The sequence below is a fragment of the Aplidium turbinatum genome, chromosome 12, assembly GCF_918807975.1.
Source record: "Aplidium turbinatum chromosome 12, kaAplTurb1.1, whole genome shotgun sequence".
Taxonomy (NCBI): Eukaryota; Metazoa; Chordata; class Ascidiacea; order Aplousobranchia; family Polyclinidae; genus Aplidium; species Aplidium turbinatum.
This window is the reverse complement of record NC_137483.1, coordinates 23,793,476-23,865,564: the sequence shown is the minus strand read 5'-3', so window position 1 is coordinate 23,865,564 and position 72,089 is coordinate 23,793,476. Positions and strand designations below refer to the sequence as shown.

General features: G+C 38.5%; 4 protein-coding genes across 6 annotated transcripts in view; 1 reads left to right on the top strand and 3 right to left on the bottom strand.

Annotated features, from left to right (window-relative positions):
- The window catches only part of LOC145781202 (sorting nexin-19-like), a 15,164-nt gene extending 11,134 nt beyond the window's left edge, over nucleotides 1-4,030 (bottom strand). For both annotated transcript variants that reach the window (XM_082592981.1, XM_082592982.1), the window contains exons 1-4: nucleotides 3,907-4,030; nucleotides 2,653-2,849; nucleotides 2,008-2,134; nucleotides 956-1,159 (exon numbers count right to left, since the gene is read on the bottom strand). In XM_082592981.1, the coding sequence (XP_082449107.1) occupies nucleotides 956-1,159; nucleotides 2,008-2,134; nucleotides 2,653-2,839 (518 nt within the window). In that variant the 5' untranslated portion in view covers nucleotides 2,840-2,849; nucleotides 3,907-4,030. The remainder of the gene's footprint in view (nucleotides 1-955; nucleotides 1,160-2,007; nucleotides 2,135-2,652; nucleotides 2,850-3,906) is intronic.
- LOC145781203 (uncharacterized) lies at nucleotides 3,907-8,480 on the bottom strand. Of its 2 annotated transcripts, none has more exons than XR_014290712.1 (5): nucleotides 8,363-8,480; nucleotides 6,903-6,924; nucleotides 5,206-5,308; nucleotides 4,320-4,416; nucleotides 3,907-4,040 (listed from the first exon to the last, which is right to left on the bottom strand). XR_014290712.1 is itself a non-coding variant. In XM_082592983.1 (5 exons), the coding sequence occupies exons 1-4, from the start codon at nucleotides 8,436-8,438 to the stop codon at nucleotides 4,343-4,345; spliced, it is 261 nt and encodes an 86-aa protein (XP_082449109.1). In that variant the 5' UTR covers nucleotides 8,439-8,480; the 3' UTR covers nucleotides 3,907-4,040; nucleotides 4,320-4,342. The 2 variants fall into 2 exon arrangements, 1 of the variants encoding a protein (XP_082449109.1); XM_082592983.1 differs by having other exon boundaries at nucleotides 4,320-4,424; nucleotides 5,206-5,286.
- A 7,738-nt stretch (nucleotides 8,481-16,218) lies between these two features.
- On the top strand, nucleotides 16,219-34,209 carry LOC145780797 (WD repeat-containing protein 7-like). The gene is made up of 6 exons (XM_082592436.1): nucleotides 16,219-18,224; nucleotides 18,794-19,303; nucleotides 27,698-27,904; nucleotides 28,830-28,948; nucleotides 29,880-30,138; nucleotides 33,081-34,209. The coding sequence occupies exons 1-6, from the start codon at nucleotides 16,281-16,283 to the stop codon at nucleotides 34,140-34,142; spliced, it is 4,101 nt and encodes a 1,366-aa protein (XP_082448562.1). The 5' UTR covers nucleotides 16,219-16,280; the 3' UTR covers nucleotides 34,143-34,209.
- Nucleotides 34,210-38,447: 4,238 nt separating this feature from the next.
- Nucleotides 38,448-60,258, bottom strand: LOC145780727 (DNA polymerase epsilon subunit 2-like). Its single transcript, XM_082592349.1, has 14 exons — nucleotides 59,532-60,258; nucleotides 55,627-55,727; nucleotides 52,731-52,803; nucleotides 49,286-49,363; nucleotides 48,589-48,722; nucleotides 45,189-45,304; nucleotides 44,881-44,937; nucleotides 44,592-44,713; nucleotides 44,116-44,251; nucleotides 43,561-43,742; nucleotides 41,746-41,883; nucleotides 41,053-41,155; nucleotides 40,611-40,790; nucleotides 38,448-40,219 (listed from the first exon to the last, which is right to left on the bottom strand). Exons 1-14 carry the CDS (start codon nucleotides 59,600-59,602, stop codon nucleotides 40,136-40,138), a joined length of 1,575 nt encoding a protein of 524 aa, XP_082448475.1. The 5' UTR covers nucleotides 59,603-60,258; the 3' UTR covers nucleotides 38,448-40,135.
- Between the last annotated feature and the right edge of the window lie 11,831 nt (nucleotides 60,259-72,089).

Below are 72,089 nucleotides of genomic sequence, written 5' to 3'. Positions count from 1 at the left end.
CCACAGCACAACGGTCTTCCGACGTTTACAAACCGCACTGGTAGAGAGCTGGCTAGCCGTTTTCGCTAGAGCGAATAGCTATCGCTGAGCCGAATGTAATTGATCGGCGAAAAATCGATAAAAAATGTTGGTAGCTGGAAAAGCAGATATTTCTATTTCGGTTTGGAAAATTCGATTCGAAATGTCATTTCAATTCGAATAATTAGATATTCGGATTGCAACTATTCGAAATTCTATATTGCCCATCCCTACCTTCAACACAGCAACTAGGCGTAACATCGAAGCAGCTGAAATGTGGTTTTACAGGAGAATGCTCAGAAATTCATATACTGATCACATCACAAATGCAGAAGTTTTAAACCAGGTACATCAAGACAAGGAACTATTGAACAACATAACTCAAAGGCAACTCAAATTTTTCGGTCACATTATCAGAAAAGAAGATTTAGAAAATCTCTGTCTAAGCGGCCGCCTTCTCGGGAAACGTGCTCGTGGCAGACAACGAACAACATTTATATCCAATTTCAATACATCAATCAGCCAACCAAGAACACTTTGGGACACTGCGCGACAAAGGGAACACTGGAAAAATTTACGAACTGAGCATTTAGTTCATCAAAGGCCGCATCGGCTATGATACTGTTGATTGTTCTTTCATACTCCAAAATGAGGCTTAAAGAAAATAAAAAATATCAAAAATAACAAGTAGCCTCAACATTCCCATCAAACCACTTAACTCGTTCATTGGGGCAGAGTATACAACTTCCTATTAGAGCGTATTGACAGAAGAAATAGTCTTCATTATTCTATGCAGTTAACTAGTTTACAAATCAATACGAGACTGTGCCCTAAATCGACGATTTGCCTGGGTTACATTCTCATGGTTGTACAAAGTTTATTCCAGTACGTTGGAAATACAATAATTTTACTACAAATACATTAAAAATACATTTACCTTTGTGGTTCTTTAGTAATTGAACTGGCGTAGCGAAGTGACTGTTGGTAGCAAGAAAGATGTCTCGATAGAAACGCAAGCAAGGACCCGAGTAATATTTGTCTGTCTACCTTCGACACACGCTGCCGTGAAGCAGCGAAGACGTGCTCAAACAACTCAAAGGCTTCTTGCACGAAATGGACATCGTCGCTGACCGTATTGTACCTTCAAGTAGATCAGTGATTACTTAGTAAGCGAAAGGAACGAACAAATCTATTGATTGAAAAAAAATTAGAAACCACTGCGTTATTGGAGAACTACCAAGTTTTAAAAGCTGCTTCAACATTGGTCCAAATGAAATTTTGACAAAACAAATTTTTATGAATTGCAGAAAAGCATAACGTTGCAGGCTACAATAAAATACGCCCATAGAGATACGATACCTGAAGGTACCTACGATACCTGCACTCGAAAAAGTGCAGCATGGCCCGTTTCGGAGAATTCAATTCGGAAAAAGAAAACTGATTCGGTGATTTCTTAAACCCAGCGACGGCTTTTGTTTATTTAGAGAATTTGAAAGGATCATTTTGGTAAGTGTTGCCTTTACCTTCCCATGAGAACGAGAAAGTTTTTGTTTCACATATCTTGCGGGTACAGGTACGGGTTACACTGGTACAGGCTATAGCGATATCTAGCAACTTTAGTTGAGACATTTTCGCTGAGACTTCATTTGATTAACCACTGTTGTTTATCACGAAACGCCGTTTGACAACTGTTTTATTTTGCTAAGACTTTATTTGATTAACTTCTAATTCCTTCGAATAAACAGGTGCGCTGTGAGATTTTAGCAATCTCCGAAGGAGGCATTATCCGAAAAAGGCTGTCTCCGAATTGGAATTTCTCCGAAACGGATTCTCTGAATAGTAGCAGATCGGAAAAAGTGTCACCATATAGCAAAATGTCACTACAGCAACATTCTATTATAGTTTAAAAACGGGGCTTTGAAACAGATGCCACTATTACGAAATATCATAATAGTTGAATTCTACTGCATTTGCTGGTTCCTATCTCACCACTCCAGAATGAAGTCTCGCACGATATGGCCAGTTAGCTCCCGCATTTTATGAGTTATCTCATCATCGAAGTTGTGTTTTGTCGTCAGCGACAACGCGCGATCGTCAGTAGCGCCTTTTCGCTGTCCTGTATGGGATTTAAAATCAGCGAATGACTACAGATCAGGGGTGATGCAGATTATCACGGATCCAAATGCGAAGACTTGCGCCTTTTCGCTACAACAAGTCTTTCTACAGAACATTGCTTGTAAAGTTTCAACATTTTATCGTTGCACAGTCAGTGTAGCCACCCCCATCCACAGTTGTGCTGTTAGATTCGCTGCACACCGTGCAAGTAAGGTGCAAAATGCATTCAAATCCGACATACAAATACATTGTCAGCTGTGTCGCTGTTCAACGATATTCTCACCAACCTACTTCTAAACCAATCCGCTTATTCTTAAAAGCTGTTCAAAAGAGTGCTATGATCAAACTTTAAAAACTATTTGAAAAGAGTGCAATTGTGCAAGAGTGCAAATGCAACATGAGCGATTGAGCGGTGCCGTTAATTGAAGATGTCATTTGAATGAGGGATATGAAAGTGTATGAGGTGTCTCCAATATCACCAAAATGTTGCAACAGTTAAGTTTTGATGCATGCACTCACCTTTTGAAAAGTAGAACAACAAAACATGCTCGAGAGGAAATAGAAGACGAGCTACCACAGCAAAGTACAAGAAGATGATAGTGCCAATGAAAGAGGCTAAGAAGTTGTATGAGAATGACATCAATGAAAGTTGTAGCCACACCATCATGACCAACACAAGGACAAGGACGGTGAGGTAGGGATCCATGATGGATATCCTGAAAATGACATTAAAATTAGCAAGTGTGAAACATCAGGCTAGCAGCAATCGCCCCTAAAATGAAGGCCTGTTTTTTAAATCAGATATCGGTAAAATTTCAGTATGATAGTCCACGTCAGTCTTAACGAGCTTTCAGCAATGATATGAAACAACAGCATTGTTTGAAACAAAGTTCGTTGCATTGAAATTGCATTTTTTCTCTTTTTGTTGACCTTCATAACGTTAGCAAAGCAGGAAATCAATTATGTTGTTACATGGTTATCATCTGATGTGCATGATCATCATTATCCCACACGTGAAGTGTGGGAGCAAGTCTTTTAGGCGGAGACAGTTAGGCGCGCACACTGTGGCGTCTGGATATTTAGGTGAGGAGCACTGTGGCGCTCGTTCATTTAGGTGCTATTCCTAGTAAAGTCTGCAGATTGTATCAGCTTGGCAGGTAGGGCAATGCTTTTCACACAAAATGTTATATTGAACAGAAAAATACATTGTTTTTTTAATGCGCGTGTTCAGCATTTATTTGTTATTAGTCCAGGTTTGCGTCGGCGAAAGCTTTATCAATAAATTATTCAAGTTTCCAAACATGACTGAGTTCACTTTAAGTTAAGTCAAATAATAACTACACTAAGTATCAGTAAAAAATATACTGTAGCCTATTATTCAAGCAGGTGGCTTGAGTGAAGAAGAACTTAGTTTTCCGCCATAACCCCTACTAAGTTTTGCCAAAGCTGAGGTGATACAATCTGCAGACTTTACTAGGAATAGCACCTAAATGAACGGGCGCCACAGTGCTCCGCACCTAAATTTCCTGATGCCACAGTGTGCGCGCCTATTTGACCGGCGCCTAACTGTCTGCGCTTAAAATATGTGGACCCTGAATGTCATGGCAAGTGTTTCGGTTAAACCACAACCGTTTCAATATAACAAAAATAATGGGGCAGGCAATTTAACGAATTAGAGAACAATTTGAACGCCCAGTCAAGACAGTGCTAGAGAGAAGCCCTATTACAAATCTGAAGGATGCAATGCCTGGAAATTCAAATATAATGGGTTACCTCAAAATATGTATCTTCCAATGTGTTTAATATTCTTGTTGATAAATTATTGTAGCGAAGTCCTTGTCAGATTTTTCAACTTCAACACACTTGAAACAGGCTTTGCTTAATCGAATAGCCAAAATGTGCTTGCACTGCAACGTACAGAACACATTAGCTGTATTAAAACATGGGCAAAAATCATCATACAACACACATTCTGTGTGAAAATCAAATTTAAAAAAAGCACAGTTATAACAAGGAAAATTTGTATGTGTAGGCTGCCGCAGATGTGTTTCTTATAGTCAGCACAGTATGTTTGGTTGCAGGAAAGGTTTAGTTAGTGCACGGTTTTAATATTATATATATAAACAAAAAAAAAGCCAAGTGCGCAACTGCACATAATGACTGCCATTAACCAACCAAATACAAACCGTAAGAAGCTCATTTCTTTTCATCACTCCAAACGCAAATGAAAGGCACGGACAGAACTCAAGCGAAGGTGGGCACGTGTATTTCCTGCCAGAGTTGCTGCGCACCTGCACCATGGAATTGTCACCAACAAATCATATTTTCACCAGACATTCATAAACAAAAAATGCTAAACTAATTGCTGGATCTTACTGGTAATCACTTAGCATCAAACAGTGTTTTGAAAATTAATTGAGAGCAATGATATCGACGTATAAAGGACTAAAGGTGCAAGAAGAAAAGTGGAAGTTGGGTCAGAATGGTCAGATGAAACAAGGATAAAATACAAATGAAGATGTACCATCTAAAAGAAAACCAGCATTAAAATTCTTCAGATTTAAAAAATAAAAACTGAAGTTTTAGTCATATGATGCAAAATAATTCTATTCGAAGACAACTAAAGGGCTGAAAAATAAATGAAGAACAGAATAGGCACAAACTGACAACATTTTGGACAAAATGATATAAAGACTGGACAAGATTCGACTAGGAAAGTGAAATTGAAAAAATTCCTAACAAAAATAAATTCGCATTTTATTGCCTCCAACCCTCAACGAGAGGAAGGAATTTAAAACAAATTATGCAAAACGGCACATTCCATCCAAGTATCGTTTGCTCTTTTAGTTTGGTTGTTTGGTTTGGTTTTGAATCTTTATTCTCGGACTGACAAGTGACAAAGTCTCTGATTAGTTATTCATGGTAGTTTCGCATACTTGTACACTAGAGGCTTTTGACGCAAGACTGGGCACTTAAGCACCGAGTTAACCTTTATCTGACTTCATTTTGTTGGATAATTATAAATACTGATAATGTCCATCACATGCAGTATAAGCAAGACAAGTCATCCACCTGATAAACCTCTTTTCCAGTTGAAGTGTGTATGTGTTCGACAGCGTTTCGATCAGTAAGGTCCAATGCATGGATGAGAGGCTGTCCAAACAAACAGTTTAACCTGAAAATGTATCTACTAGCTTCAGTAGCACATTTTTTAAAACTTAAAAGTATTTTCTACAGTTGATATGTAAATTTAAAAACAACAACTAATTTTGCATGTAAACATGTTTGTAACCAATATATATAGCACTTTAGCAGTATTGATAATATTAAACAATTGATAGCCTATTAATGACTCACATACAAATTAAATTATCAATGGTGTTGTTTCACGGTAAACTACTTTTTAAGCAACATTAAAAAACAACATAAAATCATGAAGTGATTTTTGCTCTCAACAAAATTCACTGTTTCAGTGGGTTTACGTTTGCCCAATTTACAACTTTAGGAAAAAAGTAAACTTTGTTATAGCATAGAGCAGTGCTTCTCAATCTTTATTTGTGGCGACCCAAAAACTAAGGTTAAATTAATAGCGAAGATTTGGCGACCCTATTTCTAAAGTTGCTTTATTACTTACACCTTTTTTTGATGTTTTGAATCCGTTCAAGCACAGTGATATTTTATGACGAAAATTTTTTGAGTGAAGAAGATATCCAAGAAAAGTTTTTAGACATGATTCATGAGTCATCTGTCAAGGCTTCTTGTGAAGATGAAAGCTTGGGAAAATTCTGGGAAAAGCATATCCAAACGTCGCGCAAAAACCACTAACATTGTTGACTATGTTACCTTCTACTTATATCTGTGAATCAGCATTTTCAAGTGTTGTTGCTTTGAAATCAAAATCCCGAAACAAGCTGTTAGATATGGAATCAGATTTACGTTGTGCACTGTGCAGTACACAAAATCTCACCCAATATTGATTGACACTATTGATGTCGTTCTTTACATTAAATATTGTTTTTGTTGAATAACGCTGTTTTATATTTTTAATATGTCAAAATAGCAAAATAGATAAAATTAGATTTTGAGTAATGGGACTTTAATCTGGACAGAAATAGGTAATAAGGAAAAAAAGGTTAAGAACCACTGGTCTAGTGTGTAGTCTACTGTTGTGAACACTTCACTGCAAAATGCGTGTGGAAAAATCGTCGGGTGAAACCTGCAGCGTAATTTGAATACGGTAGTTGAAATTACGAAAACTACAGTAGTGATGGGTAGTTTTAATTTTGCTCAAGAGACGTTATCTTTTATCACCACATCTTACGGCAACCCAGCCAAATGAAACGGCGACCCAGTTTTGAGTGGCGACCCAGTTTTGAGTCGCGACCCAGGGGTTGAGAAGCACTGGTATAGAGTAACGAAGTTGTGTTGCATAATTATTCCAACAATAATTAAATCAACATTTAGAAATATATCTTAACATTTTTGATGTAGCATTGCACCTTCAGGAATAAACAATGCCACAGTTAAGGGGCACAAAGTTCGACTGCTGTGCCAAAAACGCTAAAATTGTGTCTGTAGGAGTTATTGTTGTGCCCAGGAATGCTGCCGTGTTTAAAACCATCTATAAAATTGCATACAAAAATAAATTATCAATCTCATTTCCATTGAATATATCAACCTTCATGCTTGACCTCTCTTTGTCAGGTATGCAACTGCTATTGTATTGCTAGTATATATATATATTAGTTATGCACACAAAAACTACTTACGCAGAGAGAAGGTTGTCAGTTACTAAAAAATAAACAAAAACCTATTAGAAAAATGGCAGTAGCTGTAGCAAAAAGTAACAATAACTTCTGAAACTAAAGTTCCCTAGTCAACTGAGCATGACATTTGTGGGTGTCACAGAACATTCTGACATGAGATAATTGACCACAGCCGTTGCAGGGATACTTCAGCACAAGGATACTTCAAATTCTACTTTATAATTTAGGATAACATGAACAATGGTTCTGGCATCTCTCTTAGGGTACCATATATGATTTTTGAACAGTCCCTAACATTTATGGCAGTGGCTATTTGACCGGCTCCGGTCTTTGAATCTGAAACACTATTTGACCGGTCATGACGTCATTACATAAGTACTTTTTTCTTTTTCTCTTTCAAAGCAAAAGACGTGAAGCGCCGATATAAAGTTCTAAATTCAACACGCTCTCTTCAACTAAGTCCGTGGCGCATACGTTGCGTCTCCGGTTGCCATTCTAGAGGGGATGAGTTCGATACTATCCGGAAGCATTGACTTTTTTTTCATTTTTTTTTATTTAAACTTTGAACCGAAGCGCATTTTTGTGATCAATTTTTAATTTGAGTAGCCTACAGCCCATTTTTTTATGTCTTTTCAAATGTGAGAAATAAAGTTAGAGTTTTTTTAATTTGCTGGAATTTGAGAATTTCTCTTGGTAATTTTCCAATCGTGATAAGTGGTCCAATTTTCCAATCGTCCATTTTTTTTAAAAGAAAATTACATTTTTGCTCTCAAGTTAGTTATAGCCTATACAATACTTCTTTAAAAAATATAACTAACTTGAGAGCAAAAATGTAGGGTCGTTCAGCAAACACGGTCACTTATGACGATCGGAAAATTACCCAGAGAAATTCTCAAATTCCAGCAAATTAAAAAAACTCTAACTTTATTACTCACATTTGAAAAGACATAAAAAAATGGGCTGTAGGCTACTCAAATTAAAAATTGACCACAAAAATGCGCTTCGGTTCAAAGTTTAGATAAAAAAAAATGAAAAAAAGTCAATGCTTCCGGATAGCATCGAACTCATCCCCTCTAGAATGGCAACCGGAGACGCAACGTATGCGCCACGGACTTAGTTGAAGAGAGCGTGTTGAATTTAGAACTTTATATCGGCGCTTCACGTCTTTTGCTTTGAAAGAGAAAAAGAAAAAAAGTACTTATGTAATGACGTCATGACCGGTCAAATAGTGTTTCAGATTCAAAGACCGGAGCCGGTCAAATAGCCACTGCCAACATTTATTCAATTGTTTGTAGAACCATAGGCCAGTGTCTTGCAAAATTTGAAATGGTGCAATTCAACTCATCATCTAACAGTATAATTTATTACAAGCAAAGTTGAGGAGTTAAAACAATCAACCATCTTTTTTCAAGCCTTGACAATTGCTGCCAACTTGAACAATATAAAATCACTACAACACTTACTTTGACCAAATTTTGTATATTCTTCTTTCACTTCTTCCAACAGTTTTTGAGTTACAAAGTCTACAATTGCACACATCCTTCCATCCTTTTATTTTATCAGTATATTCTTAATAGTACTGTACATTTAAAACAAATTAAAAAGTGAGTCTCTTAAACAACTTATCAAAAATCAATCAATGGAACAACCAAGTTGTGATGGGTAGTAAGACTAGGTCTGCGCCAGACCGTCTGCCATAATGGATAAGCTATTTATGGCCGACGGACGATCTGGCAACCCTACAGGTCATAGGGTGACTAGGGTCTGCAATCTGCATAGCAGAGGTGCAATGGTGCATGGATCCAAGACTTTTACCAAATTACAAACAAAAATTGTACGGTATATCTACTGTACTTTGGATAACTGCCCGCTACTTTCTAACTCAAATTGCAAAGTGGAAAAAACTAATGGTTTTTAGAGATTTTTGATGGAAACTCTGGAGAACCAGAGCTTCCGCATCCACTTACAAAGAATTTTTTTCATTTGAGGAAATCTATCTAACTTCCAATTAAACAAATGAGGAATTTTAAGAGGAAATGAACAAAAATTAGGAAAACAGAAAATTATCAAAAATGGAGAAATTAAGAGAAAACTTGAAACAATATTGAACATTGTCATGTACAGCAGCTAAAAATAGGCTGCAGGAATTCTATAACATAATATGTTATTGAATTCTTGAAGTGCCTGCCATGGATGGTCCTACTGGCTGGTAGGTAGACACTTCTGGCCAGGGTTGCCAGACTAAAATTTGAAAAAAAGGCCAAACTCACCAAAAAAAACAAACAAATTGAGGCCAAATAGGTAGGAAAGATGCCAAAAGTAAGCCAAACTCAAACAAGATAAAATAAGCATTGTAAGTCGTGACTCAATGTGCCAGAATTCGAGCTTGGATTTGTTCTTGTTGAATATCAGCATTTAGAAGCAGAGATGCCAGACTATGAAAAGGTCTTAAAGCCAAAACAATACAAAAGGTTTGGTTTTGAATCTTTATCCTCGGACTGACAAAGCTTTGATAGGTTATTCCTGGTAGTTTTGCATACTTGTATTGTAGAGGCTTTTGACGCCGGGCTGGTTACCGAGATTGACAGAGTTAAATTTCCAATTGTTGAAGTGTTGTTGCTGGGGAATTATTCCAATTCCATCCATTGGGTACCGCTGAATGGAGAGCAGTCCTTAGAATGCGTTGCTCAAGCGCACACCCCGAGAGTCGAATCAGCGCCGCTTGATCTATAATATTCATACTTCTTGATATTTTATGACTTGTAGCGGATTTTAATAAATTGTAGCAAAAATATTTCTGAAAGTAGCTCGAAAAATAACAAGTAGGCTATATAAGATCTGTAGCGGATGAGTTTAAATCCGCTACAGTGGTGAGATCTGGCACCACTGGCTGGCTTAGAGGTGAGCGCAGTCTGACTCGGCGCCAGCGTCACATCACGAGCATTAAACAACCAGCGTTGCCGTTGCCTAATGGTTAGGGCAGAGGAGTAGTAATTTCGATTTTGTGGGTTCGATTCCCACCCTCTGCTAATACTATTATTTCTTCTGCAACTGAACTGAGTGCAAGAAGGATCTTAATGACTGCAATCAATGGAGTTTATAAGGAAAATTGTGACTAAAACACAAAGCAATTTCACATTGAAAAGCAGGCACTCTTCGACGAGTGGGTGATGTTAAAGTGCCTACGGTACCTAAACAAGTAGCCTATAGCCCTATAGTATAGAACATGTTTTGAACAATGGTGAATATAGTTTTCATCTGGTAAGGTTAAGATATATGAGAAATATTGATTATTATGCATTTTGAAGAATAAATTTAAAAAAGGCCAAATTTAAGGCCAAATGTATAATTTCTAAGGCCAACTGACTTTAAAAAAGGCCAAATTCGAGAAATTTGGCCTTAAAAAGGCCAATCTGGCCACCCTGCTTCTGGCAACAGTCTACAAGCTGAAGCAAGCAAGAAAGTGAAGCACAGAAGGGTTGCCAATTTGGCAAATGCCAATTTGGCAAATTAATAAAAAGCCTACATAATTTTGTTTTTTTGGCTTAATTTTTTCTTTCTCGATTTTTTTTTAGAAAAAAAATTCAGTCAGCGTCAATCGGAGCAGTAATTTCCAATTCTACCTTATATTTGGTTGCAGTGTTTGACCGAATGTCGTTTTGAAGCCGAAACTAGAAAATTTTTTAGTTGCTTGTCTTTTCATTAACTATGTAGTATGTTCAGTGATGGGCATCATCGGCGATAATTTATCGGCGATAATTATCGGTGATAAATTTTTATCGCTTATCGTTATCGCTCAATTATTTTTTCAGTTATCGTTTATCGTTATCGCCAAAAACAATATTTGATTATCGCCGATAATAAATCGCCGATAAATTTTATTTCCGATCAACACACAAGTGAAAAGACAATGAAAAGTAATATTTTTACTAGCCACCTAGTTAATGAAACTAAAACCAGTTCTTCTTCAGTGCCTGAAGTGTGTGTGCACAGGTCGTTGTCAGGGGAGGGGGCACGCCCCCTGCAGCGACAGACCTGACAACACAATAACTTTTAGAGTTGCAAATTGCAATGCAATGAAATGCATGCAACAAGGCTCTTGTTGTTTTGCTGCAATCGGCAATCGCGAGTGAATTTTACAATTAAAAATTAAGCGCACAGGCGGTACAGGTTCCTTTGAAGCGAAGCGAAAGAAATTGGCAAGTGGTTTGTAAAAGTGTAGCAATACGAGGCCGCTTTTACATCGGAAACATGGTCTTTCGCGCCACCTCACGATCAACTATTTTATTCTTGTGTTTTCTTTTTTCGTTGGAAGTGTTAGCTTTTAGTAATTGTCGTAAAAAATAAAATCTCTCTCGTCAAAACATGAAACTTACTGTTTTAAGCGCATTAAATCTTTAGATGAGTAGATTAACTAAAATTACAAGAACCTGCCTTGAGACGTGCGGTTACGTCACAAACTCAGTTTAACAGACAAAATTCACACACAATAACAACACAAGATTGGTTATAGACTGTAAGATCGATTTTTTTCTAGCTTGGCGATATAACTTTAATCCAAAAATAATAACCAAATGCGTAAGTGCCATTTAACTTAAAAATTTAACCCATTTGTGCCGAAAGTGAAAGTACTTAAATAATTTTCGGAAAATTTAAATATTGCATAATTATAACCTAAAAAACATATCACAATTATTTTTTTCCTAATTGTGTTTGCACTTTTTGAGAAAAAAACCGTCCCATCTATATAATAAGACGCTAGGCAAATCCGTTATCAAATTTCACAAGTTTCTTGTGCGTAATGCTTAAGCGTTATTACATTTTACTTATCGCTCAAAGTGATAAATGGGAAATGTCTTGTTCATGTCTTGTCATGTCATTATTGTCATCGAGCGTTTTATTGAAATGAAAGTTCAAAAAATATGAAGATGAAAATTAGCAAAGTAACACAACATCACTGAAACAAGTCATTGCGGAATATGATAGGCTATTGCTTGAAGCATTTGACATGCAGACCGACATCACATTTTTTGCATCTTGTAAGTTAGTACGGTAGTTTTTGCATGACAATAAGCGCATCGAGTTGGGTGGTAAAATTATGCTAAATACAGTATAACCTTTCTCATTTACCTATGCGACATAGCCTACCTCAATCAAATATTTTTATTCCCACAAATACAGTGCCTATATTGTAATTCTTATCTCAATAACTTAGCTTTCTGCCATTGCTTTAATGATGGTGTTCACAAAGAAAACAAAAAAAAATATCTGAAATTACCAGTAGGCTAAATTACGATAATTATGTTATTGTTCTTAAACAAACACGACTAATTTGATTAGCTTGATGGATTTCACAGTATGCACATTTTTACTACCAATAACGCTTGAGATTAGTGATGAATTTTCAAGCATTTTGCATTTTTTGGAATTTTTTCAATTATTGCTGACTTTGCTGCAAACAAACCTTTAAGCAGAAAGCAAAATACAAAGTTTGGCATTTTTTATGGTATTTTCATTTGATTTAATTATTTTGCCTACTGCACGTAAGCGGCAGTGTAACTCAATTGATAAAAGCATACAACTGGTATCTGAAGGTATAATTATAAGCACGGCAATTACCTCAGTGGTTTGATTCTGGATCAAGAGGTTGAAGATTCGATACCTACTGCCGCTGTTGCGATTCTATTTATGCATAACTTACAAAAAGTTTTGTCCCTTTACACTACAGTATATTATGTTCGATTTTTCGTCATGTTGATGAAAACAGTTCGTGCTGCATGGGATGGGGCAGCGCTAATCAAGAAAAAAAAAAAAACTATCGTTATCGGACACTATCGGCGATAATTTATCATTTATCGTTATCGCTTAACTTTTTTTTGATTTATTGTTTATCGTTATCGCTTTAGGCATTTTTCGTTTATCGATTATCGTTATCGCTTAACTGAAAAATGAGTTATCGCGCCCAACACTGAGTATGTTTCTCTGTTGTCGCTGAAGTCAAAGTCCGGTGGGACGCTATTTGGTTGTGCACTTTTTATATGTGTAAGTTTAATGAACAAACAAACAAACAAACTAATTGTTTGTTTTTTTGGCTTTTTCAGGTATTTTTTTCTGGCTTTTTTTAGGCTTTTTTTGTGAGTAGGTTTGGCTCTTTTTGGTGAAGACAGGTTGGCAACCTTGAAGCACAGCTAAAAACTGAATAAAATGGCTTGTGTAGGATATTATGCAGGCACCATGAAAGCCAACCATTTTATTTTATTTTTTTAGTTAGACTTCAATTAATCACTCAATTATTTTTTTCTCAAGCTACAGCATCGTAACAATGTCATGGCAGCCGTGGCCGAGTGGTTAGCGCGTTGGGCTCGCAGTCGAGAGCCTGCATGTTCGACTCCAGCCACCCGCACTTGCTGTTGTTTCTCTGGGCAAGAAACTTTACGATAATTGCCTCTACCCAGTGATCGATTTCGAGTAATGGGTAGTACCAAATTTAAGTCATAAGTAGAGTGACAGTAGACAACCGAAAACAGACATTGTCGTCGGCTGCAGCGTGGGTCAGGTGTATGTCGGAAGGCGTAGACCGATGCATAGCACTCAAGTCCGCTTTCCCACAATGCAGGATAAAGATAAACAAACAAACAAAAACAAACAAACAAACTACCATACAACGGTACCGTAATGTTCAGTTCAGTTTGTTTTTATTTCTGACCATCATAACGAAAAAACAATATATGCCAAACATAGCAGAGGTCTAGAAAAAGGGAGAGTGTAAGAAAACCTAATGGAATTTAATAGGGAAACAATTGCTTGATGGTGATTGGTGAGTCACATCTTAAGTGTAAGGTAGGGTGCATCGTTTGGCCCGGGTGGCAACGATGTCATTCCCTGCCGATGTCGTCCCCTCATACATCGGTACGTGCAATCATTTACGCCACCAGAAAAAGCTTCGTATGCGGCAGGCTGTTGGATTTCAGTTCAAGCGTCAGTGTCCGTGTCGTCCCCGATGAGTGATTATGAATGAAGCTGTCGAATAGACTTCATATGCGGCGGGCTGTTGCATTTCAGCTCGAGCGTCAATGCCCATGTCCCCATGTCGTTCCCAGTGAGTGATTACGAATAACATTGCCGAAAAGAGTTGATATTTGCTTGGAATACGCTTTTTTGCTGAAGCGTAAACCACAAAAGCAGAATGGCGAAAGTAGGCTAGGTACATTTTAAATAAGGAAGTGGCTACATTTACGGCGCCGTAAATACAGCCGTTCCATGCCTTTTTATTAATCTTTACGTCGCTTTTGCTGCGCATGCGCGCTGGTATGTATTTTTTCTTCTTTTTCGAAAAAACAAATGAAAAAAAGTGCATATATAACTTCTAAATTCAACCGCTTTTGCCAAGTGAATCTGTGGCGTGTGCGATTTTTGTCTGGCTCGTACTTCCAAGGATCTGAGTTCGATACCATCAAGAGGTGTTTCTTTTTTTAAACTAAATTTGAACCCGAAGTGACTCAATCGTTAGGCTACGCATTTTTGTGGCCGTTCAGTTTAGTTTGTTTTTAGTTTGGCAGTGGCTATTTGACCGGCTCCGGTCTTTGAATCTGAAACACTATTTGACTGGTCATGACGTCACTACATAAGCGCTTTTTTCTTTTTCTCTTTCAAAGCAACAGACGAGAAGCGCCGATATAAGTTCTAACTTCAACACGAAATTTTCAACTCAGTCCGTGGCGCGTGCGATACGTCTCTGGCTGCCAATCTAGAGGGAATCCATCCGGAAGCATTCTTTTTTTTTCATTTTTTTTTTTACCCGAAGCGCATTTTTGTGGTCACTTATTAATTTGAGTAGCCTACAGCCCATTTTTTATGTCTTTTCAAGTGTGAGTAATATTGTTAGAGTTTTTTTAATTTGCTGGAATTTGAGAATTTCTCTTGGTAATTTTCCGATCGTCATAAGTGAACGTGTGTTGCCGAACGACCCTACATTTTTCTCTCAAGTTAGTTATATACAATACTTCTTTAAAAAATGGTTTTACCATTATCATTTTTTTTAAAAGAAGTATTGTATATAACTAACTTGAGAACTATTAACTAACTTGGACTGTAGGCTACTCAAATTAAAAACTGACCACATAAATGCGCTTCGGGTCAAAATTTAGATAAAAAAAAAAATGAAAAAAAAGAATGCTTCCGGGTGATATTGAACTCATCACCTCTAGATTGGCAGCCGGAGACGTATCGCATGCGCCACGGACTGAGTTGAAAATTTCGTGTTGAAGTTAGAACTTATATCGGCGCTTCTCGTCTGTTGCTTTGAAAGAGAAAAAGAAAAAAGCGCTTAGGCCTATGTAGTGACGTCATGACCGGTCAAATAGTGTTTCAGATTCAAAGACCGGAGCCGGTCAAATAGCCACTGCCTTTTAGTTTTGATGACCATCACAATGAAAAAACAATATATGGCAAACATAGCAGAGGACTAGAAAAAGGTAGAAGCGACAAAACGCGGACGTTATAGCCAGGGCCGGATTTAGCCTAAGTGCTACCCTGGGCAAATGAGAAAAGTGCTGCCCCCCCCAAAAAAAAAATTTTTATGGTGATTTTCATCATATAAGGCGTAGGAGGCCGTCGAGTCGGCACTCTCTCAAATTGCATTTATCAAATATGATGAATAATGGTTACTGCCCTCTAGTGTCCAAAAAAACAATTGTAACACTGAAAATGAATTTGTCACCATTAAAAATTTGGGCATGGGCACTGGTTTTACGTCATTTGGACAAACATGTTATTGTCAATTATGTGTTGGCCACTAAAGGAAAAAATGCACTGGGGAAGAGCACAAAATTGCTTTTATCTCAGCTCCCCTTGGTCCAATTTAAACAATTTTTGTACCAATTAGCATCATGAAGAGGAGCATGTTTTCAAGGTAAGTACACTGTTATATCTAACATGTAGCTCCATCTAGTGGAAAATTTGTATAAAAAAATATTCAAAGTCTCTTTAGAAAAGGGTTAGGTGGGGAGATTAATCTTTACCGGATTTACAAAAAAATTTCCAAAGTTATTTTCTAACCTAACCTCAGTCATACACAAAAAAAAGTAAGGTCTGTTTCTAAAAGTCGGGGGCAAATGATGCTCCCTAGTGTATGTCGTAAGTTGTATTCCAACTTTTTCTATTAACAGTCTAGTTTTGTTGCTAAAAAGTATGACTTGTGCTTCTAATAATTAATTAAAATAATTATGTCCAATTGTCCACATTTCAGATGCTAGAGTGTAACCTACATGCCAGACAATATTTTTAGTTTATTTTAATATATTATATATATAGGTGTAGGAGATGGTAATACTATTGTACATGCAGTTATTGCAATGTAGACTTAGGACGTGAGTTTTCTGCATGATGACTAGCAGTTTGGTTGTTTCATTGGTATTTTGGGGTCGTAATCCACCAACACATAGAATATGCTCAGTGTTTGTAACACCTGACTTCCAAACAATCGTGACCGGTTGTCGAGATGGTCAACTGTGTGTGTGGGATTTTGCCGATTCCACCATTACACCAAAATCGATGTTATTTGGTCATACAAGTGCAATAACATCTATAACTTCAGTTTCCACTTTAACTTCTGAATCGAAAGGTCATGTAATCAGTGCGTCTGATAATGGGGAGATCTGTGCATGGGATCTGGTTGATGGACGCTGCTTGGAGCAAGCACAACTTCCAGGCTCTCCAATTCATGTTCAAGGTTGTAAGATCATGCTTGAAAATGAAATGCAACAGTGTATTTTGTGCTATGGTCAATTTTCAGAAATTACGATTCTAAGCGCATCCTCACTTAATGTGCTTCTTACACTTGCATCAAGAGTTTTTCCAGATTGGATTGCATGTGCCAAATTTTTTCCATTGAGTGCAACAGAATCATTGAGTGTGCTGGCTCTCACAGTCAGTGGAATGTTTAAAGTATGGAAGATTTCAAAATCATCATCGCAACCTATTCTGTTTGAAGAAGAATCAAAACAAATCAACTGCCCAACTCCAATTGATTTGCAATTTTCCAAATTGAATTCCTGCATGCTTCTCATTATATCTCCCACTCTGTGGTTAGTATGTGATTCAGGTGACTATTCTCTGTTGTGCTCTGTTGCATCATTTCAACATCAGCAGTGGTTGGGTGGGGGATTTCTATCATCTGATCAAGTAGTTGTTTGGACAAGAAATGGAGAAGTATATATATACAAACTTCCATTCAGTGAAAAAGATCAGGAAAGTTTTCGTTCAAGTCTTCAGAATCGTGCAAATTTTACCCCTCAACTTATCCAACAGTTTAAAATTGTTTGTGATCAACAATTTCTTCCTCCTGCTGCATTACTATACCACAGCTTAAAACAAGACAAAATATATTTGTTTATGGGGACATGCAATGGGACGCTCTCTGTAGCACAGTTGAATAACTGCAAAACACCACAAATTATATCCTCAAGTATAAAACAGTGGTGGGAATGCTTAGATGAAAAGCCTATTGGTATTATTGACCAATTAAGTCATGGTGAGCCCATAAACGTCACTGCATCATTGTTTGTTGTGCAGTACTGCTACCTCTGCTGCGGTCGAGAAGATGGAACAATTGTGATTGTCTCTGCAGCTAAAGCTTGTAAATCACATTTATTATTGGATGATCTTGGCAATAGAAAAGGCTGGCTTCCTCATAAAACGCTTCGTGGACATAAAGATCGAGTAACATGCTTGCTTTATCCTTGCCAGGAGGCACCAGAAAGATATTCTCCACAAATGTTAGTTTCTGGAAGTTCAGACTTTTCAGTTATTGTTTGGGACATCATCCTAGGGACGCTTCTCTATTCATTCAATGTTCATGGGGATGAGCTGACCCAGCTTATGATTCCCCCTGATGGGTGCAATCCTCGAGTTAGCCAATCAATTTGCTCAGTCGCACGTGATCATTCAGTAGCTTTGCTCAGTTTGAGAGATCGAAAATGTGTATTACTTGCATCTCGTCATCCTTCCCCGGTTACTGCAATTAGATGGAAGCCCGATGATGACTACCTAGTGATCTCATGCGCAGATTCTACAGTGTTTGTTTGGCAGATGGAGACTGGTCATCTTGATCGTTTTGAGCAAGGAAAAGTGGCTGCAGACATCATAAGTGCTTGCGATGAAATGGAAAATGTAAGGAAAAATATTGTAGCTCAAAATTCTGTCAATCTGTCACAAGCATTAAAAACACGAAGTTTAAGTGCATTCAAAGCAGTTGCACAACAAGGATTGAAATCACTTATTGAAGGGCTTGATGCCGGGAAAAATCACATTGAAGTGGATGAACAGGTTAGTTCATTGTAAAATTTGATTGAAGTTGGTGTTTATGATGCCCTCAATCTGTCATCAACAACTTGGTTTTTTGACTAATTTATGTACTGTTGTTAGTTAAACTTGTCATTTGTCCGAAATGACTTGAAAACATTCGGTCATTTTTTATTTATTTTGGTCATTTTTTCTGATGAAAATATTTCCTTTCAAGTAGCTGATACAAACCAAAATTTGCACTTCCTGACTAGCTACAACATTAAGTTTCGCTGAGAAACATTGTTTTTTTCAGACATTTTGACCGAATTGACTATGTATTTTTTCGGACATTTTGACCGAATTGACTATATTTTTTTCAAACATTTTGCTAAAAAATCGGTCAATGACTGAAAAAAAAACCCGGACTTACTAATGTGGACATTTTGGAATGAACCTATAGCTATTTTGAGTGAAATGTATTTTATGGATTGGTTGGTTGCATGCTTGCCCCAGCACATTTGGCTTGCTCTCAGTTTCAGCCAGCAGCCTTATTACCATATCCATGGATTTGATTTTCCATGCAACAATATTAATTGTTTTTTGTTGTTTAGATTGCAAGCAATGCATACCGAGCGCTGATTGTATCCCCACTTCGTGCAAATCCTGTACATGATGCTGACTCCCATGTTGTGTTCATAAATACTGAAGCGCTTATTGCAAAGCTGCTAATGGAACATTCCTTGAAGAGCAAAATCCGAAAAAAATATGCAGAAAAGAAATCTAATTTGCCTCCTATGCTGAATGTCAAGAATCAGATGTTGTCAAGTTTAGTTAAACAAGTGAAAAGTCAGTTTTTTGATGAAGAAAGTGACTCATCGACGCCAGACACTCCTTTTGAACAAAAACGCCACAAAAAGGACATTGCTCCTCTTGATGTGGATTCAGCAATTGACATAGCACAGATCATTGTGTCTTGTGTTCATGCGTGGAATCTTGATGGCAAACTTGACAGTTTGTGTCTGGATAAGTTGGGAATGCTTGCACCCCGTGCTCCAGTTTCCTTTGGATTATTGTCACCACGTGGCCACATGTCTCTGCAGTTGCCATCCTCTCAAAGCTGTGTAAGTATAAGACCTTAGACCAGTGGTTCTTAGCTAGGAAAGTTTTCATTCATTGAGGGTTTGAATATTTTTTCAGAAGGTAATCTATACAATGATACAGCTTCGGTACAGAGTTTGTCTTGTTGAACCATAGGCATACGAAGCCGAGCAACGTTATCAAGTTTAACATATTAAAGATTATTATATTTACAAAAAACACAAAACTACGCAACAATTAAATATCGAACGTTTTCGACATCACAAGATGTCCTCTTCAGGAATAATATACAGGAATGTACATACAGGAATGTACATACAACTTAACTATATCTGAATAAAATACAATGGTTAACTAAATCTATAAACAGGAAAATACAAAAACTGCACAATACTTCTGACTAGCTCAAACTCAACGATAGACTCCACGAGAATCAAAGGTAACTGCATCAAAAGGTGTTAAACAGATCACATGATATGGTAGAAAGGCAAGGTGCGAAAAAAACAATTTTAAAATACAGAGAGCAAGAAAGACGAGCCGCAAGCATACAATTGTCTGTTCAAAAGTGGATTGTGACGTTTTATGTACAAGGCTTCCAAGATCTTAGTTTGATACTCAGACCTGCCTCTGGACATGATCTCAAATTGCTTGATAGAAACGTTGTTTTGACATTCTGTACATGAGAAAATGTGATCTTTAATTGCGCTTTTCTGTACAGAATTCAAATTCAGGTGTTCCCCAGCAATAGTCGATAAATGTCTTGTTGACGATGTATGTCAGGCTTGCATCACGCAAACGACTGAAGCCTTGTACACATACGCGCCGACTTCCGGGAGGCGGCGCCCCCCGTAAATTTATGGTTGAGGGGCAACAAAAATGGTTATTACAAGTGGTGTTTCAAAAATCAAAAATAAAACACTTCGCGAAAGAGTTTTAGATCATTTAAACGGACTTAAAGGATGCCGAAAGCGAAATATAGCTTACGTTGCTCATGCCTGCAAAACAGCAGCTGATCGCATGGCTTTCTCATACGGTATGGAAATTTTAAAGTAGAAGGTAGAGTAACTTACGCTGCTGGAATAGTCACGTAACTATTCACTGCAATATTGAGTAAACCAGCTAAATTAGACGCGCTATTTTCAACGAGGTCTTCCCGCTGTGAGATCAATTATGATTCAACAGAACGCATTGTTTTTTTCACGATGTGTGAGAATTAAATCGCAAGCCGATAAAAGCAAAGGTGTTTAACTTGGTCGCAGATATTGCTTGCATTAACAACGTCTCTTACCGCTATTGTCACCTAACTAACCTGACATCATTGTTTTATGCAGCCGCTAAGGTTTAACATCGACTTCCACAATCATGAAATGTTACGTAATTAAAACGAGTATATGCTACACGCAAAAATAAAAAAATTGATCTCTTAAAACAGCTCTTTCCGCTGTTTTGTCTCGTGAGCTTTGTATACTGCTCAACAAGTGCATAAAGTTTAAAATTGATAGAAATCATTACATTTGAAAATTAAGTTTGAATCACTGCAAATAATCGTACAGCATTCAAAACTTTTAGTTCCACCGACGCCATTGCACACTCCGTAATCTACGTTGGCAATGATTTTGCCACAGCAAAAATGTGTTCATTTTGAAAACTGCCGAGCTTGTCCCGTGTATAAGTTGAATCTGTCTTTTTGAGGTGAAATTCACTTGCGAACATTTCGACCTATACTCGAGTATATACGGTACTCGATAAAAGACTATAAAGACTTTAGATAAAAAACATAAGAGAAAACACTTCGCCGTTGTTAACGCTTTGAAGGTAAGTAATTAGCAAAACGAAGCTAATAAAACTCATAGCGAGTTTCCACTCTGCTTGAGATCATGATTTTTTTGCGTTTTATTTCGTAATATATAACTTCACTGTCTTGATCGTTGTTATTCACTCCCACGAAAAGGAAATGAATCGGCTTGTTTTCCAGCTGTTCCAATTATGAGCTAACAATATCGAAATTATTACAACTAGACGTAGGCTACTGCATGGGTAAAACTAATCGTTTCAAGCAGCAGTTCTAATGAATTCGGTTTGCGACCTAGGTGCCAATCTAAACAAGACACTAAGCTTAATCAAAGGCTATTTTAATTGAGTAAAATAGCGTTATGGTTATGACGTCATCACCTTTCTCGCCCCCCCAAGGTTTTTTGAAAAGTCGGCGCCTATGATCCTACAGAAAACGTCACAATCCACTTTTGAACAGACAATTGTATGCTTGCGGCTCGTCTTTCTTGCTCTCTGTATTTTAAAATTGTTTTTTTCGCACCTTGCCTTTCTACCATATCATGTGATCTGTTTAACACCTTTTGATGCAGTTACCTTTGATTCTCGTGGAGCCTATCGTTGAGTTTGAGCTAGTCAGAAGTATTGTGCAGTTTTTGTATTTTCCTGTTTATAGATTTAGTTAACCATTGTATTTTATTCAGATATAGTTAAGTTGTATGTACATTCCTGTATATTATTCCTGAAGAGGACATCTTGTGATGTCGAAAACGTTCGATATTTAATTGTTGCGTAGTTTTGTGTTTTTTGTAAATATAATAATCTTTAATATGTTAAACTTGATAACGTTGCTCGGCTTCGTATGCCTATTCTATACAAGCTCTACATTCTACAAGGTGTTCAATTTTTTCATTACGTCACACTATTTCACTATAGATTTACTGTACCAGTGTTGAATTCTTCCCATCACAATTTTTTCACTAGACGCTGCGGCTTGTGACACAAAAGGTATCCTGTATTATCTGTATATATATATATTTTTTTTTAAACAAGTCAGGTCGGCCGTGTCAGATTATCATGTAGGCCTACATAGCCCTATATTATACTGTATATAGCGTCATACATGCATTGTGATTCCACTTCATCAAAACCTGTTTCAACGTTTCTGAGAGTAATTTTGTAAAACGTTGGAATGGAATTGTGTGCGCTTTTCTATTAAAAGATTCGTCATTTCAAGATGATTGAATTTTGCTGTGATTGATACTAGCACTGTTACGTTAGTGATATACCTGGACAACGCAACTTCAACAACAGACACAACCAGTAACCGAGTCTCGCGTCTTAAGACTCGTTCCGCTTTTCTTGTACCACTTTTACCAACTAAACCGAAAGACCATTAGAGAGCACCTATGGTCTTGCCATTCAAAACACGCAAGTGGTCTGCACCGTAAGAATGTTACAATCAGTCAATCATTGATGACATGGTCTGCAGTTAAAATACTAGTAGATTACTGTATCGATAAATCGTTCAGGCCCTTAGGGGAATCTTTAGGCTAGACGTGTTACACGTTGTTTTTTTGCATATTTTTGCAGTTGATCAACCCAACTTTGATTTTAGTGGGTGCCGCAATTTTTTGGGTCACGTGATCACCCCCAAATCGGGGATATTCCCAGAAATCACGTTTCAGCTCTTTTTACGTCATTTTTGTGCAATTACATATTTGATTTTTGTATATTTTAACTTAAAAAGCGCATACAAATAAGTGAGACAAAATAAACACAAAATAATTTGATTGATGACGTCATTGTGACGTCATCACATATATTTTTTTGCTTTGTTAACCTATTTTGGTCGTTTGCTGTTGGTTTTAGTTGGAGTACCGGTTACTAAAACCATTTCACAATTCCTGAAAGTAGTTTCGTCATGATTGCATCTTTTATGACGTCATCATTACATTATTAAAACTAGACAACTTCAAATTCAGGAACCAAAGGTAAGTTTATTCCGAAAAAAGCGATCAAATACTCTCATTATAAGTTTTGCAAATGCTTAAAATTTTACAATTGCATACAATAACAATAATTCCAGTACAGTATGACGCAATAACGACGTCATCAAGGAAATAACCAGAAAAGCAGTTATCAGGGGTGAATTTCCCTTTTGGTCATGTCACTTTAAAATAATATGTAGGCCTAATTATGATCTACAAATCACATTAATACACGACCCCAGATGATGCAATGTCAGAGTCTTAACACTGTTAATTCAAGATGAAAAAACTAGCGGTTTTCGATGTTAAATTCCTACCATACGTAATTTGATGTTAAAAAAATTCGTGTACGACAAGTTTTTTCAAGTTACAAGATAGAGTTTAGAAAGTCAAAAGCATTTCTTGAATGATCAGTGTGGATTGGAGATGAAACGTCAATGTGGATTGAAGATGAAACGAAATCAGAGAGGATTTGATATTTTGTGGTCGAATTACATGTTTCGTACTCGCATAAACAAAGACTTGTGCATTTTATGGATTTTTTCTTACAGGAACATCGAGAGCCACAAGTAGACTGACAAAACGGAACAAGCTAATTTGCATCATTATGTTTCCAACCCCAAGCTAAAGGAGAAGGTAGTTGCTGAACATTTACGAAGCTTGATTTCCATATTTCAGCTTGATGTATCGCTCTGCGTGTATGTTGCATCAGAGCAGCTGACGTTGGTGGCAGCTTTTCAATAGTGCAACCATTAGTAAACATCATATAACGGCATTCGTCTACATCCGTGATAGCAGGACCATTGCCATAAAGAGCTATGACATACTTTTGTATGTCATTTATAGAACTAGGTGAGCTTGAGAAATTCAGAGAGTTGAATAAGCCACACATTGCGGTAAGATTAAGCATCCAACAATCCCAAGCCTTTTTTTCCAAAGATGAGACAGTATCACAGATTGTGATAGCATAAAACAAAGGTAAAGAAGCGCAAATCATCGGAGATTGAGGTGAAGATGAAACAATATCATGGATTGGAATGAAGCGAATTTTTTCTCCAACTCCAAATTCAACCCATAGTTTACAGATTTCTAACTTGTCAAAACACGAAATTGCAATAATTACCACATCAGTATCTACTGTTTTGACTATGGCATCAGATTTTCCATGTTTCACATGAAGAAACATACGGGTGTCTGCCTCTTCGTGATCACATGGGGAAACCTCAGACATGTTCAATGTTTGATTGTTAAGAGCTGTATCTAACGATGTTACAACAATCGTAAACAAGTTTGGATCGACTGAAGTTATCACAGCTTGTTGAACCAGTTGATATAACGCAGTTTTGTTGCTGTCATTTCCCAAAAACTCAGACCAGTTGAGAGGAAGACGAGTATTACTTGTGACAGCCACGTAACATCCAGAACCTGTTTCTTGCAGAAGATAAGCCTCAAATAGCTACTGCCATCACAGAACATGCTAGCAGTGTGATGTCAGCCGATTATGAAGTAGTGAAAGAATCTGCCTCGAAAACCGATCACTACGTCCTTGATGGAGGGTTCTTGTTGCATCGAGTGCCATGGGAACTGGAGACAGTTAGGCTATGGGTCAATTGCACAGTCGTATGCAGATTTTACCATTTGTCATTATCGCTTAGCAACGGTGGTCTTTGATGGATATGGTGGTCCGTCTATCAAAGACAATACCCATCAAAGACGCGGCATGAACGTCCACCCGGTTGTTCACTTTACTGTAGACACCCAGCTCATTGGAAAGAAGGAGCAGTTCTTGCCTCGAGCTTCCAACAAGGAAGGATTAATTTCTGCTCAACTGAGGAATAGAAGCTGCAATGTGATGAACGCTCCAGGTGATGCAGCTGTTGACATCGTCAAGACGGCAGATGGACAGCCCTCATCGACATAGTACGACTTTAATTGGTGAAGACACGGACCTTTTAATATTGATACTAAGCTATGCTGACACTGACCCAGACATTAAAAACCTCTACTTCCGCTCCGAAAAGGCTTACGCAACCAAGATACACGACATCAACAAACTTAAGCAATCATCGGACCAGACATAATTATGCTTACAGCTCCTCTTCATTCACCGGTTGTGATTCAACGTCAAGGATATTTGGTATCGGGAAGAAGACGCTTTCAAGAAACTAGTGAAAAGTCAACCAATATTAATCAAAGAATGTGCAAAATGCTTTATTCTCTCAAATCAGACAGGCCACATCATTAAGGATCTTGGAAAAAAAGCTATGACCGTTATGTTTGGCAACGATGGCAATAGTAACCTAGAAACACAGCGATACAATACATTGGTCAAGAAAATTAAAACAGCCAAATCCTTTGTTTACCCTGAACGTTTGCCACCTACATCATCCTTTATCAAATTCCACTGCCTCAGAGTTTACTACCAGATTATGGTCAGGATGGGTGGGCTACTGACGATGGTATGGATGCTCTAGACTAGGGATGGAAAGTAGACAATAATCAGATGGTTCCAATCATGACGGACATGAAAGCTGCCCCGGACAACCTACTGAAAATGATCACTGCAATTGCGAATCGTGTTCACCTCACTGTAGTTGCCGGAGATATGTGCTACCATGCCATGCTGGATGTGGACCATGCCAAACTGGTTCATGTGTCCATACAGCAATCACATAATTACAGACGATGACATCGAGAGTGACAGCGATGAGCATTAGTAATACTTGATCCATTTGCTTTCTTTGCGCTGATTATGTCAAGAGTCTACATGACCACATCGTATGAGCTCTTTATGCCTGCTCAGTTAACCCAAATATATATAGAAATTTACCGGGTTTATTAATAAACAATACATTGTTATTGTACATTTTTAATTGTTTTGGCAGCCATCTTGGATTGCCATATTGAATTTATAGGCCATCAGATAATTTAACAATTCTGAGAATGGTCTCATTGACTTCACAAGGTATAAAAACCATGGCCACCTAAAGATACGGCCTGATTTGTCACATTTTGCAGAAATTTCCAGGTTTTTCTAACTTTGGGCGAACGTTTAAATAAACTTTTCTAAAAATTACATTTTTACGCTTTCTTTATTCTTTTCCCCAGATGACACAATAGGTTTTAACATTCTCACATGTTGAAAAACAAAGAAAATTTGATTTTGTAAATTTTAGTCAGACTGTTAATTTTCAATAACAGTCTGATTTTGCGTTTTCCAACTTACTTTTTCTCATTTGCTATTGCTTCCTCAAGGCAACAAAGAATTTTTTTGTCATTATAAAACCGCAAAAAGTAAAAACATCTCAAAAAATGTCAGTCAAGCACTAGCAGTAGCTGTAATCAAAATCTGCAAAATGTGACAAATCAGGCCGCATCTTCAGGTGGCCATGTAAAAGCCTAGATACACCAAAACTACACGTTTTGGTCATATGATAACCTAGTTATGGTCAATTTACTGTTATTTTAATGGTTTGGCGGACATCTTGGTTTGCCATATTGAATTTATAGGCTATCAGATACCGGTAATTCACAATTCTGAGAATGGTCTCATTGACTTCACAAGGTATAAAAACCTAGGTACACCAAAACTACACGTTTTGGTCATATGATAACCTAATTATGGTCAATTTACTGTTATTTTAATGGTTTGGCGGCCATCTTGGATTGCCATATTGAATTTATAGGCTATCAGATAATTCAACAATTCTGAGAATGGTCTCATTGACTTCACAGGGTATAAAAACCTAAATATAGACACCAAAACTACATGTTTTGGTCATATGATGACCTAGTTATGGTCAATTTAATATGTTATTTTAATGGTTTAGCGGCCATCTTGGATTGCCATATTGAATTTATAGGCTATCAGATGAATTAACAATTCTGAGAATGGATTCATTGACTTTACAGGGTATAAAAACCTAGATATAGACACCAAAACTACATGTTTTGGTCATATGATGACCGAGTTATGGTCAATTTACTGTTTTGTTCAATGGTTTGGCGGCCATCTTGTAAGCTATCTTGAAAATAACCACTTTCCGGAAGTTGGACTCCTTAAGATTTTGAATATGTTAGTACTGACACTCAATACTAATCAAATCAGTTGAAAAACCATTGGTAACTTATTGTAACCAAAAAAGTAACACCAACAACAAACAATTAGCGACTACAATAAGAAAAAAACAAGCAAAAAATTAATACATGACGTCACAATGACGTCATTAATAACATAATTTTGTGTGATTTTTATCTCGTATATTTTGTAGTGGAAGTCAGTCCAAATGTAAAAAAATAACGTATCTAATTGCATAAAAATGCCGTGAAAAAAGCTCAAATTTGACTTGGGGGGAATCCCCGATTTGGGGGTGATCACGTGACCCAAAAAGTTGCGGCACCCACTAAAATTGAAGTTAGATTCATCAACTACAAAAAAATGCAAAAAAACAATGTGTAACACGATTAGCCTAAAGATGCTCATTTTTGCCCCTAAGGGCCTGAACTAAAACTAGATTGGGATAAGCTTTAACCATAAATGGTGTAGGCCTACTGACCTTGACAATTACAGTGGTACCGGTAGCCGGTTCAGCGAGCAACAACATTCTTAGGAACATCTTGGTTAGTATTTGACCTGAGCATTCAACTTGCTTGCAGGCCAGCGATAAGTTCAACCGGGGCCACTGGCAAGTGTCAGGGTCGATGACAACACAACATCTTGTCTCCATAATTTCCATTGCCAACACGATGATGGAACTTCCCCACGCTTGCTTCAAATCCAGACAGATGCGCCGATGGCATCATGAAGCCACAGACTCTGATGAAGTACAACATGATCACTTGGCATTGCTTGACCAGTCGCAGGTACCAAATTTTAGACCTCACTTTGTGGAGTTCCACATGTTTTGTCACCAAGCAAGTTTATCAATCCTTTAGGTTTGATGCACATTGCACCCGTTACTGTACGACAACAAATTGTAGTAAAACTGTGTCGATATTAATCAAAAGAAGAATGAATGGAAAAAGACTGTTAGCGTTACAACATCAAAAAACTAATTTTGGTAGTGTAAAATGAAATAAAAGTAGAACATGAAATAATTAATAAAACAAATTGTAAAAGTTCAGAAGCTGCACTTTCAAAATTAAGCGCCATGCACATACAGTGACTACTGACGTACGCCGGTGGTTTAGGTGCATTGTCGCATTCAGCTTTGCCGCTTGCTTCCGCAATGTAATATGGACACAGTTTTATGCACTGGTTCCATGTGAATAACAATCACGTATATATTTTCACTAGGCCTACATTGTACGCTGAGGTTGTGTGAGTTGATATTAAGCTCAAAACTAAAACTAAAATATGTTTGCAAATGCAGATGTTGAGCAAAGATTTTTCGTAATCGCTTTTTTACTTATGTCGTATACACCATCTGCAATCATGTCACTGCAATGTACGGCTGCTGATTAACCTGTCATCAATTAAGTTAGTTTGCACTTAGTTTTGTGGATCATCTCGTACACATAATGTGAGTAAAGCCTTTAAACCCGACTGAAAACTTTCACAACTACAAAAGTCCAAGACACTGAATCAACATTTAAACTTCCCATTCATTTGTTTACTACAATAAATGTCTTTTATATTTCTACTTTGTATTTTTATTTATTTTTTGCCCATTTTTTTTAAACGCTTGCATTTTAATTAAAAAGACAGGTTTTTATAAAGTCAACTAACCGAAAAAACGACTCGCACTTGTGATTGCGCTTTACGTGGTGAATTGGTGATCCATTCCAGGTGAAGCAGGGCTGGTCGCTATTGGCAACGCTCCATGTGGTTCTCCTTCCTGAAGGGATTGAAAGAAGTGGATTCAAACCACCTAAATTGGAAATGCTTGCCAGGCGCTGGCAGGACAGGTTCATATTGATTTTATTTCAAATTAGTCATTTCATTAGGTCCCTCATGAGTCTTGCAATGACCTGCCTTGTATTCACGTAGAGTAGGGCTAGAACAACACACTGGTCCCAATCACCTGATAGGCACACCCTCATTAGACAATTACATCTTGTCGTGTGTAGTTTGTTTATTGTTTATGTCTATTCGAATAAGCTGAACTGACCGGCAAGCTTGTATTTATGTACAAATTTCTCAATGCAAAATAAACTGTTAAGTTTGTTTATCGGAACTTTTATTGTGTTGGTGCCGTATTACATTCACTGTTATCACAGTTTTATTACAAGATCTGATTGTATGTGTCTAAGGAGCAAAAAACAAAGTGATGTTTGCTAAAAGATAAGTCAAAGTCTGGGTTTAGCTGTAAGTCTGATGAGTTCTGTCCTCAATCCCAATGATTAAATGTGACATGACACAATTAATGAATATAGTCCAAGTAATTAATGGTTCAAAAATAAATTATCACTAAAATGACCCCACCCCTGCAACCATAAATAGACAATAAATATGTTTATCTAAAAAAAATATTTAAAACTGGTTTAAATTTTAAAAAATCCGATTTTTGAAAAAAAATTATGATTCTTTAAACCTTGGGATCCAACTGAACAGATGAACCTGACAAGACGCATAAAAATATTTTCGTTGACAATCCGGATGGTGAAAATGTTGTTTCGTGTAGTGGCATTCCGGGGAAGTTCGGAAGCATCGTCAAGCTGGGGCGGCAAAAGAAGCGACCTTCGGTCACAGAAACTAGTTTCCAGAAACTAACTAACTATTATAACTCTTTGTAGCAGTAGCTGCCTGAAACGGGTCGTAGAAAGCACTTCAAGTAAATTTATTTTGGACATCAAGCATTAGAACTACAGTATGACGGCAACGTTACAATATTTTCAGATGCTTAGAACTTCGCGATGCCGCGCAGGCCTTAATGCTGGCCGAGCTTCGTCAGATGGGACCCGAAGGTCGACGGCAGGTGATTGAGACCTGGTTGCGACATGTTCCCGACTACGTGTACCAACCCACTGCGGACTCTGAGCTGCTCGATTCTTCTGTGCCGCACATGGATGAGGTGTCGGATCTTTCAAGTGTAGCTAGCGATGAGCTGATTACCCCCAGTACCGCCCCATTCTCATCTAATCGACTTTCTTATGAGGTAACACTATGTTGCTTGTTAATAGCGTCCCTAGTAGCTATCCAAAACAATCTTGGCCTCAGGGATGAACAATGTGTGTTGTTGTTGTTCATTCATTGATTCATTCGAGTTTCATTCATTCAGTCTAGTGTTCATTGATTGGAAAGCTCTGGACAGTAGCCACGTTGCGACTTCTTTGACTCCACCATCTTGATTCATTCAATACTTTGTTTAAATAGTTTTCCCTTGGTTTTATGTAGTCGAACTGTAGACACCTCGGAATGGGAAAGTATCAAAGAAGGAATCAATGCAAGCGACCCCCACTAAACGTCTTTATTCATGAGATCTGTCAATATCACTTCAAAATATATTTTTAGTAATACTGCAATATTTTTAGTAATACAGTACTGTTGCAATGATGGTCAAATTAAGTTACTAAGAATTCCATCGGACCTTAGGATACATTTTGTTTGTACAAGCTGTTCTAAAAGGTTTCTGATAAAACTCTCAAACCATCGTTACGATTGAAAACGTTGTTTCAACATCTGTGAACATAGGCGCCGACTTTTCAAAAAACCTTGGGGGGGCGAGAAAGGTAATGACGTCATAACCATAACGCTATTTTACTCAATTAAAATAGCCTTTGATTAAGCTTACTGTCTTGTTTATATTGGCACCGAATTTATTAGAACTGCTACATGAAACGATTAGTTTTACGCATGCAGTACGCCTAGTCGTAAAAATTTTGATATTGTTAGCTCATAATTGGAAGTTTGGAACAGTTGGAAAACAAGCCGATTCATTTCCTTTTCGTGCGAGTGAATAACAACGATCAAGACAGTGCAGTTATCGAAATAAAGCGCAAAAAATCATGATTTCAATCAGAGTGGAAACCCGCTATAAGTTTTATTAACCTCGTTTCGCTCGTTTTGCTAATTACTTACCTTCAAAGCGTTAACAACGGCGAAGTGTTTTCTTTTCTGTTTTTTATGGAAAGTCTTTATAGTCTTTCATTGAATACAGTACTGTAGGCTATATCATGGACTTCTAAATAGTAGAATCTGGACTGGAAACGCAGTGGACAACAGTAGGCCAAACAGTTGGCCAACAGTGGGCCAACAGGGTTAGTTACTTGGCTGTTGGCCCACTGTTGTACCAACTGTTTGGCCTACTGTTGTCCACTGCGTTTCCAGTCCAGATTCTACTATTTAGAAGTCCATGGCTATATACTCGAGTATAGTTCGAGATGTTCGCAAGTGATTTTCACCTCAAAAAGACAAGTTCAACTAACACGGGCCAAGCTGTTGTCTCCAGCTTGGCAGTTTTCAAAATGAACGCTCTTTTGACGTAGATTACGGAGTGTGAAATCGCGTCGGCCTTAGTAAAAGTTTTGAATACATTTATTTGCAGTGATTCAAATTTAATTTTCAAATTTAATCATTTTTTGTCAATTATTCTAAACTTTATGCATTTGTTGAGCAATATGCAAAGCTCACGAGACAAAAGAGCTGTTTTAAGAGATCATTTGTTTAATTTTTGCCTGTAGGTTGTAATCGTTCTTATTACGTAACATTCCATGACAGGCCCGGATTGAGGGGGGCAGAGGGTGCAGGTGCCCTGGGCCCCCCGACTTTTGAAGGGCCCCCCTAAGTGGAAAAAATGTAATTTTAAGTTAATATTATTTTTTTCTTTCAGCCTTTGAAATTTCTGCAAAATGCTGTGCAGTGCAGTGCTGGATTAATGCTACTGCAGATGTAGAGGTGGTTTTTCGCGCCTTTTTGCGCAAGGGGCCCCTGATCTAAAAGTGACCCGGGCCCCCCATCAGCTTAATCCGGCCCTGTTCCATGATCGTTAAGTCGATGTCAAACCTTAGCGGCCGCATAAAACAATGATGTCAGGTTGGCTAGGTGATAATAGCGGTAAGAGACGTCGTTAATGCAGGCAATATCTGCGACCTAGACCATTAAACACCTTTGCTTTTATCGGTTTTCGATTTAATTCTCACACATTGCGAAGAAAACATTGCGTTCTGTTGAATCATAATTGTCTAATAGCGGGAAGACCTCGTTGAAAATAGCGCGTCTAATTTAGCTGGTTTACTTAATATTGCAGTGAATAGTTACGTGATTATTCCAGCAGCGTAAGGTACTCTACCATCTACTTTGAAATTTCCATGCGAATGAGAAAGCCATGCGATCAGCTGCTGTTTTGCGGGCAAGAGCAACGTAGGCTATTTTTCGCTAAGTCCGTTTAAATTATCTCAATCTCTTTCGCGAAGTGTTTTATCTTTGAAACACCACTTGTAATAACCATTTTTGTTGCCCCTCAACGCCGCCCCCCGGAAGTCAGCGCGTATGTCTGTTGTCTGTGAATGTTCACGCAATAGCTTACTAGGAATACAAAAGCCGTAATCGAATCTTATATTCTTATTTCCTTGTATTGTGGTAGGCCTAACAAAATTCGTAATTTTATTTCCGTCATTTTTTTGTAAAATCTCTGTGGTAGGCAAACCGGGTCGATTTATAAAATTGTCAAAGTGCTGCTCGCTAGTAACATTTCAAAAAGTTGGTTAACACATTAAATAAGTTCTTCAAGCCCGAGCAACGTAAAGGTTTCTGCTTCATTCATGTCACTCACGAAAATGATTACTCGCACACATAAATGGCAAACATACACTTAACTCTGCTACTGCCGGATGTCATTTCTACTGGCATTGTCCGTCGCATCTTCACGCTCCATATCTGTGGTCCTTACATGCCGCATTAATGAAGCAAGTAGCCAAAACTAAAACTTTTCAGGTGAAACTTGGAGGTGCAGTGCATGCACTATACGCTTATAACGTGACCAGGTCGAGTTTGCTAAGAATCCCACAGTTTGTGCGCCAGGTTACACGCATAGCAACGTATATAAGTCGCCATGGTTACACGAATAGTGGAAAAGTTTTAATAACTTTAATTTTTCAGGCACGCCGTCGTCACGCTGTCGCTATCGTCATCTTGGGTGTGATCGGTGCTGAGTTTGGCCAGGAGCTTGATCCTGGCTTCACCCCCGATGGTTTGTCTAATCGCTCCTTGGCGCACCACACCTGCAAGGCGTTGGTCTACTTACTACTGCAACCACCATCGTTTAAACTTCCAGCTCACATTCCTATACGGCGCGCGGCCGTCGACTTAATCGGACGAGGGTTCACTGTGTGGGAACCCTACATGGAAGTGTCGGGTGTGCTGCTAAGTTTGCTTGAACTATGCGAAACCTACAACCAACATATCGGTGCCATTCAAAGCGGTATGCCTCTGGCTCCAGACGCCGACTCGTGTCGATCCGCTCACCATTCCCTCACCCTGATTGCCACTGCGCGGCCACTCACTTTCATCACCACGATTGCCCGGGAGGTTGCTCGTCATAATGCGGCAGCGGCCAACCCCCAGCACCAAGCATTGTTGGCCACGTCTGTGCTTGTGCGGGCCAAACCAGAGGTCCTGCGTATCATTGAACATCTTGCCGATAAGATGATGTCAGACATGAACAGCGTACTAGTCGAGGTTGTTGATATTGTGCTTTTTTGTATCGATGTTTCCGTCCTTCGTACATCTTATGGCTTGTTGGAGGCCGTTCCTTCACTTGCTAAGTTTCACACCATTTCATACGATCCTCGTTCTCGACGCGTTGCTGTTGCCGGGGGGCAAGGGGCGATCGTGTTGTACGATACTCGGACTTGCAAACACCAAGTTATTCCTCGGGGGAGGAATTTGATCACTGCCCTTTGTTTCTCACCGGATGGAAAGTATCTCTGCGTCTACTGTGCCTCAGAAAATCAGCTCAGTTTCTGGATCACCGCGACCAGTTTATTTGGAATGCTACAGTCGCAGGTCAAGTGCGTCAAGACACTGAGCTTGCTCAAAATGCAACCGAGTCCAGACGAATTTGTTTCTTTCAAGTCCAGTCATGCTAAGCTTGTGTGGGTCAACAACCGGTCGGTGGTTCTCTTGTCCCCGGATGGATCAGAGCAGAGGTTTCACATTTAAGTCTATCATGTGATGTTTATCGTTTCGTGTTGATGTGCAATGTCGTCGCTATTAAATGAAACTTGTGTGCTCAGCTTTTGTGTTGATGAAACAGGGGGCAGCCATTCCGATTGAAAACAATCGTATAAAATTGTATGAGTAAACTGTTTTCACTAACTGCTATCTCAAGAGTATGTGACAAAAGGCGTTCATATCAGTAGCCTACTGCAGGAATAATTTTACGTGTCACAAAATTTCTCATAGATTTTGTGAATTTCAGCTTGCTTGCGGTGATGGAGGAACTATTTTAAAAGTAGGTGAGCCCAGAGGCGCAGCAGTCAAAGTCAATCCAACTTGTGGGAGGCGAAATCCCCCAGACCCCCCCCCCATAACATTGTTGCATTTCTAATATTTGAAATCGTTTACACTAGGAGTCGGCAACTCTGACCGCCCGGCAACGGCGGCCTGACGGCAACTTTGACCGCCCCGATAGCTCAATTGGTTAGCGCGTCACTTCTGGAACGAAGAAACTTCAAGCTCAACAGCGGCGCTGGTTCGACTCTCGGGGTGTGCGCTTGAGCAACGCACGTTAAGGACTACTCTCCATTCAGCGGCATTTAATGGATGGAATAATTCACCAGCAACAATCGGAAACTTCACTCTGTCAATCTCGGTGACCGGGCCTGCGTCAGTGATTCAAAAGCTTCTACACGTATGCGAAACTGCCAGGATTAAGCTCTGCAAGAAGCTTTCCCAGTCCGAGGATAAAGATTCAATCAATCAACTTACGGCCCGCCAAGAAAAAGCATTCGCCCCGCCGCTCCTTTGCAAATTATAATAATATGTGGCCAAGCCAGTGGTTTATTACAGTATAATCGAGTGGACCAAACATACTAACATACTAATATTTTTTTTTTATTGCCCAGCAATGATTAGCCAATGTGTGTAGATTTATTAGCAAAATAGTAAGATTGTAAGTACTCCTACTGGCGTTCTGGTTCTTGTGTTTTTTGTCCACAGAAGTTCTACAGAGTCTGCAGAAGTTTTTCCATCCTTTTTGACCAATCTCCATCTTTCGGTGAAGCGGTGGCCATGTGCTCCAACCAGTTGTTTTATTTCAATATCTTGGACTGGATCGTCATGCTATTGTCTGATTGTTTATCTATTTTTTTTTAACGTAATATGCCAAATTGGATATTTTTTTGTCACTTTAATATGGTTTAACGTATAAAACATGCGGTAACCCAAATTTATCATATTACTGGGACATACCACTACTACATCCCAGCTGGCGATGACTGTCATTTTTGCATTAATTCAACGTTAGCCAACGTTGGATCGGTGTGGAAGTGGCGGGTTTAGCTGACAGGGGTCTAAAATTATCGCTTTATCAACGCAACTTTTATCAAAGCACGCTTGATATCTTTAAGACATAACTTCCCTGGGTATAATTGAATTTCCGCAAGATGATGATGTTGTTTTTTGCTAGTTTGTTTTATTTGTTTTTTGTCATTGTTTCATGTCGTCAAGTTATAGCCTATCTATTTTGTGAGTCGTGCAAGGCCTGGTGCGTTGCGCTTGAAATGGCTTTGCCCGTGGTAGGATATCTTTGTGGGGTTTTCTTTGCCTGCCTTGCTCTTTGCTATGAGCTAAACGCATCAAGACGTGTTCCCCTTACGACCATCAGCACTCTTGATAACGCACCATGGCCGATCTTCATAGCAACTGTCCATACAAATCTTCAATATATCAGCTAAAGTTATGTAGGCTAATAAAGTTATAGCCTATATATGTTTATTTGTTTTGTAACATTTTTTATTTTTTTATTTTCCCTTTATATCTTAAATTTTTCTGAAGGTGTTGCGACCGTGCCAAATTTTTTTCAACTCAATAACTTACTTTGGTCACAAGCACGTTTTAACGTTCGCGTTTTGTCGCTTCTACCTTTTTCTTGACCTTTGCTATGTTGATGTGTATTGTTTTGATATGATGGTCAGAAATAAAAAAACAACTGAACTGAACTGAACTACTTTTCATTAAACATTTTAGTAGGCCCACGTCTTTGATTTGCAGCGTTTCTGTTTGTATAAACATAGAACTCAACATAAAGCGCCATTATGATACAAAACATATTGTTTTTTCCAAGTTAATGGGTCAAACAAGGAACGGCAAAGTTAATCTACTCAAAAATAGCTTTAAAAAAACAAATTTCTCTGTTACAAAGGAAAACCAATAAATCAGAAAAATCTTTTGCTAACTACAAGGTAGCATAATCAATAGAAAAAGACAAGAAATCGTATAGTGATGGAGAATTTGGGAAAAGGTGTAAGATGGATGTTATTGGAAACACATGTCCAGAGAAAAAACAAACAAACTACTTTTTAGATATAGGCCTAAGTCTTTCAACAAGAACCGTAACTCGACGAAAAGAAGAGATATAGGAGAACGTAACATCAGGGATATCTAGAACAACGGGATTGCTGACTCTGTTTTGAAGTGGACAATAGGAAGGTTACTGCAGCAGACTATGTTGCAGTGCATTTAAGGAAGAATAAATGTTCCTCAACATACATTTAGTGACTGGCTGGTTTAACGCTTGCTTTTCAAGATCATGATTGAATGGCACTGGTTCAAGTCTCACACCAGATAAAACAAAATTAATAAAGCAGTATACAACATTAAATTCAGCAATTTAAACATCACAGAAATGAATGTTAATGCAAAAGTGCATAAATATAAAAGAATATTAACTTTGATGTTTAAGAATTTGTTCAGCTGATTCCCGTCAAGGATATTACTAGCCGATATTCTGAAGGCATCAGGCTACGTCAACGGCTTGAAATTATGCCTCTCAATCAATCGAACCCTCGTTCTCACGATCACTAGGCAGGGTATGAAGCCACTGAGCCAACCGTGCCAACGAGAAAATGATGCATTTGCAATAATACAGACTTTAATAATACAAACACGGTTTTAATACAAACTTTTACCAAAATATGTAAATGAGACAGAAATCTCGTGGGAAAAAATTTTTCGCGGCCGCCAAGACCATGTATAGTTTGGCCCGCTGTTAGAAAAAGGTTGCCGACCCCTGGTTTACACATTGCGTTTTCATAATTGCCTTTCGTGCCAACATGTTTCATTTTTTGGCCGGATTTGGTCAAAAAAATTACAAAATTGTTGAATTGCTTTATAGCGCTGTACAAAATGTGGCGATGTACACAGATTATGTCAGTTTGGTCACCCGCACAATTCAAGTGGCTAGGCCTGTATACAGAACTTGAACATTGCCCGAAGATGCAAACCTTTTTTCTGACTCTCTTTGTCGGCCGAACTGTTTTCATCCTGCATTAAAATGCACGCACAAACCTTTTACCTTGTTGAAGTTATGTAAGTAACGTTGAAAACTCTTTTGCCATTAACAAACGTAAAATCAACCTCGTTTCCGCTTTGACACAGACCGTCTAACAACTGATTCAAATACAAACTAAACTCTGAGATAAAATTCGATTAAATGAAACAAAATGTCCGGACCACGCCGTAAATACCGCGATCTCTTCAACTGAGGCATGCTAATGCTAACTGCAGTGTTGTACGCGTCAATGAAATAAATTGACGGCGTCAGCGCGAATTGTCTAATTACTTTATGGCGTAAAGTACTGCGTAAGCCCTTAAAGAAATTGACAGCGTTAGCGCTTATTTTAGCAAGGTCTCACAAAACGGAAGTATTCGACTTCTAACGAGTTTGGCTTTTGAGACTGTTTAGAGCTGCGAAAAACGATTTCTGTGTCGGCTGCGTAGCCGAGTGGTGAGAACGTCTGCGTGACGTTCGAAAGGACGTGGGTTCGACACCGTTCCAGAGCACGCGGCTGTGTCTCGGCAAAGACACTTAATGGCAAGCCAAACTAAGGGGAGCAGCTGACTCGAAGACTATATGTCACTTCGCTGCTTCTTGTCGTCTGTTGTACCGCATCTGTGATCGCAGTGTAGGCCTACTGTATGTTATCGCAATGGGCGCAAATAAAAGCATGATTAGCCTATTATTATTTCGTCTTTTCTCGACTCAGATTAATCCAGGATACGATAAACAAACTTGAAACTGCATAATTGGATAGACGAACAGCTGTCACAGAAAAAGATTGTTCATTGCTATCAGTCTGAACAACGTCAAACAAAATTTGACGAAAAATGACGCATAGCGCGTGACGCTTAAAATCGGCAAAATAATTAATTGACGGCGCTAGCCTCAGCGTCAACAAAATTTGCCGTCAATTTGACGGCGTCAACGTACAACACTGGCTAACTGACATCAGTTCCGTTGTTTTTATTTCTGACCATTACAGCAAAAACAATACACGTCAACATAGAAAGGGTCGAAAAAAAGGTAGAAGCGACGAAACGCGAACGTTAAAACGTGCTTGTGGCCGAAGTAACCACGTTTTAAGGTTCGCATTTTGTCGCTAAAAGCGGTCTGATGATCAAGCGAAGCAGGCGGTTGATTGTCAGTCTGTTATAGCACAAAAGCAAATACTCTTCCAGACCACTTGACACTTCGCAGTTTTGCGCTGCAACAATTCACTTAGCAGACTTTCACGGCTCACACTTCGGGAAGTGCTGCGCTATACCATCGCTGCAGCAGCCAATCAACACAACCTTCCCTCTCGTTGCAATGATACTTCATGTTCCCTCAATGTCATCCGTTGCAAAAGTGTAGGCTACTTCTTTGACGCTTTCGTGGTTACTGCAACTGGGGCCATAAATAAAACTATCATCCTAAACGAATAAAAACTTCTCAAACACAAGATTATTCTCTCTGTACGGTATTTGTATTCGATATGACGTACTTGAATACCACGTTGTCAACCAATGACGTCATCAACAAACTTACCAATCAGAATCGTTAAAATCAAATTTAGTGTTTTCGGTTTTGCAGTTCTAACAACCAAATAATTTTATGTTAAAAACCGCTTTATTTCATCGAGATCAATCATGCACATAAAAGCTACTGTAGCCCATTGTGGTTGCAGCACTCCTTTATTATATAGATGCGTTTGAGCATGCTTTGTTATTCATATTTTTAATAAAATAATGGCAAGAGAAATATTTGTTAATATTTTGCCTACGGTACTAAAAACTGATCGCCTGCATATCGCAATAATTAGCCTATAAAAAAGCGAAGAGATAGTTTAATGGAAAATAGATAAAATTCTTGAATTTTATAAACCAAACATTGCCTAAGACTTGTTATCAGGTTAAAGTAAGGGGGGGGGGGGAGAAACTGGGATAGGCTGGAGAGAAAAAGTAGGTTATGGTGGGGGAGAATAAGATGGTTATAGTAAGGGGGGGGGGGAGAAACTGGGATAGGCTGGAGAGAAAAAGTAGGTTATGGTGGGGGAGAATAAGATGGAGTGGAAACATAGTAAGATGTGTGGGGGGTAGAAGGTACGAATGGGGTGAAGAATGGGTAAGATGGAGTGGGGTAGAACAGTGAAAGCGTAGGGCTCCACTTAGGGCAAAAATGCTCAAGGCATTTTTACTATTTGTTGTTTTGTGCCACAATTAATAATATCCTATGCTGAGTACTTCAACAAGCCACCTACCAGTGCTCATGTACACTCTCAGTGAACATGTGAAGAAACAGTGGCACGTTTGTTGCGTATCACAAATATTTTGCTACTTTCTTTATATAAAACTTTTCCATAAATGGAAGAAGTAACAAAACATTTCACGACTGCAACGACCGCTCTAGCGGTTCGTTGGTGACCAACATTGCTTCTTATACATCCATTCGACAATCACCAGTAGGTTAACAAGTTGAAACCTAGTGCAAATCTACAACCTGCCTGACAAGCAGAGGCGAGGCATAGTTCAAGAGGAAGCTGCAATAACTCGGTGTTTTAGTTAAGTCCTCATTTCACCGCAACATGAAACGCTGGGATCCGACATGCTGGGATCGCATTGACTGAAGCAGCCAGGTCGTTGCATGGTTGCCATGCCATCATATGCATCATTCCTCAAGTGGTCACTTTGCTATCATCCACCTCATTACTTGCAGGATAATAAGCTTTAAACGAGAAGTCTCCGCTTGAAAAGGATCCCTGCAAAGTAAAGCAGGATTGATGTTAGTGGTTAATTAAACATCTGGATGACAGCAGGAACCACAATAACTCATGGCAATATGATCGTAGCCAACCAGGATGTATCAGCGTAAGTACAAAACACAAGCATGTGAACTTTGACTGACGGCACGAAATTGCCTTAGCAAACTCAACGAAGATGGTTTCGACTTCTTTAAAAATACGATAAAAAAAATCACCCAAGCAAAATTGTAAATGCAGTACGCTTTCAAAGATTGCTCAAGAAAATACAACTTTAACCTTGCTGGCATGATTCATTATATAATTGAATGGTGCGAATTTCATACAACACCAAATGGCTCTTTCACATGCAGTGAATCACTAAATCGCAGTTACACCGGAGTACACTCACTGTGTTTATGCAAGTGCAGTCCAGCTGGGAGATCTTGAAAGGTTCGCTCATATGATCGCAGAAAACCACGAGGTCAGGGAGAGGATAGAGACGCAAGGCGTGGTCATAGGCCCAGTGTACAGGGCTCACGTGCAGGGGGAGGGGGGACAAATGACCTTGCGACAGAACGCTTTTCACAAACTGAACATGAAACAAAATTTAATCAGGAAGTTGATAAAACTTTATGAAATCACAATTGCATCTTATACCGGGAGATTAATAGGTGACGGTGAAACAAAACGAACGGACAACATCTCCGATTCCTGTTGGGCTAGTACTGTCGCATAACTTTGCGTCTTTGCGAGAGCAAGTGCTCATTGTTACTCCGTAAACAGATGATCGACAACCAAGCAATCCCAGAAGTTGTGCCGCAGAATCAGAAGGAAAAATGAGTTGGCATCACCTGTCGTGCGACGTCATCCGAGAGGCTTTTGATGGCATTCCTGCACATCTTCTTGACGATGTCTTCACGAAATACAATGATTTCTTGAGTACAATACTGTATCCTGCGTTCACAAGTTAATACTGAATGAAACACCAAGCCAACGCTGAACAACGAACGCCGTTTTGTGTGAAACCGACACACAAGAACAGAGAATATAATAAAATGGCTCGGTGGCGTTCCCAAAGCCAACTAGCTTCATGTTTAATGCTTTATGATAAACACATCATCTGAAAACAAATAGGCCTGCAGAGTGATTATTGCGTGGTCAAAAAGCTTTCTCAATATTTGCAAGAAAAGTGTCTGAACATGGAAACGAAACACAAGAGAGCTTCAAACATTTATTCAGCAAAGGTTAAAGCAGGCTGCACAATACATAGCTTGTCGTTTTGAGTTAGTTGTACACATGTACATGGTTTGTTGGACAATCAGGTATATGCGGAGCCAGGATGTTGCCTTGGCATATTGCTGTGTTAACCTATACGCCATGAACCAAGTGTTCCTTACCATACTTTTGTGTTAATATAAATAATACGTTAAGCCCAGAGTTCAAAATCCAAATTACACCAGTTTCAAGTTCGCAAGTTGGAAAGTCAGTATATATTATAAGTCACTATCAGTCAATTAAAACCGAAAAATTATAAGAGAAATGACCTGCACGGGTTGGAGGCGAACGTTGCATTGGGAAACTTTTGCTGGAAGTCTGCGGTAACAAAAGGAGGCAGCGGGGGACGGGGGAGGATGCGGCCAAGACCCAGATCATCACTAGATGGAACAAACACTAACCTGGTCCTGGAGGAACAACGCAAGTGATGTAACAAAAAGCTTGAAAATGACATACAGGGTGGTCCACAAAAATGTGACATATTTTGTTTATCAGTCATTCCCATAAAAATTAATTTTACCTCTTGATTTTCAGGTTAGTTATAGAGTACAGCTATAAGTTTTATGTGTAGCAGTATGGAGCCGGGATATCAATTTTCAGTGGCTGAGCGGACAAAAATCATTGAACATTACTTTTCGACAAAATCTGTAATTTTGACCCAGAGACATTTTCGTCATGACTTTCCTGGAAGGAAAACACCGTCTCGGAATTCTATCAAACGCTTGTTGGAGAAGTTCAGAGACACTGGCAGTGTGACCAACAACAATAAGAACCATTGTGGTCCACCTTCCACCGCAAGAACCCCCGTAAAAGTTCACGATGTTCGAATTCGTGTGGAGAAGTCTCCACAGAAATCCACCAAAAGACTTTCTCAGGAAGTGGGGATTTCAAGATCTTCTGTCAATAGAATTATTCATGCTGACTTGCAACTTTTCCCATACAAAATTCAGCTTCTTCAGACTCAAAGTCAAGCCAACAAGGATGAACGATTTGAATTTGGTCAGCAAATCAGTGAACGGATTGAGAACAATCCCGGTCTTTTGGATGTGCTTCTCTTTAGCGACGAGGCCCACTTCCATTTGAGTGGCCATGTGAACAAAAAAATATGAGATTTTGGGCAGAAGCACAGCCTCATGCGCATGTGCAAGCACCCTTGAGTGTAACAAAAGTCACAGTTTGGTGTGCAATAGGACGTAATGGCATTTTTGGTCTCTACTTTTTTGAGGACGACGAGGGATGCCAGGTGACTGTTAACACTGAACGTTACATCAAATTGCTCAGACGACAATTCATTCCAGCAGTAAGGAGGAGAAGGGGGACCGACTTGAATACAGCTGTATTCCAGCAAGATGGTGCCCCACCGCATTGTTCCAATCGCACCCTTGAGTATCTGCATCAATACTTTCCTGGGGATCGATTGATTTCAAGGAGGACCAACAACCCCTGACCGCCATATTCACCTGATCTTAACCCTCCTGACTACTTCTTCTGGGGATATCTGAAGGATAGAGTCTACCAGGACAATCCTGATACCATTGACAGACTGAAGGAAAACATTAGAAGAGAAATTAGAAGAATTCCAAGGGACATGTTAGGGAGAGTAATAGACAATTTCAATGTGAAAGTGGCAGCGATGATTCAGCAGCGATCGAACATATTATCAAATATTAAAATAACTCAGAAACCGGTTCGTTTTTACAAAAGCGCTTTTGAGGGCAAAAACTTATAGCTATGACCCATCTCCGGCTGAAAGGATTTTGAAAAATCTTCAGATTTGTAGAAATTATGAACAAACGAAATGTGTCACATTTTTGTGGACCACCCTGTAGTTAAAATTTAGGTAACTGGCCACTCGGTAGGTTGGGCAGGGTTTCATCATAATTACTTGTGAAAAACGTTAAGATAATAAGACCGGGAGATTGAAAGGGTTCCTCATAACCTGCCTTGTTTCTTCTTTACGAAGATACCAGCACATATCTGTTTTTTATTCTTTACGTCAGTTCCACCATTAACATAACGGCAAATGTGTTGCCCTCCTAATATTGACGAACGTGTTAACTGAAGTTGCCAATAGCAATTCTTACTCTTGTTGGATCAATGGAAATTTACTGATGATCTTAGCTAATTTGGTCAGTCCTTCTTTGACGAGCGAACTGTGGTCGGGACTGTACGGAGTGGAACAGAAAGGACCAGCAAATACAATGCAGGTGGGAGGAGATTCAGAAAAACCGATGAAAAGGGTTTCCAATTTCTTTAACACAGCCTCCTGTAATCCACAATAAACCTCCTTTATTAGTTTTTCCAAGTTTTTTTTAGGCTAAAAGATTAATAAAAAAATTAGCATTTATTGATAATAAGCATTCAAGCATGTAACATCACTGACTATACTGCTAGCAAACTGCAACCAGGAGTACCGCTGCAAACTTACAAGTTTATAAACGAACTCCAGCTACAACCAAGCTTGGGCATGTGCACACCGGTGTGGCATCACAGACTTTGTGAGGATGTTAGCAATCAGCATTACAGACGAAAAGTTAAGTTGATATTTGCGTTTCATGCGACTTTAAGTTTCCTCTCATTCACTACTGTATTGGTGCCAAATAAAAAGTTAACCAAAAAACTGTTCATACGACACCAACCCGGTCCAGCCAGAGATCTGACAGAAAAAGAAACATAGCATCTTCATTGTCTTGTTCGATTTGCAGAAGTTTATTGGAAGCCTTCGCACAGACCGGTGATGTTCCACCAAAGAAGTTAATATTTCCATAATATGCCCTGGATGAAACCAACATTTCTGACTTTGCTCAAGCGAATCAAGTGCAATCCCAAATCAATTAAGTTGACGACCAAACAAGGAAAGTGCTTGATATTCCAAAACAAGGCAAACTCTTCATGGAAAGTATATTTGAAGCCAGTGATTCTCGCTGAATGGTAGACTGTGGGATAACGAGATACAAAATTGCTTTCAAAGTAACTTTCATATAAACAATTCGTCGTAAAAATCCACATTGCCCTGATGCACGAAACACCAGCAGACCAATAAAGTTAAAGTACAGTTGTTGCTTCTGCAACTAGACGAACACCTAACAACCAAATAACAGCATCCACTACGGACCTGGTCGTCTTCGATGGCTCCGACGGGGGAAACCCAAATGCAGTGACGTGGAACACGTCATCCTCATACCAGCCCTCTGCCAGTACGAAGCTGTTCTCAGTAAACAAACCTGAGTGGAATTTCTAGGGTCGACGTGTTAAAGAAAAACAAGATTGAAAATTCACGCTCGGGTTTGCCGTGTTGAAGAATGCCGATATTATTAACATCAATCTTGTTGAAAACATTAAAGCTATTGATATCAAGGACATCTCAAAGCACAAACATATGATTAACATCAAGCAAAGGATACAGCTTCAGACAGGTCAAGCGCAACGGCGCCAGTGAGATCTTCGAGGTAGTACTTTGACTGAAAATATACGCTAGTTAGCAACGTATGCAGTACGTCGCGGCAAACGCTTGCAAACCACACAAACTCAATGCAAATTAGTAATATAAGCAGGAGAACGGTAGTAAGAGTCTTAAGAAAATGCTCGAAATTCATTTCATTCGGCAGATGAAATGTAGTATTCAATTCAATAGGCAGGTCGCATAATGTCATTAAAATGCCAAGATTAAAGGATTAGCAATGAACTCAACAGAAACTCGGCCCAGACTGACCTCTTTAAGCTGGGTTACCATACCGAGAACTATGATCTCTTTTAGTTTAGCAGAACATCCTTGAAGATATTCCACATTTTTGAGATGGAACTTCTTTGAGCTTGTAGCCTCAACCCCTTCAAAATAGTTTCTCCTAATAATGCGACATTCTTAGAACTAATCATAATATTTTTAATCCAGAGTTTTTATAATTGTTGCCGACGCACACACATAACACATTGAAACTAACTGCTTCAATGTGTTATGTGTGTGCGTCGGCAACAATGCCTTGTCGAAGTTGTGTGACTACTGGGTCAAAGTGTACAATGTACTGTACATTTGTTACAGCAGCAAGTAGTGAATTTCCACTCCCTTCTAGCTTGCTATACAAAGAAAAAACATAAAAACAAGAAAATTTAGTGCGAAAAACACCATTTCATAACAGAAAATTGACAGCAATCATCTGACAACTTAAATATAAGTTTGAACATTATTTATTTGTAGTCGAGATAAAGTTGAGTAATTGAGTTAACTTCAAAAACTAATCCTTCTTATAAAATGACTGAGATTATCCATTCCAAGGATATAAGCTAACACTAAAAACACCACAGAGCAATGGAGTGCTTTCTTTCTTTATAAAATAACAATTAACACATACCAGCTTACATTGGCGTAATAACCCCCCTTTGGCACGCGTGTGACGTCACGATATTGAGAATGATGCTTTCAGTATCTTTATGCTTGAGAATGATGCTTTCAGTGTAAAAAAAATTTTGCCTAACTTTAAACAAAACTGCATTAAAAGAGCGAGTTTTGCCAATACCAAACATTTAAACATCTCAGCCAGGAATTAGCAACAAGAAAACATAGCTTTATTTCCGAAAAATGCCGAAGAAAACATGATCTTATCTTTTTGCTATGCCACCGGACAGCACCATTTTACAGGAATATTCATACCCACATTTTTGTTGAAAATGCTCTCAGAATGCAGCAAATTCAAAGTAATTTTTCAAAATTTTCTGGGGGAGGCCCCCCAGATCCCCCGCCGCTGGGCAGGGCTGGAAAAAATGCTTGGCTTCCCGGGAATCTGTTTTTTTGTGAAAAAATTTCCCGTTGTTTACAATCACGATAATGACGTCATAATTACACATTTACACGTTTTCTGGCAAAAAACCTCACGCAAAAATATATTATAGACGGCCATCTGTAGCTTTATAGTTCCAATAAATAATCTTGGCATCGTATTTTATTCGTAAGCAGACATGACGCACTGTTTGTGCCTGATGTGCCCACTTTGATCGGAATAAATTGGAACAACAATAGGTACGGACTACGGTATAATAAATTAGACGCCGCATGCTTACAAATTACATCCACTGACTCACCGACCAACGTGTGAATATCATGAAACAATACGACATCACGAGCCGCTTGTTACGTACTTGACAAGTTGACAATAACAACACTTCATGCTCGAACGGGTTGATAGTTTGTTTACTATGTGCAATGTGCATGAATAGCATAACCAATTAGGAAAAATGATATAGGCATTAGGCAAAAAGCACAAAAAACGGCCAAGCGGATGAACAAATCAATGCACAACAAGTTTCGCTGACAAACACAAGAGTGACAAGACATAGCGAAAATTACTAATAACTTACAAAATAACCAGTCCGCTACACGGAGAATAACGAAACCCCATTAACTTGACAACAAAATTAAAATTACGACGCTAAAACAGCTGTTTTTTTAAATCAAAGAAACCGCAAGCAAGTTTCGTCCATGCGAAATTACTACAAATAATACAATACACTACTTGGACATAAAAGATAGTGACGATTTCTCGTTGTTTAGTCTATCTACCACAGCAGACACTTTGTACATTTTCGAGCGAACGTCACTGGTAATAAAATGCCATGGTTTTCCTTTGAAATGTAAATCAAGAGCCTGTTTCACGATGCTGTTACACTTGCTTATGTGTGGCCCATTCCAGTGAATGAGCAGCTCGTCGCTAATGTCTTTAATATCTTTTTTATTTGTGGATGTTGCGCTTCCAATAACTCGACGTCACTGTCTTTGACGTCTTTACTACTAGCATTAACACCTGTTTCGTTTGTTTTTTTGTTGTTGTCCTTGATTGTTTTCCTCGTCTTGGGAATGTGGTCTTTTCCGAGTGGATGAGGAAAACATTTCCGTTAGACTTATTTGACCATATTCTTTAATAGGAAAACCACGATGTTGCTGACGGGTATGTTCGCTAAGCCTGTCCCTTCGCAGACACTTTGCAATAGCCACACCTAATCGGAAGCTTTGATTTAAACGTTGGCGTAGCTGCCATTATTTTATCACCAAGAATTACTGAAAATACACGCTGAACTGAAGTGAATATAAGGCTAACTTGAGTTATGCAAATAGTAATAATAACGCCAACACGGGCAGTCGAATAGCCGCTTAGCATTGGCAAGCGTTAATTAATAGACGCGGGCGCGTTTTGCTTGCGTCACCGGGCAAGTGTCTATACACCGAAATTTTTGTTGCTCTTTGGAACAACGTTTACGGTCGTATACAGCTTGTATCGCTTCGGTGAATTCCCTAAAGCTTTTGTTATCTATCAGCAATAGTTTGGTTTCAATAAATCATCGTTATGGTTTTGCTTCGTAAGGAAAAAGCCGGTGTGGTTCAAGCAGACCTTTGAGAAATTCAGTTCATACTAGCTATTCCATGAGTCTTTCCACGTTGATTCAAGGCCTGGCACGTTGAATTCATATTACAGCCGAAACGCCAACAAAAAATTTTGCAAAAAGAAAAAAAAAACGCCGTTGGCATAGCACCATGACGTAAGCGAAAACGCCGACCCTAAGTGGATAGAAGGGAAAAACTTTCCTCTGAGAAATTAAATTAACACTTTCACTGCGAAGGCTAATCCGCTAAAAGCACCCATTGACTGCTGAATTTTTTCCCGTTGTGCAAACGCCAGCATATTTTAATGAATGCAAAATAGCAGTAGACCTACCATTGGTATACTGGAATTTACAATTATGACATCACAATACTAAACTTTATTTCGTAAATAACGTTTCTTGTAAATACGCATTTGCGACGCTCGTATGAAGACATTAGTAACGTGATTTTTACGGTAAAAATTTCCCGCGAACCAGCAAATTTCCCGGGAATGTCATTCCCGGATTCCCCATTTTTTCCAGGCCTGCCGCTAGGTTGTCAAACCCCCCCCTTTCAAAATTCCTGGCTACACTACTGCCAGCTTATGATAAAGTCACTTGTAAAAAATGGATCTTAACAATGCGTGGAACACAGATAGGGAGTCCACATAAGAAAGATATACAGTTATACACCTTAGTGTCGATATCAGTGGTTAGACTGAATGTTTACTAATCAGTAAGCAATTCACACAGATACTGACCAGGTATTGGAGGGGTGAAGAGTTTGTGTCGAACTGTTCGTTGGTACAAGATTTTGTAACGATCACGAAATAACTCGGCTTTGTCATTGGCACAACTTAGTATCGTCGGAGGTTGCAAGCCAAGGTCTGTGTCTCTAAATGAAACAAATCTTTATTGTGGATTACACAATACACATTCAGTATTATCTTGAGCAGTGACATCAAAAGCTAAGCTTTTGAGTTGCAATTGTTAGAACAACAAATCCAAAGTCTATTAATTTCCAGTAGTGTATTTAGAATTTTCTTCTATTTGAATATCATTATTTATAATATTTAGGTTCTATTTGAATAAAGCACTAATGATGCTCTACAGTAGTAGAGCATCATTGGCACCATGATCATTTTCCAGATCCCACTGATTTCCAGATTCTAGCCTACCGATTCTATCATTTTTGTAAATGACACCTAAACACAACAGGGTGGGGGGTTATTTATAACAATATATTTTACATATTTACAAATAGTTTGAACACTATAAACAGTTGAACGTTTTTAACTTCACTTATTTGATTGTAAAATTTATTTATAAATGTATGTAAAATATATTGCTATAATGCTCAACCCAGTTGGGTTGTGTCTTGTCTGTCTGTTGAACAAAAAATTAAACTCTTTCCAGAAACCACATTATTAAAATTGACAGATAAAATACGAAACTCACTTAAAAAACTTCTTCCTTTCACTGCTGTAGATGAACTTGGGAACTTGAAATGCATTGATCACAGTGAAAGTATTGCCGCTGAACAAAATAAAAACTCTGAAGGTGATATTGAATATCGTGAGCAACAATGTTTACATTTTGAGAGGATTGTTGCAACGTGCTATAAAACAAAACAATCAAAAAAATTGATGAAGAAAAAAATCAAAAAATATCATATCGTTAAAAATATAGTACATTGTCACAAGCAAGGTGCAATGCCTCGCGATGGCTTGCTTTGTATCTTCAACGAGCGTGTTGTTTTGGTTGTAGAATTCTGGTGCGATGTGTTATTATCGGTTATGACCTGAAGTAACCTCTGATTACGAAATCTGTATTATGTAAAATGTGTTTTCTGGAATCATTTTCCCTACGTGACATTCTAGAGACTTCTGTTGTTTACATTTAAATGCTGCTTGATAGAACAATGGTTCTTTATGATGTAACCTTACGTAACCTTCTCGAAGTTACTGGACTGAACAACCAACTATAAATAGTGGTGTAGTTTGTGTAATGTGTATTATTATTATTATTATGAGTTGATTATGAGAGTTGTGCTATGAGTTGTGGATTGGTAGTTGATGCAGAAATTATTGGTGATTGAGACTTGAAGTAATTGAATACAAGTAGATGAGAATTGGTGCTGATATAAATTGTGTTCGAAATTAGACTTATTTGAGAAGCCGTTCGTTAAAGTTCTTCAAGAAGTCAGATTATCATTTCACTAGTAGAATTATTCGACATTTAATTGACTGCTTTTCGGTTTGACCCATTAAACTACGTCATTGAACCTTTCCAAGTCTTTTTCCTGGTAAGAGATAGAAAGAAATCGTGACATACATATTAGTACATTCTAATTAGTAGATTCTATTTGAATAAGACCTTCTGATGATCCGTTAAAGGTGAAACAAGCTGTTAAGGATTCAGATAGTAATAACTATATTTGATTTAGTACATATTAGTAGTATATACTTTATACATAGTAGTTTCGGAGAAATTGCAATTCGGAGAGAGCTTGTTACGAAGAACACCGACTCAGTGATTTCAGGCATACTAAATGAAATTTTCAAACGGGAATTAAGCATTAAAATGCGTAAATTGAACATTCAAAAACACATTTCAAAAAAGAATTACCGAAAAAAAAAATGTTTTCAATGGCACTGGCAAGGCCCAAAGTCCAATGTTTCATTTATTTTTCATTTTTTCAAAATGACCAAAAAGTGGAAACACTGCTCGAGAATACGTCACTATCGACAGCAACAACAAAAGCCACTTTACCACATCTGATGTTTTGAGCAAACTGTCTGATGTTTTGATGTTGAAATCTGATGTTTTGATGTACAATTGCACATACATACATTACATAGCCTACAGTTAAATCGCCTGCAGTAACAACTAACAACTATTGCTGGATCAGCTGATTGCTAGTCTATAGTGACGTAGACTGTACAGTCACAAGCTTCGCTGCTCACGCCCATTCCCGTTTTGAAAGCTCTGACAAAAGTACGCGCGGAACGCTGATCAGACCGCAATGAGGCAAAATTTTATTGAAAATCGTTTTATGGTACAGTAGCATGTTAAACACAAAGAACGTGTACAATCACCAAGTCAGGTTTTTCCTTTAGTATCCCTTTAAATCAAGCGATGGCTTCAGTTTATTTAGAGAATTTGTAGGAATCATTTGGGTAGGCAGTATTTGTGTTTACCTTCCCATACCCATGCAAACGAGAAAGTTATTTTTTTCAGTGTGGTAAGTGAAATTAGTTGATATCTTGTGGCCATAAGCCATGGCGATATCTAGCAACTTCAGTTGAGACATTTTCGCTGAGACTTCATTTGATTAACCACTATTGTTAATCAGGAGACGCTATTTGACAACTGTTTTATTTTTTCACTGAGACTTTATTTGATTAACTTCTAATTCCTTTAAATAAACAGATGCGCTATGAGATTTTAGAAATCTCCGAAAAAAAGGCTTTCTCTGAAAAAGGCTGTCTCGGAATTGGGATTTCTTTGAACCGGATTCTCCGAATAGTAGCAGACCGATTTTAAAACACATTGCCGAAATGTTTTCTTGAGTGTATATGCTTAGAAAATCCCCATCAACAAAAACTCCTAAAGTTACCTCCAGAATTTTCGATTTTACTCAATCCGACCACTGCAATAATGGGTGGACTTCTCAAATTTTTTAATCCTTCAATCACTTTTAATCACTTGAACAATTTAAATTGTCTTGTCAGTTTTCGCATTTACAAATGAAGGGGTTGAAGGGATGCCAGAAATTTGAGGTACAAAATGGAATAGGAACCTGAAAACTTCTATTTCATTCTGTAGCATCCCCTAGGTGTCAAGAGTAACCAACCTCAAATCAAAAAGACATATGCTTTTGATAACAGGCCTCGAAATTCGTTTTTGTTGACGGCGGACAAACGTGTCCGGTCTGAGCAGCTATCTCGGCGGACAATTTAAGTCTCACGGCGGACACACCAGTTTTGGCGTCGATCGTCATGCTTAATCACTTGATAATTCTTCATTATTTGAGAGCTATAGCTACGGTTTAGAAGGCTTTTTAAAATTTCAGCGAAGGCTTTCATCAGACCAACGAGGTGCGCTTGAAGAGTCAAAGCGCGGTGTAGCTGCTTAATACGCCGCATAACTGATTAACTTCCACCGAACGAGGTCGTGTGGATTTTTGCGTCACAATGCTCTGGGCACGAATCGGAAAACTTCTACGTTAACGCTACTATTTTCTGCTGTGCAAAGTTTCAGTAGGCATTTTTCTGTAAGGTTTATTTTTGCGTGGTATGTGAGCAAAAGTGAATTTTCTATGGGCCTTTTCTTACTGTAATACCAAAACTTGACAAAAGTTTCTTCAACTTGCTGTAATAGCCTACTCGTATAATCTAATTTTGTAACCAACCTTGCCTTATCAATATTACTCGAAGATCAAAGGCAGACATTGTGACGTAAGACTTGAACATGCGCGTGCTCCCATCGATTCTTAGCGAAGAATTCACCTTTGTTACGCTGATTCAATGTCATCAATCGTTGAAGCAACGTAAAAATTGAAAGATTTTTAGCTTGAATGAAAGCTAAGGGATACAGTATTCACATTTTCTAGATGCGCGCTAGAACGCGCGGGAAATTATATTCTCGCAACAATTGTTCATGCTATGCAATGACGATTTGTATCGCTAGTTTCTGTGTTATTCTTGGCGGACAAATATGACCGATCTAGAGGGTACTTTCCGCGGACATCATATGCTGTGACGGCGGACATGTCCGACCGTGAATTTCGAGGCCTGTGATAACATTACAACCATTTTTTGTGTTTTATCAAACCATCAGTTTTGCTATGTGGTACCGTAACCGTTTATTATTTTCCAAAATGTTTACACATGGCTTGTACCTGTCTTCGCTGACATTTTCACAATCTTTCACTGCTGATTCCAATATACCAAGGTCTATCATGTTAGTTTCCACTGAAAAACAATGAACGTAATTTTCATCATTATGTTGGCAGTCAGAGTCGGTCAGGTAAATTGCTAGTCTAAATAGTAGTTGATGAACATCGTCTATTCTTTGGTGCAATGTTGGGCATTTGGGACTGCAAAACTCATGTGCTATTGCATGTACATTGTACAGTGCATGTAAAAAATAAAATAAATTTTGGTACTTATCCTGAAAATTGAACGTCTGCAGAGCCTGTAGTATCATACAGACATGTATATTAGAGATGTACTGATACATCGGCATCAGCCATGTTTGGAGTATCGGTATCGGCAAAATTTGGCCGATATTGAAAATGTAAAAAAACGCATTTGCTGCGGATTTTTCACAGCCAGCAAAGATATAGATTGTTTGAAGTACTGTAATAACTAAAGTCACGTTGATGTAGAATAATAACCTGTTCAAATTGTTTATACCTCACACTTCCATGACTTCTTGTGCCACCTTTTGGCATTGGTAACTTGCAGTGATTCTTTCACTCAAACAAAACGTTTTGTTTCAGCAGTTTTGCGTTGCTCCATTCTTAAATTGTAGAGAAGACTCAATTTCTCCAATGTTTATCATCTGCGTTTCTCTTTTACTCTACATCTTAAAGCGGCGTAATGACTAACACCATCTCAACATTTTATGGAATAATGAATCAACAAATTCATTACCACAGGTGGTTTGGTATTTGAAAAATTAATTCGCTTTGACTTTGAAGTTTAGTGCAACAAAGTATCCATTAATCAATATATATGTGATATAGGTAGTCAAACCCATTATCAAGAATAAGATTTTTAAGGTTTACATCACATCAGTTCAGCAGATCAGAAAAAATAAGATTGAGGCGCAATAAGACCTTTTGTTGATTAATGATTAGTGAGGATTCGTGGTCACATTGCTTTCATTTTGAGTGATTAGGCTTGTTTTCAATTCGTTCTTATAAGACATTACGTATTGACATTACAATACATCAAAGCAACATTTCATGATGATGATGATGGCGTATGAGCGATCTTTCCAAGCTAGATTGGAGGGCAGGAAATCTTCAGCCACTCGGCAGTCTTGTCGTCCAGGATTCTCAGACCATGCGCACCGTGTGGAGGCCGGTGGGTTAGGCAGTGGTGGATGACATGGTCTGCGGTCTGTTCCGTGGCACCACACTCGCATTCTGATGAAGGAGCCAGGCCCCACTTGTGCATGTCCGAACGAAAACGGCCGACGCCAGTTCGCAGGCGGTTAAGCCTGACCCACGCAAGCCTTGCGAGGGACATCCCTGGTGGACGGGGATCGGCGTTGGGTATGAAGTCACGGAGCGTGGAGGTGTGATTTTGCCACTCCGTGTTCCACATGTGGTTCGTCCAGTGTGCCGCACTTAAACTAAGTTCTTCTGCGTTCTTAAGGAGTTGTTGTGCGGCAGGCACAAAGGGACGTCTTGATTTCAAGCGCTGCTTTATAGGTGGTGGTCTCTTGAGTGTTGCATGGAGAAGATGGTCGGGGTCCAAAGCGCGGCGAGCGAGAGAAATCGTGGCTCCTTTACGGCGTAGCTCAGCGGGTTGGATGCCTGCTAGGATGGGTAGGCAGTCCGTTGGAGTGGGACGCAGGCATCCAGTCACAGTACGCAGTGCGTCGTTAATGGCGGTATCAATCTGGTGGGTGTGAGAACTACGACACCAGACCGACGCGCAGTACTCAGCGGTGGAATGAACAAGGGCTAGGGTAGCTGTACGAAGAATTTTAGCACCAGCTCCCCAGCCGGAACCCGCCAACCGCCTCAAAAGTGCGACGCGTGTAGATAGTTTTTTGCGCAGTGACTTCAAGTGCCGGCGGTACGTGAGTGACCTGTCCAGGGTTATGCCGAGGTATGTAGGTTCGACACAGTAGGGCAGGCGTTCCCCATCAATCTTGATGTTTATCTCACGCTGTGCCTCCCGGTTGTTAAGGTGGAAGGCCGCCGACACTGTCTTTGACTTGCTGAGCTGTAGCTTCCATTTCTGGAGGTATGCTGATAGTGTTTGCATGTCTTGGCTGAGGTTCCTCTCCACTGACTGCAAGTTTCCTGCTGAGTGCAGGAGTGCCAGGTCGTCTGCGTAAGCATATTTCCTGGAGGTGGTGGGGGGCAAGTCTTTCATAATTAGCATTCATATATTTGTTTTTGAATCAGTCATTTAAAAACAACCAAATTACATGTTTTATTTTTAATCGTCTAACGACATAGAAACAATGCAAAATTATACATTTTTGCTGCCTGGGCAATCAAGCCTGGCAAAAGCAACAGCCAAACAGCAAGTGCCCTTAGTTGAACATTACTTATCCAATAGTTTTTGTATGACTTCACAAAGGACTTGGTTTATATTTTATAATTTATAATGTTATTCCAAATTATGATAGCCTATCTAGAGAGTTTGCGCAAACCCTTTATTATGTTTTCAGGAAAAGCAATTATGATAGTTTGTTACCTAATGCCTCATTGCCGCAGTCCTCAATCATGGCGACCTTTTATTACTAAACACTACCATTATGGCGCAACAATGCAAAGAAATTGGATTGATTGAATCTTTACAACTAAACTATGCCAATGCAAAGCTTTTTTTAATAGTTTTAAGCAAATAAGTTCAAACTTAACATTTGATCCAACTCCCTGCTCATACCAAAACTGTTCTTTTTGAGATACTACAGTGTTGGTAAAATGTTGACATCAACCTAAAAAAGTGATAATCGGTATTGATGAAAATATTGGTATCGGTACATCCCCAATGTACACAAATTACTGAGGTCAAAAGCTACAAAAAAACACCATGACATTTACATACAATTGAGTTTCTGAATCGAATCCAGTATTCTATCAATCCAATCTTCACGTTCTACTTCATTTATGGGTGCGAGAACTTCTTTGAGAAAATTACCAGCATCACTGAAAGACAAAAATAAGTTTCATCATGCAGTACTAGTGATGGAACAACCTCTGGCTCCAGCCGGAATGGCCTGTTTCGGTGAGTTCCCTATTTGGTAAGAGCCTTTTTCGGTGAGAGCCCTATTCGGTGATTTTTTATTGGTTTAAATTATTGGGTACCGTAGCCTAATTATCATTGCCGTTATAGCACTGGCGTAGAGTATGGGGGTGCAGCGCACCCCCTGCTCTTACCGGTATTGACATACGGTGAGGAAATTTCAAAGTAAAGCGTAGAGTAACTTGCGGTTCTGGAAAAGTCACGTAATAATATTCACGGCAATAATAAGTAATCCAAACGAGCTATTTTTAACGAGGTCTTCCCGCTGTGAGATCAAGTATGATTTAACAGAACGCATTGTATTGTTATCAGAGGCACGAGAATCGAAATCCGCTCATTAACACATAAACATTCAACACTGCCAGACATTGAATCAATGTAAAAAATGAGCTAATGTCCGCCAGCGCCAGCAAATATTTATCTCGGGCGAAAAAGCTTGTTCACTAGTGCAAAGGAAAAACTGTAACTTCTGACTTGAGTGGTAGAACTCAAACAAAACTAGGTCAGCAAAATGCGTTATTATAACTTTCCAGGATGTTCTTCAAGCAAAGATAGTTTGCAATGTGTGAGAATTAAATCGAAAACCGATAAAAGAAAAGGTGTTTAATGGTCTTGGTTGCATATATTGCCTGCATTAACGACGTCTCTTACCGCTATTATCACCTAGCCAACTTGACACCATTGTTTTATGCGGCCGCTAAGGTTTGACATCGACTTCAACGATCATGGAATGTTACGTAATAAGAACGATTATATCCTACCCGCAAAAATAAAAAAATGATCGGTTAACAAGTGTATAAACTGTAACAGGTGTATAAAGTTTACAATTGACAAGGAATCATTAAATTTGAAAATTAAGTTTGAATCACTGCAAATAAATGTATTCAAAACTTTTACTTCGGCCGAAGCCATTTCACAATCCATAATCTACATCGGCAATAATTTTGCCGCAGCAAAAATGCGTTAATTTTGAAAGCTGCCGAGCTGGAGACAACAGCTTGTCTCGTGTATAAGTCAAACCTGTTTTTTTTAAGGTGAAAATCACTTGCGAAAATCTCGACCTATACTCGAGTATACACAGTATTTTATGTTTATGCATGTGATATTCTGATATAACTGCACCCCCGGTAGTTTCTAAAACTCTACGACTATGCGTTATAGGGTTAGGGGTTAGGAGTTAAGGTTAGGGGGTAAGGGGTTAGTGGTTAAGGGTCTTATTTCAACGTTTAGCAACGTTAAAACGATGTAAAAGTGGCAATGATAATTAGGCCACGGTACCCAATAATTTTCAAAAATTTTTTTAAAAAAACCACCGAATAGGGCTCTCACCGAATAGTAGCAAACCTGGCTCCAGCAACTTTTTTCAACCCCAGTTCCAAGCTGGAAGTGACAGTGGCTACGGCCGGGAGCCGGAGGTATGTGAGCCAAGTGTGTGCAGGCCTCGAAATTCCGGCGATCATGACCTCCGGAATGACCTCGAATGTCTGCCGAAGCCGACTCATAGGTCGGTCATAAATGACCGCCGCAAAATTCTTGACAAAAATAGAGCTAATGCAGCTAAAAGATATTTTAAATTTGAATTGTTACAATTGTTTGTTTAACGCGAACAAATACAGAGCTGAAACAATAATAGTACAGGCAATTGCTTTAAAGATCACATTAGAGTGGCGTGTTAACGAGCTGATGGCAAAAGTAGCCATTTTTACATCATTTCAACGCCTTGCAATGTTGCCTTGAAATAAAGTTGTCTGAACTTTTCGGCAGGATATGTATTCTAATTTTAACAATGAGGATTATTGCGTTACATTGGTCGTTTGTTAAAATGAAACGTCACAGAGAAGCAAGTCTCAGCTGGGTTCCGCACGTGCTTAGGCGAATGTGGCGACCTTATTCACGCTGATACTGATAGAAATAGAATTTCTGCACGGAAGGGAGGGCGTTAGACACATTTGTCTGACACCATTAGATAGAAATAACACCATTAGACACCATTAGATAGATAGAAAGGGAGCGTGTTAGACCAACACTATTGTGTTAGTTAGTTAACACTAACACTATTGAAGGCTAACACTATTGATATTGAGTCACTGATGCGCATTTGTCTGGACGGTCCTGAGCTAGAGATTTACCACCCCGCGCCAGCAGTAATCGCTTGGCACAACGATTCTATAACGCGAAAACCACGGAATAAGTGATCGTAGTTGTTTTTGTAATAAAGAAATTTGAATTGTTGTTTTCGATTGTGTTTATTGCGTCGTTACACGACTGTCATTAACGCACTGATTTTTTGCAAGCAATCTGCTCCAGTAGCCTATACTTCAGGGTCGGTTAATTAAGCCATCAACCATTGTTTGTTTGTTTGTCGTATCTTTATCCTGCATTGCGGGAAAGCGGACTTGAGCGCTATGCATCGGTGTACGCCTTCCGACGTACCCCTGACCCACGCTGCAGCTGACGGCAATGTCTGTTTCCGGTTGTCTACTCTACTTATGACTTAAATTTGGTACTACCCATTACTCGAAATCGATCACTGGGTAGAGGCAATTATCGTAAAGTTTCTTGCCCAGAGAAACAACAGCAAATGCGGATGGCTGGAGTCGAACATGCAGGCTCTCGACTGCGAGCGCAACGCGCTAACCACTCGGCCACTGCTGCGAACATTGCAGAGTTATTCTGTTGTAGAAAATCTTCTTCTACAAACACGACCACACAATACTGTGTGTGGTTTTGCGCGGTAGTGTGATTTTGCGCAAAATCTACATGCAAAAAATATGTCCGGTTGAGATATTAAATGTCCGCTGAAAGGGCCAGTCCGGTAGGACATGCTTGACCACCGGAAAAAAGTACAAATTTCGAGGCCTGTGTGTGTGTGGCTGTGGTCAAGTTTATAACCTTGGATAAATCCAACAATGTATCATTGTGGTTAGGGATGGTTGAACACTTTTTTTTATTCATTTTATTTGTTTTTTTTAGACTATTCCCAAGCGTTTCATACATTTTTTAAATTAACAACTGTTTTCATTTATCATAACAAAGAACGGCAAAAAAGTATTAAAGCTGCTGAATAACTTACTATAAATTAGTTTGCTGCAGTTTTGACAAAGTTGTTACAAGTCAAAAGTGTGGTCGGCTGGTCGCATGCTCAGCAAGTGGTACCAATGAACCACCCAACTTCAAGTGCAACTAATGAGAATTAGGACTGTTTGGTCCTAGTGGTGAACATCTTAACAGCCAACTACCCTTTGCTACTTGTCTTAATTTCATTTATTAGTTTGTTTCATTCCTGTCATTTCTTCCATTGGATATTATGATGAGTAGGCCTATTATATAGTCTAGTAAGTCGACCAAGTCTGCATGTTTTACAAGTGATTTTTGTTCCTCAAATGCAACACTATAATATCACTTAAAGATCTGCGCAGTATTTTATTTTGCGTAATTAACACATTTATATTTTTGCACTTGGCAGTACGGTTGCACAAAAATATATGGAGCCTACATAACAACACACCTAAGTGCATAATTAAGGTCATCATATTGCAAACAGGGGAATATAGACTCAGAGGCTCTATTTTCAATATAGCCTATTGTAAATGTAACCTCTGCCTAAAAACATAGCAACTGCAATTTTTTATCATAACAATTTGTTAGAGACCATCAAACAAGTTCTGTATCATACTACAGATATTTGATAAAGTATGTTAGAATACCTGCGTAAACTGTATCCATGCATCTTAAAAGCAGAGGAAATAACTAACCAAACTTTTGAAGTCATACTCATATTGGCCTCTTGAAGAAATATCAGCTCACCAGAAAGACAAGCTTTCTATGCTTTATTTCTGGTGGGAAAAACATAAGATGAAACAGTAGATATTTTTAAACTCTTTTCGTGGATAGTACTTATTTCAAATTTCTATTTACAATTGGAGTAAATGATACCTGTCAATCATGTGTCACTAGCTCTGTATTCTGTAACCCAAGGAAACTTTAATTGCTATTGCATGTTCAATAAAAACAAATGAGCATAAAAGCTTTGTCCTGGAGCAGACATTACACATGAATTGAGCTCTTCCATACCATATGTTAATTGGGACCTGGTGTACAAGTCCCCCCGCCTGGTAAAAATACCATGATATCATAGAAGGAAATCGACACATGGATTGAAGTGTGTGAATAGTACAACAAAGGTAAAGTAGTTTCACATTACATCGATTCCTGTATATGCCATCATGATACTTTTACCAGGGCAGAGACTTGTACACCAGATGCGTCAAGTGTCATACAAACCAGAAGTGGGGTGCAACATATTTTGTCCCCTGAAAAGATCGAGAAAAAAATAGAACACAGCCGAAGTCGCTGTTCGGAGTTGCCAAATGCATTTCAAAGTTTTTCATCTGAAAAAATACAGAAGCGCTGAAGTCACTAATCAGAATTGGGTGCAACCTATTTCGTCTCCTGAACACTTTGTCCACCAATTTCGTCCCCAGAAAAAAATACCATAGAGTCGAAGTCGCTTATCATAGTTGTCGCAAACATTTGAAAAATTTTCCCTTGAAAACACTGAGAGAAAAAATACAGAAGCGCCGAAGTTGCTGATTGGGGTTGCTGTTGCCGGAGTTGATAAACCGAATCCTACTTTCTACTTCTCAATGCTAGAGTGCAGTTATATTATTACCACTGAATATAAAAATGTGAATTGTGGGCTGTATTACATGACAGCCTCTATGAATGTCTTTTACTCATTGTGACATAGCCTACCGTAACAGGAAAGAAGCAAGTTTTTATTGAAAACGCATTTTCGAATAGCGAAAGAAGGAAAACATGGTTAGAGTACTGAATAAACAAACATTCTTGATTTGCACAGCGACTCTTTATATCATATCGCATCAGTTAATTTTGATAAGGTATGAACAGTTGAACACTCAACAGCTGCTGAGAAAATTGCAATCCTAGTGTGTTCAGGCCTCGAAATAAAGGCGGTCATGGCCTCCAGATTGACCTCAAATGTCTACCGTAGCCGACCCATTGGTCGATCATAAACAAAGATGGATCCAAGGAGATGTGTGGGGGGTGCGCACCCCCCAAAAAAATTTCAAACTGCTATTATTTTAATAAACTAGTGGTATTAAGATCTACTAACATTAATGTATATTTTGATAGATCATAGCATTTTATACCAGCATGTAACGAATTGATGCTGTGTAGATTATGGAATGTGTACCAATGGAAATAATCATGTGTTTTGTACTGCTCATGTTTTTAAACTTTAGAATATTTCCCAAAATTTCATCACGTTCTTGAATTGTGTTATATGTATCATAAGTGTTTTTTATTCATGCTTGTTTTTAAGACTTGATTTTTCATGCACACTTTCTCTGTTTTCAGGTCTTCATTAATATTAAACAAAAACATCTGTATTAACAACATGAATCAGGGTTCGATCTTAACGCTAAGTCCGCTAGCCAGCCAATGGCTAGTGAAAATTTGCGCGGACTAGTAGAAATGTTGCAGTACTAGTCCGATCGGCTAGTGAAAATATTAGCCGGTGAAAAGTTTTTTTACGTTTTAAAATTGCATTGTTTGCGTCTGTAGTACGAGAAGGTGTTTTTGTGTATATTGTTGCTCTCGTGTACGTACTAAAATCTGAAAGCCTTTACTTTAGTTAGTTTCAGTCTAAGCTAAAACACTTATCTTAATACGTCATCAAACAAGTGAAAAGTCAGTAAACTGGTCGAACTAATATTCATGAAAGAAAAATCATGCGGGCTAGTGAAAATGGGGAGCAACTAGTCCGGTGCGCTAGTGAAAAAAAAAGGTTAAGACTTAAGATCGACCCCTGTGAATGCTTATCAGTATGCCAAATACAGCAGAGACACATTTTGACAATGCCACACTGATGGACCTCCTTGAATCCTACTACTACCAGGCTACTACACTGCTAACCAACAAGATCTACAAAGCAATGGAAAATAAAGAAACAACCCTTGGCATCTTTCTAGATTTATCAAAGGCTTTTGACACAGTAAATCATGAAATACTTCTGACAAAACTTTATCACTATGGTATCAGAGGAACACCCCTCCAGTGGTTTCGAAGCTACTTAAATAATCGTTTTCAGACAGTAGAAATTTCTGGTAGTATTTCAACTCCATTAGAGACAAAGTGTGGTGTGCCCCAAGGTTCTATTTTAGGCCCCTATTATTCATAATTTACATTAACGATTTCCCAAATTGTTTAAATTGTACTGATTCTATCATTTTTGCGGATGACACAAATCTTCTGATGTCAGGTAAGAGTAGAGATGTAAAAAAACGTTTTTTTTTGTTTTAAAAAAAAACGAGCTCGTTTTTTTTGTTTTTTATCGTTTTTTTTGTTTTTTACTCGTTTTTTTTACCTATTTTTTTATTAAATGTCACAATATGCAGCAATTAGGGTAAACTCATTGCAATAGCGTCTCTTTCAACAAAAAAATAGTCTCATAACTCGTATAACATCTTTCAAATGAGACAATATGTCTCTCAAGTCTCAACACACGAGCCATAAAGGTTTCTCATCGTCTCAAATAGTAACACAGTGTCCTATGGTTGGCACATCTCAAGTATTGTCTGTAATTTGGTTCAGCCAGTTGTTAAATGCAGTACCACACTCGTGTACAGTTTCGAAGCCACCTGGGATTTTGGTTAATGGGCATGTTACGTTAGGACCAGGTGGTCAGGGTCCTGTTTCTCTACTTCACAAAGGCACTTTTCACCAGCACACCACACCATTACCAGTACAACGTCAAGAGATTGTTCCAGTTGATGTGCATTTGGTGCAAACGTGATGAAAATCACACAAGCGGTTCTCGAGTTATAAGTGAAATAACCTTAGCCACTAAGTGGCTTTATAGATAAGGAGCAATAGAAAAACGGCCATATCTCAAGAACCGCTCAACATATTTACATAAGTTTTAGCTCTACCCCCATGTTTTATGGGGTGGGCTATCTGTTTATGAATATTAAAACAAGTTTTGGCTACTACTTTTTGAGCTAAAAAGAAATTAACCTCTTGTCGTTACGCACCAATAAAACCATGGTGCGTAAATTAAAAAAAAAAATAATTGGGTAGAAGAAAGATTGATGACAAGTTTGGCAAAAGCAGTGTAGTGCTAAAGTCCCAACTTTTAGCCCAAATCACATTTAAATGTAGTGAAAGATGGAAACGTTTTGATGTTTTTTTATTTTCCCTGAAGAGGTTTGTTTTTCCCTTAATCACACCATTGTGCTGTCATACACATGTTTAAAAGAAGTATGGTTATTGGTTGCACTTAATCCATCCAATTTGAACTAGTTTGCAGAACTTTGAGACTTTAGCACTTTTTTTGTTTTTGCCTAACGTTTCGTCAATCTTTCCTCTGCCCAATAAAAAAAATTAAAGTTTGCATCATGGTTTTATTGGTGCGTAACGACAAGAGGTCAATTTCTTTTTATCTCAAAAAACAGTAGGCCTAGTTCTCAAATAAAATAAGTTTTCATCTTTGATGTTTGTTTTGTATCTTTATCCTGCATTGTGGGAATATGGGTAAAACTTTATTCTTGTCAGGAAAAGCATTATAAAGCATTTATTCACTATGTGAACACTGAGCACTGAGCAGTGCTGAAAAACTCCACTTTAAAGGAAAAATTTCTTCATTCAAGGTTGGTAGAATGGTAGTTACTAGCAATAGTCAACATGGGTGGTGGGCGGAACATTAACCTAAACCTTTTCTGACAAATCCACTAACTTTTGACAGCTAAAAATATCAGTGATAAGGTCTCTTGCATTATATGTCACAAATAATCTGCAAGAAGCATCAATGACGAAGTGTCCAAGATCTTACAACACACGAAAAGAATATGGTGAATCCCCCAACCACGAATTTTTTTTTTGAAGCACGAAATGTTTTTCATCACCCACTCTTTAATTCTGAAGATATATCATTTTGGTGGTAATCCACTTCTAGCTAGTTGCGTCTACCTTACAAAACAATTTATTTCAGGCGAAAACTCCATCAACTTCGGATAGACGGAACAAAAGCGTCACATGGGGGAAGCATTTTCGAGGAAGGGGAAAAATCCCTAATGCGTAAATGCGCAGTTGGGGAAATTCGTGGATACAACAAATCTTTCAATTGCACGTTTATTTCGTAATAAATTTGCTTCTATTTGACATGGTTAGCTCCTGCATACCTACTGATTATTTTCACATAGTTTCATTTGAAAAAAAGAACAAACCTTGGCGTAATGGATCCCGAAAACGATGTTGGTCGGTAGGAAAATATGCATAAATTTCCTCGGATCCGCAATTTTCCTAATTTTTATTTATTTAGTGAAAAAATATCAATCCAAAGATTTTAAAGACTTGAGAACACAATAGCAGAGTTAACATTACTCATCAATTGATTGATTGAATGTTTATCCTCGGACTGGGAAAGCTTCTTGCAGAGCTTAATCCTGGCAGTTTCGCATACTTGCAGAGGCTTTGAATCACTGACACAGGCCCGGTCACCGAGATTGGCAGAGAGAAGTTTCCGATTGTTGAAGTCATGTTGCTGGGAATTATTCCATCCAGTAGTTGCCGCTGAATGGAGAGAAGTCGTGAACGTGCGACGTGCGTTGCTCAAGCGCACATCCCGAGAGTCGAACCAGCACCGCTTGATCTTGAAGCTTCTTCGTTCCAGAAGTCACGCGCTAACCAACAGAGCTATCGGGCGGACGCCACTACACAACGCAACAGTGGAAAAAAGAAATTTATTAAAGAAATTAAAATGAACAACACAGCATAAGAAAAACAATCAATCAAAATCAATCAATCAAAAACAATCAATCAAAATCAAGCAATCAATCAAAAACGGTGTCCGACGTTTTCTTCGTAAACAGTTCTTCGTAAAGCAATTGTTCGTAAGCAACTTTTCGTAAAACAATTCTTCGTAAAGTTAATTCTTTGTAAAACAATTCTTCCCAAAGCATTTATTCGTGCATGCATGCAACTTCCTCACTTTTTCTATGACCTGATCAAAACGGATATATTTATATAGTCAGGAAGAACAGCTCATACGACGAAGAAGAAAACGGATATGACAAAAGCAGGGTTGCCAGGTCCACTTATGGAAAAATGCCAAACAACTAAACAAAAAATGCCAAATGACCTAAAAAAAATGCCAAATAGGCAAATCGGAGCAAAATCAAAGGTTTCTTCATTAATAAATAATGGAATTGGTAAAAAATGGGTAAAACTGCAAAAAAGCTCAGCCTACACTTGCTGCTATTGCACAACCTAGCTATCTTCATTCTTGAGAGTACCGTATTCTTCAGAAAAACAATTTTGAAAAAATGCCTAACAGGATTTTTTTCATGCCAAACAACATAAAAAAATTTCAAATTTATGAAATTTGGCATTACAAATGCCAACCTGGCATCCCTGGAAAAAAGCATGGTCGCTATTGCGAAGTGGTAAAATTGCTCTAACCGCGCTTCTTGCTATCGCTATGTAGTGGTTGCTGTTTCGAACTTTATTTGCCGCAAGGTGGTAGAGTATTCTTTTCTGATTTCATTAATCTTTCAGTGGTCATTGTAGGTTCACTAGAAGAGATTTAACAGCAAAGTTAGTGCAGACGGTCAGAAAGTTTTAATTTTTTTAGGGAAAGGGTTTTGGGACTAGGCCAAACATTTGCTGATTGCTAAAATCTGAAAAGCGGTTTTGGCCTAATTTTTAGTGCAGAAATAGGGATAGCAATCTTCTTGCCTGTGCCATTTCAGTTTTTGAGTTTGAACAAATATTAGCCTGTTTATTTTGAAATTCGTGATTGGGGTAATTTTACCAAAAATTCGCGGTTGGGGGAATCACTATACTTCTGTTTCAACATTTATAAAGCACATACATCGTTGGTAAGCTATCAGTTACAAAACATGTTTAAACAAACTATTGGCAATAGCTTGCATTGGTAAATTACCACGTCCACAAACAAGGTAAATGTGTGTAGTGTGTACTGAATACTGCCACCTTGTTTTGCCAAAGTTTCCTCAACCCATTGAGTGTGTACAAGAATAACCAGTACCACAGTATACTAACATCATAGGCTAACTTCCATAAAAGGAAAAAGAAATTAACTCATCTACATTATGTCATGTATCAAATTTCATTAATTCAATGTTTGTCAGGTCTACTGCCACAAACATGCCAGAGAATGAAGAAGAAAGCGAAACAACATAGGTCCTCATAGGACTATGCAAGAACATATGCTGCCAAACACAAACACTTAGGAATTTCAGCACACCAATAAAACTATTTTTAGTAATTTAATGTTTTTCAAGAGCACTATAATGAAACTAAGCTGTAAATTGCAAAAAAATTGCAACTTTTTCAGAAAAATATGAAAAAAAACAAAAAAAACCAAAAAACGAGTGTTTTTTTTGGTTCAAGTTTTTTTTGAAAAAAAACACGTTTTTTTTGCATTTACATCTCTAGGTAAGAGTGTGGATAAATTGCATGAAGTGGCCAATACAGAAATGCAAGAAGTTGTCAAATAGCTTGTAGCAAATAAATTATCACTCAATGTAAACAAAACAAAATACATGGTATTTGATACTAACAGTTTACGTGCGAACAAGTGTGAGCAAATCTTAAGTATAAATGATCAACCAATTGAGAGTACAAAATATCAGTTTCCTTGGCCTGACTCTAAATGAAAATCTTTCATGGAAACCACACATGCAACATTTGCTGCAAAAGCTTCGAAGAAGTTTTGGCATAATTACCAAGATTAGACCCTGTCTTAATTTGTCAAATTTGATCTGCTTACACCAGGAGTGTGCAACGTGTGGCCGGCAAAGATGTACCAATTTTGAATTGTGTGCGGCCCGCGAAACGTGTTTATAAGTTAGTTTAGTCTGGTACATGTGAACAATTCATTGTGGAGTGGATTATTGTAATTTCGCACCTTCTGTTAACCATTTTAGAAATTTCCCACCGGCCACCGCGTTGTATTTAATTATTTGGAACGTCAGAAGATCAGAGGTGGAGCCCTGCTATTGTCTCTGGCTTTGTCGCCTTTTTATTTGATCTCTTGCTTTAGACCTTTTGTAGAGCCGGCTTGCGTCAAATTTAGCAGTTGCCTAATGTAGGCCTAGCCTATAGGCCTACAAGCAGTTGGATCAGAACAACTTCAGCCTAGCGGCCCATTCCTTGCCAAATTTGTTGAACCAGTCAAAATAGAAAATTTGTTAAAATTAGAAGTAAAAAAGTAGAAGCATTAGAAGAAAAAAAAATTGAAAAAGTGGCAATTGAAAAGGGCAAAACAAAACAATTGAATAAACTCAATGCAAGACTGCAGCAAAAAAACAGTATGCAAATGAGATGTATGGTCACATCAAAGGCTTTATGAACAAATTACGACTTTGGAAAGCCACATACAGACAGGAAATCTTTTCCACTTTCCAACTTTGAGAGACCATGGAATGCATCCTGAGAAGAAAAATGAATTTGCAGACCAACTTGAAAAATTGTTGTAGGCCTATGAATTTTTGGCTTGTTTCAAGGACTTTAAATCTCATGAACAGTTGTTTGGTATATTCTCTTCGGCATTCAACACAGACATTGACAAAGCACCAGGTGATATCCAACTTGAACTGATTGATCTTCAAGAGAAAACGGATTTGAAAGCAAAGTATTTAGAAATGAATCTTGGCAATTTTTACCAAAATCATCTCAACCAAGATGACTTTCCACATTTGAAAAAGTTCATGGCTTCAAAAATGGCTCTTTTTAGCTCAACGTATTTGTGCAAACAATTTTTTCTAAAATGGGCGTCATAAAATCTCCCTATCGATCGGTTGACAGACAAACACTTGGAAAATGGACTTCGAATAATTCGCTTTATTGCTAGCACTTCCATTGAAGTAAATTTGGAAAAATCCGTGGGGAAAAAAAGCCAGCTGCAAACTTCTCACTGAACTCGTTTAAAGACTGTGTGACAATAGATTTACAGGCCTCGAAATTCGTTTTTGTTGACGGCGGACAAACGTGTCCGGTCTGAGCAGCTATCTCGGCGGACAAATTAAGTCTCACGGCGGACACACGAGTTTTAGCGTCGATCGTCATGCTTAATCAGTTTATCTTGATAATTCTTCGCCATTTGAAAAGACCAACGACGTGCGTTTGAAGAGTCAAAGCGCCGTGTAGCTGCTTAATATGCCGCATATCTGATTAACTTCCACCGAACGAGGTTGTGTAGCTTCTTGCGTCACAATGCTCTGGACACGAGTCGGAAAACTTCTACACTAACGCTACTATTTTCTGCTGTGCAAAGTTTCACTAGGATTTTTTCTAAGTTTATTTTTGCGTGTCATGTGAGCGAAAGTGAATTTTCCCTGGACCTTTTTTTACTTACTTTAATACCAAAACTTAACAAATTTTGCTGCATCTTGCTGTAATAGCCTACTCGTATAATCTAATTTTGTAACCAACCTTGGCTTATCAATATTACTCGGAGATCAAAGCCAGACGTTGTGACGTAAGACTTGAACTAAGTTGCGCATGATTGCTGTAGAAAAATCGTACCGAACTCCTATCGATTCTTAGCGAAGAATTAACGTTTGTTACGCTGATTCGATGTCATCAATCGTTGAAGCAACGTAAAAATCTAAAGTTTTCCTGCTTGAATGGAAGCTGAGGATATCGTACAGTATTTTAATTTTCTAGATGCGCGCTAAAATGCGCGGGAAATTGTATTCTCGCAAGTCGCAACAATTGTTCGACGTTCGTGCTATGCAATGACGATTTGTATCGCTAGTTCCTATGTTATTTCTCGGCGGACAAATATGACCGATCTAGATGGTACTTCCCGCGGACATCACATGCTGTGACGGCGGACATGACCGCCGTGTCCGCCGTGAATTTCGAGGCCTGGATTTAAATAGCAGTTTTCAGAAATTTATACGTCTTAACTTATTATTTCAGCAAGGAGATCCCCTAATAATACCATGAATAACAAAAAACTACTTTTTTGTGCCTGCAACTACTAGAAATCATATGTCAAATAAACATGCGGCCGCGGTTTCACCCAGTTGTTTATATCTGGCCCTCCTGTAAAAAAGGTTGCACACCCCTGGCTTACACCATTCTTTAATTGAAAGTAACCTGAGGTATTGCATTACGACTTGGAAATATGGCAACGAAGGACTTATACAAAAACTTCAAAAAATCTGTGACAAACTTCGTCGTATTTTCCGTCCCAACAATGATAGTTGTAGCAAGATCCCTATATCAATTGAGCAATTGTTCAAACTGGAAATCGGTGTTTTCGTGTTTAAATTTCACAACAATTTACTACCAGATTGCTTTTCCAACCTTTTTAAATATGTCAAAGAGGTTCACAGCCTGTCTACAAGAAACCATGATAATGATTCTCTAAATATTCCATACTTCTCAAAAACGCTTACTCAACATTCAATAGAATTCACAGGTGCGAAAACATGGAACGAATTTCCTTCTTCAATTAGAAAGACTGATACAAAGTCACTTTTTATTCACAAACCAAAACAACATTTAAGCAAAACAGACACGCAATAGAAAGACAATGTAGAAAGGCTTTCTTGCATTCTTGTGAAGGTTTTAGTGGAAATCCGAAACTATTTACAAAAGATTAAGCTTACCTAACAATAATATCGATTGCTTGTGATGTACTTTTATGTTTGTAGATATTAACAGCAAACGCAATACCGGTACTCCATAATCAACACGACACGTCGCAAAAGGGGATGAGAGCTTCATCAACACCATCAGGACATCATGATCTACCAGCTCATCCATTCCATCACCCACCAGGACAAGAAACAATAACTTAAACTGGATATCAAAACTCAATCGTCTTAGGCTACTGTGTGATGTGCAGTTTAACCATAGAAAGAACTCAACACCTGCTCTCCTGGGCCACATTGAAACGGGCTTTTGCCTGAGGATGGGTTTCTTTTATGTCCGGTTTTCTTTTTCCATCCTATTAATATTATTATGACTGCTCATCCACATCAATATTGGAACTGGCAAATTCAATCCACAACACTTTTCAGTAGGCTGTCATTCATTACTACATGTGTGCTTCTCTGTGTTTTTGCTTTATTTTTTGCTATTTGTTTTTTGGGTTTTGTGGCCGTGTTAACTACTGGTATATAGCCTACTACATAATGTTTCATTCAGGCACGTTTTAAACCTTTCAAGGTTTTGCCACCTTTTCCCGTTCGTTAACGTGCTGGTAGGTTTATATCGATTTTTGTAGTTAGTATCTTTTTCGTCCCGGACGCGTTAATAACAAAAAAATAAAAATAAAAAAATGATTGATTGAATGAAAATAGATTTCAGCAGCACCCCTCAAAAATTAGAGGCTGGATCTATCCCTGGTCATAAATGACTGCCGCAAAATTATTGACAAAAACAGAGCTAATGCAACAAAAATATATTTTAAATTTGAATTGTTGCAATTGTTTGTTTAACGCGAACAAATACGGAGCTTGAAATAGTGGGTGGTTAACGAGCTGATGGCAAAAGTAGCCATTTTTACATCATTTCGACGCCTTGCAATGTTGCCTTGAAATAAAGTTGTCTAAACTTTTCGGCAGGATATGTATTCCAATTTTAACAATGAGGATTATTGCGTTACATTGATCATTTGTTAAAAAGAAACGTCACAAAAAAGCAAGTCTCAGCTGGGTTCCACACAAGCTTAGGCAAATGTGGCACCTTATTCACGCTGATACTGATAGAAATAGAATTTCTGCACAGAAGGGAGGGTGTTAGACACGTTTGTCTGACATCATTAGATAGAAATAGAATTTCTGCATGGAAGGGAGACTTATGCGCACTCGTCTCGACGGTCCTGAGCTGGAGATGTACGACCCCGCGCCGGCAGTAATCACAACGATTGCAACAACCACGGAATAAGTGATTGTAGTTGCTTTTGTAATAAGGAAATTTGGAATGTTGTTTTCAATTCTGTTTATTGCGTCATTACACGAAGTTGTCATTAACGCACTGATTTATTTGCAAGCAATCTGCTCCAGTATACTTCAGGGTCAGTTAATTAAGCCATCAACCATTGCAGAGTTATTCTGTTGGAGAAAATCTTCTACAAACACGACTACACAATACTGTAGGCTACTGTGATTTTGTGCAAAATCTACATGCAAAAAATATGTCCGGTTGAGATATTAAATTTCCGCTGAAAGGGCCAGTCTGGTAGGACATGCTTGACCACCGGAAAACAGTACAAATTTCGAGGCCTGTGTGTTTAAAGCCTGCAGGAAAAAAAGAACACTCAACAAATGATCTTCTTGCGTTTGAGAATGAATTTCTGCTACTGGACACCGGGGACGAAAGTTTATCCTTTTACCGCCCCGGGTGCCCTGTGAGTTGCAGTCTTTAATTGTTGCCATTTGCTTCATAAACTTGAATTACCAGGACTCACCACGAGGAGGTTGGCAACATGAGTCAAAACGAACAAATGATCAACTGTTTTGGCAACTCCAATCAGCGAGTTTGGCGCTTCTGTAGTTTTTCTCTTGATCTTTTCAAGGGAAAAATTTTGAAATGTTTGCAGCAACTCCGAGCAGCGACTTTGGTTTTATGGTATTGAGGGCAGAATTCCTTATCTGGCAATGTTAGCCACAGCCCTGTCGGCTGCATAGCCGAGTGGTGAGAGCCCTGCAACGGCATTCGAAAGGGCACCTGTTCGACACTGCTAAAGACTAGAGCATGCGGCTGTATCTTTGGCAGGACACTTAAAGGCATGCCTGAAGGTGGATACAAAAATTGGCTTTCTGTCCACTTAATCTAAATCTTCAACCACCACGTGTAAGCCTGGATAAGACAAACAGAAGTCACAGCCCTTAAAAAATTAAGTGGACAGAATGTGATGTGGTGAGACTCAGCAAGGTGAAAATTGCAGAAAGCTGGCTAAGTGTGACAGCACAATTTAGAATAAATAAGTAAATATTAATAGATACAATTAAATACAGACATATTGTACCACTTCCTTAGATAAATTTTGATTAATCAATTTAAGTTTAAATTTCTAAAGAATTTTCACAAATTGAACACCGGTAGGCTACGGTAAATTCTTGGCAATGAAATATTGACTTCAAACGCAAAACATCAACCCCATTCCAAATATTTGTATTAAAGTACCAACTGGCAAAAAAATTAGACTCCGACTCCTAAATACTCCAAAACTTCGGCTCATGTACGGGTGCTCAACCGCT

Excerpts from the sequence above, each read along its gene's own strand:
- LOC145780797 (XM_082592436.1), top strand. The coding sequence starts at position 16,281 with ATGATGACTAGCAGTTTGGTTGTTTCATTGGTATTTTGGGGTCGTAAT. Across the intron at positions 18,225-18,793 it reads ACATTGAAGTGGATGAACAG|ATTGCAAGCAATGCATACCG; the intron begins GTTAGTTCATTG and ends TTTGTTGTTTAG. Across the intron at positions 19,304-27,697 it reads TGCCATCCTCTCAAAGCTGT|GCCAGCGATAAGTTCAACCG; the intron begins GTAAGTATAAGA and ends ACTTGCTTGCAG.
- LOC145780727 (XM_082592349.1), bottom strand. The coding sequence starts at position 59,602 with ATGAGTATGACTTCAAAAGTTTGGTTAGTTATTTCCTCTGCTTTTAAG. Across the intron at positions 43,743-44,115 it reads CAGATCTCTGGCTGGACCGG|GAGGCTGTGTTAAAGAAATT; the intron begins GTTGGTGTCGTA and ends TGTGGATTACAG. Across the intron at positions 41,156-41,745 it reads TTCGCCTCCAACCCGTGCAG|GATACAGTATTGTACTCAAG; the intron begins GTCATTTCTCTT and ends TTGTGAACGCAG.
- LOC145781203 (XM_082592983.1), bottom strand. The coding sequence starts at position 8,438 with ATGTGTGCAATTGTAGACTTTGTAACTCAAAAACTGTTGGAAGAAGTG. Across the intron at positions 5,287-6,902 it reads ACTGACAACCTTCTCTCTGC|CCTCTCATCCATGCATTGGA; the intron begins GTAAGTAGTTTT and ends TTGTTTGGACAG. Across the intron at positions 4,425-5,205 it reads CTGGAAAAGAGGTTTATCAG|GTGCGCAGCAACTCTGGCAG; the intron begins GTGGATGACTTG and ends TCCATGGTGCAG.